This window comes from Lytechinus pictus, chromosome 15 (genome assembly GCF_037042905.1).
Source record: "Lytechinus pictus isolate F3 Inbred chromosome 15, Lp3.0, whole genome shotgun sequence".
Lineage (NCBI taxonomy): Eukaryota > Metazoa > Echinodermata > Echinoidea > Temnopleuroida > Toxopneustidae > Lytechinus > Lytechinus pictus.
In genome coordinates, this window is record NC_087259.1 from 15,888,478 (window position 1) to 15,955,856 (window position 67,379).

Below are 67,379 nucleotides of genomic sequence, written 5' to 3' on the forward strand. Positions count from 1 at the left end.
GAAACAGAGGAAGGATGATAGAAAGAGAAAGAAAAGAAAGTGGTGATGGATAAGAGAAAGAAAGGAAAATGGAAGTATTGTAGAAATGTAACAAAAATGAAGGAAAGATGGATATAAAAGAAAGAAAAAACTAATTACAAGAAAGAATGAATGAAGGAAAGAGTAATTTGTTTTAACTCCCTTTTCATGGTGATTGATTTTGCCACAAGTTGAACATATCTCATGAACTCTATCATGAGTGTAAGGAGGGGCAATAATCATTAACCCCTGCCCCTAAAAAAAGCAAATTAAATTTTGAAACCATATTCTACCCTCCTTCATTAAAATATTTAATCTGAAGCTGCCATTTTCCAAGATTTATCAGATATTAAGATTTTTATGGGGATTCAGTTGATTTGTCTCGCATTAGAAAATTCCTATTGCTGATTACGATAACAAATAAGCAAATTTCAACATATCACAAAGGGATTACAAGTAGAGGCAATACTAGTAGTCGACCCTTATTAAAAAATATCCTAGATTAAAAGTTGTATTTGAACCCCTACCTTGCCCAACCCCACCCCATCAAAAAAGAAAATAGGTAAATAAAATTTATTTGAAAAATATGCATGTAACCAAACACTAGTTAAACTCAACTTACAGTGAACTTGCTGAATATATTTCTGTTACAAAAACACATGATGAATACGTTTATGTTTATTCATCTCTCTCTTTTCTTGCTTTCTAGTCGGTGACACTCCACACAGATGTTGGTGATATCAAGATAGAGTTATTTTGTGATCAGGTGCCCAGGACTTGTGAGAACTTCTTAGCATTGTGTGCCAGCGATTACTACAATGACTGTCTCTTTCACAGGTAAAGTACCTACATGTATGTGGTCTTGATATTTCAGAAAAGTTAAAGCAGTCCTTCGCTTTTCAATTTTAAAGCCTGTTTTTTAGTTTTGGGAAATGCCCAAGTAGTTCATGTGCCATTATTCCAGTCAATTATGATATATATGAATGGGCATGCCCTAAAACAGATCTGGCGCCTGTTGCATAAAAGAAAAACTCTGGCAATTTTTTTTTGCCAGAGTTTTTCAATGTGATATTGTCAATGGCACAATTTTGTCTGCCAGAGTTTTTTATGGCACAAGTTTTATGCAACAGGACCCTGATAAGGAGGTTTGATCTAATAAAATGTTTTACTGCTTAAATTTTGCGATATTACATTAATATAGTACATGAATATTTTGAATGGGTGCCATTCAAAAGGCTTGTACCGCCGAGTTGGATGAAATCACGTTGAGTTATGGGGAGCCCACCCTTTTGTCCAAAGCCTCCCCCCCACCCTGGTTTTGCCGAAATGGTGCATTGGGACTTTCTTTGAGATTCTGATTAGTTTCACTGAGTTTTTTTATTTATATAATTTTCAATCAGCCATTTCAAATAGGGCATCATCCGGATCAGCTTATTACCACTTGGTCTACAGCCAGTTAGTCTAATAGACAGTTGGTCTAACATTTTTATTATTATTATCATCATTACTATTATCATTATTATTATTGGATTATTATAGTAGATTGCGAGACAAATGAATACCCTCTAGCGATTATTTCAGTCCGCAATAATGAACCTATTTAGTATTATTATTATTATTGTTATTAGTAAAAGTATTATTATTAAAATTGTTGTCATTGTTGTTGTTATGAGGAAAATCAATTTTCAATGTCATACCATCCTCTCACTATTGCAAAAGCGAACTAACCAAGCAAGAGCACTTCTTGATATTTATTTTGCTATTTGTTTTCTTTTTTTCCTAGAAATATCCCAGGCTTCATGGTACAGACGGGGGATCCAACAGGAACCGGGAAGGGTGGAACTAGCTGCTGGGGAAAGAAACTTGAAGATGAACTCGATGATGATTTAAAGGTTAGTTAATAGCCAAACAGAGAACATTTGCTATATTGCCACTTGGTCATCACCCACTTAGTCTACTTTCAGTTCGGTCCCATCCTACGTGGTCTAATCTCAGTTCCTCTACAACCAATTTGTCTACTAGAACCATTTGGTGTAATTGCCATTTCGCCCATTTACCATTTTGTCTAATTCCAGTATTACTATATCTATCTTATCCCCAATCACCTGGTATACCACAAATTTGTGTATATAGGCTGTGATGCACCAGCCCGAGTTTGCTCAATCTCGAGATTTTAGCACGATCAGCCCTCTTCGCGATTAATCTCGAGATTCAAGAAACCTCATCTCCTCCAGTGCAAGAAGAGCAATTCGTGCTCAAGCGAGGCATCGATGCATTGTAGTCTGACGCCGTGAATGACTAATCTCGAATGTGTCTGCACCTGTGAATTAGCGGGATAATTTGAAAATAGCACGCTATTTTGAAAATAATCCCAAGTTGACTGAGGATTGCAATCTTGAGATTAATCCAGCGAACTATCACGATGATCGCATCTCCATTACAAATAATCTCGAGACTGGATAATTTGCCGGATCAGAAATAGCGTGATTATTTGAAAACTCGGGCTGGTGCAGACTGCCCTCATGATTAGCTAAACTGTTTATGAACCAAATTTTCATTTGACAAAGTGAAAAATAATAAGCAGACTAAGTGGACTTTAGATCATTTGGGCTTTAGACATGATGATAATTAGACTATAAGTAGGCATTAGGCCAAGTGTAGTGTCAACTGAACAGCAATTGGACCAAACTGGTAGTAGACCAAATGGGTCTTGCCCATGTGGTATCTTGATTGTTGATCCTTTTTTGACAATTTCTTCCAAAATTTAATCTGTACCAGAATTTATTTTTTATAAAATTTGGATGTAAAGATCAATCAACAGATTTCAGAAATTTAATAGATGAGTATAATTTCAGGTTACTTGGTGAAGGTCAAAGGTCATTTCAGATCAATTAACTCTGATTGATATTTTATTCATTATTTAAAAAATACTTAAGAATGCTAAAATAATAAAAAACATTAACACATTTTAAAAATACTAATCAAACTACATGAAACACAGATATTGTTATTTGATATGAAAAATAGTATAACATGAATAACAAGTTTGTCAGTCAAGGTACATGTGAAAGGTCATTGAGGTCCACAAACTTAGTATTTCATTATCCAAATTAATGTTATTTTCTCCCCTTTCTTAAGAATAAAAATAATCATCTTAGTTGCTGTCAAAGTCAGCACTGCTGCTATGTTGAATCGTGTAATGCAGACGAGCCTGCCAGAGGCATTCCATTTGTTTCGTATTATCTCTCCATGTCCCTTGTTTTTATCTTCCAGCATAATATACGAGGGGTCGTTTCCATGGCGAACAATGGACCAAATACCATTGGGTCACAATTCTTCATCACGTATGGAAAGCAGCCTCATCTTGACATGAAATACACCATCATTGGAAAGTAAGAAAATCTTAATGATTTTTTGTTTTCATTTTATTTATTTGTTTTTCATAATCTTTTGGACCTGATATTACCATCGTGATATGATGAATAGTGACCCATATTTATCAAATTACAAAGCATTATTGAAATAAATATAGAAGAAAGTTCTCACAACTAATTAAATATGAAGTAATACATTTCTTAAATCTATCCATGTTGGGAGCTAAAGGAAATATGTTGGGAGAAGTGAGTTTGAATCATCTACAGTATGTCGATTGATGCAGATATATTTTCAATATTTCTTATATGTATATACTTGAATGTTAAATATCTAATTTATACACTAATAATATGAACATTTCCAATATTCATCACCCCTTTCATTTTGTATCAAAGTCATATGTAATAATGATTCTTTCTTTGTCTGTAATTCTATTTGTCAGAGTCATTGATGGCCTAGAGACTTTGGACGAGCTTGAGAAGTTAAGAATCAACGAGAAAAACTTCCGACCTCTGACAGAATGTAGAATCAAGACAGTTACAATACATGCCAACCCCATAGCTGATGACGCATCATAGCGTCTCATTCTGTAGTGTTAAAAGGTATTGGATAAAATTCTTAAGGTATTATTTTGAAAAAGTGTTGTATTTACTGTTGTTCATATAAAAAATAAAAAAAAACAACAACCAGGAAGATTCAGACACTTTAAAGATATCTGTGACTGAATAATCATCATTTTATTAATCCCCTGTGGAGACTAATGTACCACATATCAGTATATGGAATAAAGTTTGGATGGTGTTTCAGGGTACCGTCTTACAAAGAGTTAGGATTAATCCAATCAACCTCAACTATATGGAAATTCATCTGTGTCAATTTTTTTCTACAGGAAATTTGCACAATGTCCTATGTAAACAAAGAGGAGCACACTGAATTTTCAAGAAAATGATGGATGTATGAATATACATCATATTTAGAAAATATTTAAACAAACATCATGAAACATGTATTTTAGATGTTAACGTAGCTGGCTTTCCATAGTTGTGGTCGATTGTAACAATTGCAACTATTTGTAAGACAAGGCCCTTGTCACTGGTCGTGTGGTTAGAGCATTGGACTCATAATCGCAAGGTTGTGAGTTCCAATCCCGACTCTATCATTGTCTCCACTTTCATAAAAAGACAGAGAGTAATATCTGTCGTCTATAACGTCAGCCACTATGACTGATTAACCTAGACGTAAAATGTTTCCTAGGTAATTGGTTATATACCAGCTTGGCATTTACCAGCAATTAAAGCTGCCCTGCGGAGTTCCTACGGGAGTTACCATCAACAGAAACTTTATTTTCACCTTTTTGAAGCACTAAATAATGATTTTCAGGTGCAATTTTCGCAGGGCTTCACTTTTACAACATATCACAGACACAGGTGATAAGTTAGTACTTGCAGCTCATGCTTTTAAGAATCAAATCAATCTTAACTGATGCCTTTAATGAATATTACATTTTTATTTTAGATGTCTAAAATACGGCGAGAACCTGTGAAATGTGTATAAAGACAATCTCAAAGGTACTAGAAAAGTGGCCTTTTATTCACAGAAACATTACTTTCAGATTAGCAGTTTTTATTCGGGAACGGCACTGCATTTTTGTTTTTCACTTACATATCATGCTCCTTGTATAATCGCAGGGATCCCAGCTAATCAGGGAAGTCTGTGAAAATTATTTTACCATTTTTTCCAGTCATGGAAAAGTGAGGGAATTTGGTAAAAATGACTCGAATTAGGGAAAAGTCTGGGGATTTTGATCCTCTTCAAAAGTGTAGAACAAGCTTGTAGACAGAATGTGGAAACAAGACCATGAGTGGGACAAGATAATGAAAAGAAAGTGTCTCCTAAAGATTGGTCTAATTGTGAGTTGTTTGGTTTACTTTTTCATCAGGGTTGTTTGATTTAAATCATGTCGATTTAAATCATGATTTAAATCGCGATTTAAATCACTTGATTTTTTTCAAAAAAATCACTGATTTAAATCAACTTTTATGAAAAAAATTATTTTTCTCTATTTTCTCTTCTTCTTAACAGATACTTTAAATGTAATCATTTTCATTTCTGTTCCACATGCTTTAGAGATACTTTAAAAGAATGATACACCCTCATGGAGTCTGATTTAACACCACTGTTTTATTTTCAAATTGTAAAACAAGCAAAACTGATGAAAACAACAAGTTTCTAACGAAGTAATGATAAATAACTCTCTGTATGTACACCAAACTGTTAAATCTTCAATAAAATAATATATAAAATCTACAAAGGTGCTCAAAGTCCACAACTTGGATACTTTTACAAAACAGCTGAACTACTTATATGTACCTCCTTCTTGTTACTATTAATACCCATTCTTTCAATTACTTAAGTTGAAGGCATATGTGTACATTTGATAAGAATTACATGTATTTTTGCATGCTTGTGTATTTTCTTTTCTTATACATTCAATTACACAATTTCAAAGTACACATGTATACTTAATAAGTAAGAATTTAAAAATGGGAAAGTTGCTGGGCAAGTGTTACTGTATGCAGCAATACAACTGCTGTGCTTGCTTGTTCATGTAATAGTTTGAAAAAACAGCACATCAATGATGTGGTGGACAGTGGTGCTTATCCTACAGGCCTTTAATAATGTCAATTTTGTTAGAAATTCTCAAGTTCTTTGAGTACTTCATGCATTGGAGTAACACTTCTGATGTTTTGAACTGACTGATATAAAAATTTCAAGAGTTTAAATGTATACATAATACATAACATTACTTGGGCTTCCATAAAATGTACCTCTCTATAATGCAAATAAATAAAAAATAAATAAAAAAAATTACCTGTATATAAGTGGATTATTGTGTCAAATAGTACAATACACAATGTTCAAAAGACTACTTGACCACTATTATTGGTGTAAAACAGTGTAAATATAGTTTAAAACTTGTTAAGTGTGACCATTTTTTTTCTTTGGAAAAAAATAAAAAAAATCTGATTTAAATCATAAAAATCCGATTTAAATCAAAATAATCCGATTTTTTTGATTTTTTTTAAAAAATCCAAAAAATCAACAACCCTGTTTTTCATGTAAAGACACAAAGAGCATTGAATTCAGTTGGGTAAGAAAGACAAAGTAGAAAAATTGTGGTATTCAATTCACATTTATTTCATTTTCAATTTTCAAAATAATATAATATAGATGAGATGAGGGTTATTAATAAATGGCAAGTAGCTCAAATTGGTACATGCCTCAGTGGTAGGGGACCACACTATAATCGAAGAAGGCTCATTAAATTTCTTCATTCTAGTTTGAGCGAAATTTATGAGAGCCTTCTTCAACTTTTCTTTGAATATATTTTGTAGTATTTTCTTTCCTTGATGGAAAACATATAAGTGTTTTAGCCACATATGTGATGGGTACAGCATCATATCAATCATTAGAGTGACTTTTCTTTAATTAGTTTGTTTATTATTTTCTTGTCTTGATGGAAAACATATAATGTAAAGTGTTTTGGCCATGTATTTGATGCATGCAACATCATATAAATCATTACTGTGACAGATGAATAATGTATCAATTACCAATCTTTGTAATCTTAGACACTGAATAATTGAAACTCTTTAGCACCAGTCCCCATTGGGATTAACAACTATGACATCACATTGGGTGATTTCAAGTTCGGTGTTGGTGTTGGAGGCGCATTTTGGATTGCGTTTCCTAGCTCCAAATCCTATTCTGAGTTAAAACAATCCAGATCACAATATTGACAGCTCAACACCTAGTGAGTGACTTTTCAGGACCATCTTCATTTTATGTTTGGTGTTATTCTCACAATGTAAAAATTGACCAAACACCAACACCAAGAGGTCAACACTGAACTTGAAATCACCCATTATCATTCTATATATTCTCCAGTGTATTGATTTCATTCCTTTTACAGAGAAGTCTGTAACTGTGTATAGTGTACAATGTAAATAGAATGTAAATAAAGTTTTGTAGAAAGAATTGTTTTGTGTCTTTTGACGATTTGACCTGAAGATGACTATTTAACATGAGGTTACCTAGAAAAGCATAGAATAGCCATCGTTTTTCAACTTCAGTTAATTGTGCTTTGTTTACAAAAATAATTCTTGAAATAAAAATGCAAAAAGGATATTGAAAAGAAAAAAATGTGTGGAAGCTAGAATGAATGTGATTAAGGCTTAGAAGAGAAGGGAAAAGAGAGATAGAAAGAGAGAGGGGGGAGAGAATGGGAAGGTGATGTAGAAAGATTGAATGTGATTTGATTAAGCATAGAAGAAGAGTGAAAGAGAGACAGAGGAGAAAGAGAGAGATGGGAGGGGGTATACACAAATGAATGTAGAGAGAAGAGAAAAATAGTCGGGGAGAGACAAGAGGGAATCGGTGGTTGAGGGAGAATAAGTTTGAGAGAGAAACCGAGAGAGAAGGGGGAAAAGGGCGGATGTTCGCGAATGAAGTCGGAGGGAAGAGAGAGAGAAAAGCCAGAGACAGACGAGGAAACCAATTATTGAAGAGAGAAGGGGGGGTTCTTATATAATGCACAGGGAAGAGAAAAAAATGCCAGAGACAGAAAATAGGAAACGAATGGTTGAAAAGGGGAGAAAGGGGATGTTCGCAAATGAATGCTGATTGAAGAGAAAAAAATAGCTAGAGACAGAGGAGGGAACCAATTGTTGAAGAGAGGAGAAAAAGAGAGGGAAAATGGGTTTGAGAAAAGGAGAGGGAGCGGGAGAGAGAGATGGAGGGAGAGCGAAAGCTGGTTGTTGGTTGTTCTGCCAAATAAAAGAGCAGAGCTTTGTTACAAAGAGGAAGCGAAAGTGACAGATGAAGTACGAGAGAATGTCAAGATAAATCAATTGAAAGATGCAAGGGATTAGAATAAGAATGGCAGATATGAGAGATTGTGAGACTTTTTTTCTATATCATCATATTTATTTCGAAATTTCTCTCGACCATATAATAAAACATAACATAAAGTACTACTAGTATATACATAACATAAATAATACAACAAATTTATCAATTTACTTTCAAATGATACAAATTTATTACTTTTCACACAGATGTAATGTTCAACAGAACGGTAATAATTGTGAGGGTTGTCGATAGAAAGATGAATACAGAGAGATAGATACGCAAAATGTAGTATTTATAAATGATAACATAACAGCACTGTATTTTTCTTAGTGTAAAGATGTTTTTATACAACGAATTGAAATTTTATGTTATATTTTCAAGTTCGATCAATAACTTCTTTTAGATGTTAGAAAGTCAAAAAGTGGCCTGAGCTTTCGATCCTAGCAGAATCATAATCATACATGACAAACAAAAAATACAATGGTTACAAATTATCATATGTCAGAGTACTGGTTATGGCAATGTTTAATGAAGTGTAGAAAGGGCCGGGTGTTTCCAGTGAAGTATAAATGAGGCCGAAGACATTAGACAGAGTTGGTGCAATATAGCAGCATTTGATGAATGATGGTATTGGAATACTAGATTATATCAAACAAAAAATATCTGTCTTTGGTATTCAGCCAATGTATACCATTTCCGACATATTTCAGTTTGTCTATCAGTTCCGGATGATGGTCAGGAATAAAATTCGAAAATGTGAAACTCGGTCATCACCCTAACTCGGAGCCTTTTCCTCACTTGCTAGATGGACATATATATGACAAAAGATGATCCGCCAGATTCTGCGAATGCATCCCGACCGGATGGGTCCGGTGTGGAAAGAGCTGTGCGTTCGTCATGTCCCACGAATCTAGGAACCCAACGCGATCGTACCCAGACAGCACACGTCTTAAGATCTCATTAAGGTACCTAACGTACCAGTCACTACTGTACACAATACTCTCCAAAGTGTCCATGTTTCCTGTATTAGGACTGTTAAAGACCACAAGCGTTCTCGGGCTACGCTCGTGCAATCTCTTTACCGCTTCCACTACGGTTTTGATACGTTCTTCGTAAAACGAAGCGTTGTGCGGAGTGAAATATCTCCACATCGATATGATGACGGCGCTGTCGTCTCCGGCTTGCATGTCGTCGATGGTGTTCGCAAGATACTGGATATTCTGGGTGTCGTATATGGAATCGTCCGCGATGGGGTACCCGTGCGTACGGAATATGAGGTTGGTCTGATGTTTCTTGTCCACGGCTAGAATCGGAGAATTCTTCCCCGTGAAGAATAACTTCCGGTCGTTGAAGATCTCGAAGTTTCCTTCCAGACGATCCAGGAAGTAATTGAAAAGATGTTTCACAGTCGTATCCCCCATGAAGAAGATGGTTTTCTCGCGCAAACATTCGACAGTGGCGCCGCGAGACGAGGAAAAACGCATTATATGGCAGTATGGCGATCTCCAGTCATCGTGTGCGTAATATCCCGAGAAGGCCGAGCTGTTGCCATGGACACCAGGTTTGCACGGAGGTAAGAATTGCCTCCTGTGCTGTCGATCGGGTTTCACTGTGAAAAATAGGATTTAGAAGAATAAAGTTACCTAACAAAAAAAATATTGAGGCAAAATAGGTTTCGTTAAACCGTAAGGCATAGCCTTTATATCTAGCCATTAAGATAAATACAAGAACTTTTAAGATTAATACAACCATTTGTTTTTACAAGTAACCGTTCTCTTAATCACATCATAATCAGTGATATGATGGGATTGGAAAAAATGTATATCCAGAGTCTCCAATCTTCAGTCCAGTGATCAAGAAACACGGATGTACAGACCACCACAGGCAGCAAACTTTGTGACTTATCAATTGGCTGGAGAAAGTCCACAGGAGTGGACGAATGCTCGCCCCCAATAATCATTAAAGTTGGTTGAAGCTTAAAAATTATCTAAATTTATCATCTGATAAAAGTTGTCTGTATTACCTTGGATTGTATAGTCCACTGAATGTAGTTGATTCAACGTATTCGCCGAATACCTGTGACGTGAGCAATATAGTGTTCCAAAGGAGTTTAATATTGGTTATGTCGGTGGTCCGATGATTATTAACGGATTTTCGCAATCATTACCCATCCTCTTTCTACAAGGCATCAATTCATTTGAAAATGTAAGTCAAACCACAATGGACAACTGATAAGTTTTTGTCGAAAGTTGGTGGACCGGGACAGCAGATCGTCCGAAGATTTAAAAAAATTGCAAATATGTCGTTTGTCCAGAGTCCAGGATGACACTGCTGTTTTGATTCACCGATTTTTGATAGGGCTGCTTTGTCATTGAAGGCCTTTGAAAAAAAAAAGATTCTCTGCGTAGTGATTGCAAAAATTCCTTATTATTCAGACATCAGGGACCCATTTTATAAAACTTAGTATGAGAACAAATTTGGAATAACAGTTTAAAGCGACTGAAATCGTTCAATTTGATTGGCCGGTGGTAAAATTGATATAGAAAATGTGCGTCTGGTGTTATAACAAGTCTTTACGAAATGGACCCAGGTACATAAGCAGACTAACTACAATGGCTCTACATTTTTCGGAAAATCGAAACAGATTTCACAATGAATTCGAAAATCATGAGTAATCATTTTCTTTACAAGTACTGCGTATATTAGTAAACGCTTCCGAACCAAAGTGGACTATTAAATCAAAATCAAATGAGATAATTAATCATTTTATTTAATTAATGTTTATCCTTGAACCCCATTCATCATTGCTGAAAATAATAAACGGTTCTCTAAATTATATCATTTATTGACCATGTTGAAGTATAATAAATTGCGTAGTATCATGTAAAAAATAATCATTTTAAGCTCTAACAAATGATATATGTTGTACCATTCTTTTTATGTATTTATTAATTCCAGGGATTGATATCATGATATGATATATGATAATTTTTAAGGAAAATATTACCATTCGAAACTCACATCTGTAATACTTTTTTCTCCCTTTCTGTAAATGACGTCATCATATGTACATTCGCTGAGCGAGAGTCGCTCCTGTATCGACACCAATGCGAGCAGTCCAGGCCCTCTATGGTGGGATGGTGACAGTACCAAGAGAGTCGCGTCCGACGGTCAGTGAATTTGCATATATGTTTGGTCTTTAAAAGGGAGAGAAGCACAAACGTAATTAAAACAATATATTAGAAGAATCTGTGAATTCACGAAAGATAAAAATGAATCGAATCCAACATTTTCAATGGATAAACCTCCAGGAAGCTACTCCTTGGCCCCGTCTTACAAAGAGTTACGATTGATCCGATCAACCTCAAGTATATGGAAATCCATCAATGTCATAATTTTTTTTAAAAGGAAATTTGCACAATGTCATTTGAAAACAAAGAGAAGCATCCTGAATTGTCAAGAAAACAATGAATGTATGAATATACATCATGTCTAGAAAGTATTTTGAAGAGACATGTATTTTAGATGTTGACGTTGCTGGCTTTCCATAGTTGTGATTGATTGGATCAATCGTGACTCTTTGTAAGACGGGGGCCCCTGGACCGTGTTACATAACGCCTAGCAATTGATTGGGAGATACTTTTTACGATTGATTACATTAATTATTGTGTATGGTCATACGTAGAAATCAGCCCCTTGATCAATTATTTTGCTTTATGTCAGGGGGGGGGGCAGCGAAATAGAAAGGAATTCTTTAATAAAATAGACACAAGTATATCGTCCTATCATAGAAATAGTTGATAATGTAAAAAAAACCGTTTATAATGCGACATCGAACTTGTGAGACGTTCTTTTGAATCAAGAGATCATTCGTTTGAAAGAATTTAGGATACATCAGCAATTTCTCGTGAAACACATACTCTTCTCTCAAAACAAATAGATACATCGTCAACATTTCTCCAGATAGATAGATCGTCAACATCACACCAAAAAGATACATCGTCAACATCATATCAAATAGATTCATTGTCACCATCACATCAAATAGAAGATACATCGTCATCATCACACCAAACAGATACATCGTCAACATCACACTAGATAAATACATCGTCATCATCACACCAAACAGATACATCGTCATCATCACACCAAACAGATACATCGTCAACATCACACCAAACAGATACATCGTCATCATCACACCAAATAGATACATCGTCATCATCACACCAAACAGATACATCGTCAACATCACACCAAACAGATACATCGTCAACGTCACACCAAATAGATACATCGTCATCATCATACCAAACAGATACATCGTCAACATCACACCAAATAGATACATCGTCATCATCACACCAAACAGATGCATCGTCATCATCATACCAAACAGATACATCGTCAACATCACACCAAATAGATACATCGTCAACATCACACCAAACAGATACATCGTCATCATAACACCATACAGACACATCGCCATCATCACACCAAACAAATACATCGTCAACATCACACCAAACAGATACATCGTCAACATCACACCAAATAGATACATCGTCATCATCACACCAAACAGATACATCGTCAACATCACACCAAACAGATACATCGTCATCATCACACCAAATAGATACATCGTCATCATCACACCAAACAGATGCATCGTCAACATCACACCAAACAGATACATCGTCAACATCACACCAAACAGATACATCGTCATCATCACACCAAACAGATACATCGTCATCATCACACCAAACAGATACATTGTCATCATCATACCAAACAGATACAGCGTCACCATTACACCAAACAGATACATCGTCATCATCACACCTAACAGATACATTGTCATCATCACACCAAACAGATACATCGTCAACATCACACCAAACAGATGCACCGTCATCATCACACCAAACAGATACATTGTCATCATCATACCAAACAGATACATCGTCACCATCACACCAAACAGATACATCGTCATCATCACACCAAACAGATACATCGTCACCATTACACCAAACAGATACATCGTCACCATTACACCAAACAGATACATCGTCATCATCACACCAAACAGATACATCGTCAGCATCATACCAAATATATACATCGTCAGCATCAATCCAAATAAAAAACATTGGTGTGATAGTGTAGTAGGTTTCATGGAACACCATGTATCTTTCTTGGGCTTGGGCAAGTGTTAGTCCTGAAAAGAACCACACAATTTCCCTTGCCCAAGAAAGATACATGGTGTACCGTGAAACCTACTACACTACTTCTTCGCCATGGAAACCTTCAGAAGGTACATCGGTTTGATGTTTAAAATGTATCTATTTTGTGTAATAGAGACGAAGTATCTTCTCTTTGGTGTGATATTGACGATGTATCTTCTATTTGTTACGATGTTGACCATGTATCTTCTATTTGGTATGATGTTGACGATGTATCTTCCATTTGGTGTGATGTTGAACATGTATCTTTTATTTGGTATTACGTTGACGATGTATCTTCTATTCAGTGTAATTTTGACCATGTATCTTCTATTTAGTATGATGTTGAAGATGTATCTTCTATTTGTTACGATATTGACGATGTATTTCTATTGGGTATGATGTTAACGATGTATCTTCTATTTGGTGTGATGTTGAACATGTATCTTTTATTTGGTATTACGTTGACGATGTATCTTCTATTCAGTGTAATGTTGACGATGTATCTTCTATTAGGTATGATGTTGACCATGTATCTTTTATTCGGTATGATGTTGACGATGTATCTTCTATTAGGTATGATGTTGACCATGTATCTTCTATTCGGTATGATGTTGACCATGTATCTTCTATTTGGTATAATGTTGACGATGTATCTTCTATTTTGTATGATGTTGACGATGTATCTTCTATTTGGTGTATTGTTGACGATGTATCGTGTATTTGGAGTGCTGTTGACGATGTACCTTCTAATTGGTCTAATGTTGACGATGTTCCTTCTATTTTGGTGTGATGTTGACGATGTATCTAGCACTTGGTGTGATTTTGACGATGTATCTTTTAATTGATGTAATGTTGACGACGTATCTTCTATTTGGTGTAATGTTGACGATGTACCTTCTGTTTGGTGTATTGTTGAAGATGTATCTTCTATTTGGTGTAATGTTGACGGTGTATCTGCTATTTGGTATGATGTTCACGACGTATCTTCTATTCGGTATGATGTTGACGATGTATCTTCTATTCAGTGTAACTTTGACCATGTATCTTCTATTTAGCATGATGTTGACGATGTATCTTTTATGTGGTATGATGTTGACGGTGCATCTTTTATTTGGTATGATGTTGACGATGTATCTTCTATTTGGTATGATGTTGACGATGTATCTTCTATTTGGTATGATGTTGACCATGTATCTTCTATTTGGTATAATATTGACCATTTATATTCTATTTGGTATGATGTTGACCATGTATCTTCTATTTGGTGTAATGTTGACGATTTATCTTTTATTTGGTGTAATGTTGACGATGTACCTTCTATTTGGTATGGTGTTGACGATGTATCTTCCAGTTGGTATGATATTGACGATGTATCTTCTATTTGGTATGATGTTGACGATGTACCTTCTATTTAGTATGATGTTGACGATACATCTGCTATTTGGTATGATGTTGACGATGTATCTTCTATTAAGTATGATGTTGACGATACGTCTTCTATTTGGAGTGATGTTGACGATGTATCTTCTATTTGGTAAGATGTTGACGATAAATCTTCTATTCGGTATGATGTTGACGATGTATCTTCTATTTGGAGTGATGTTGACGATGTATCTTCTATTTGGTATGATGTTGACAATGTATCTTCTATTTGGTATGATGTTTACGATAAATCTTCTATTCGGTATGATGTTGACCATGTATCTTCTATTTGGTGTAATGTTGACGATTTATCTTCTATTTGGTATGATGTTGACGATGTATCTGCTATTTTGTATGATGTTGACGATGTATCTTCTATTTGGAGTGATGTTGACGATGTATCTTCTATTTGGTATGATGTTGACAATGTATCTTCTATTTGGTATGATGTTCACGATAAATCTTCTATTCGGTATGATGTTGACGATGTATCTTCTATTTGGTGTAATGTTGACGATTTATCTTCTATTTGGTATGATGTTGACGATGTATCTGCTATTTTGTATGATGTTGACGATGTATCTTCTATTTGGTATGATGTTCACGATGTATCGTGCATTTGGAATGATGTTGACGATGTACCTTCTAATTGGTCTAATGTTGACGATGTTCCTTCTATTTTGGTGTGATGTTGACGATGTATCTAGCATTTGGTGTGATTTTGACGATGTATCTTTTAATTGGTAAAATGTTGACGACGAATCTTCCAGTTGGTATGATATTGACGATGTATCTTCTATTTGGTATGATGTTGACGATGTACCTTCTATTTAGTATGATGTTGACGATGTATCTTCTATTTGGTATGATGTTGACGATGTATCTTCTATTAAGTATGATGTTGACGATACGTCTTCTATTTGGAGTGATGTTGACGATGTATCTTCTATTTGGTAAGATGTTGACGATAAATCTTCTATTCGGTATGATGTTGACGATGTATCTTCTATTTGGAGTGATGTTGACGATGTATCTTCTATTTGGTATGATGTTGACAATGTATCTTCTATTTGGTATGATGTTCACGATAAATCTTCTATTCGGTATGATGTTGACCATGTATCTTCTATTTGGTGTAATGTTGACGATTTATCTTCTATTTGGTATGATGTTGACGATGTATCTGCTATTTTGTATGATGTTGACGATGTATCTTCTATTTGGTATGATGTTCACGATGTATCGTGCATTTGGAATGATGTTGACGATGTACCTTCTAATTGGTCTAATGTTGACGATGTTCCTTCTATTTTGGTGTGATGTTGACGACGAATCTTCTATTCGGTATGATGTTGACGATGTATCGTCTATTTGGTATGATGTTAACGATGTATCTTCCATTTGGTATGATGTTGACGATGTATCTTCTATTTGGTATGATGTTCACGATGTATCGTGCATTTGGAGTGATGTTGACGATGTACCTTCTAATTGGTCTAATGTTGACAATGTATCTTCTATTTAGTATGATGTTGACAATACATCTTCTATTTGGAGTGATGTTGACGATGTATCTTCTATTTAATAAGATGTTGACGATGAATCTTCTATTCGGTATGATGTTGACGATGTATCTTCTATTTAGTATGATGTTGACGATGTTTCTTCCATTTGGTATGATGTTGACGATGTATCTTCTATTTCGTGGGATATTGACGATGTTTCTTCTATTTGGTATGATGTTGACGATGTATCTTCTATTTTGTATGATGTTGACGACGTATCTTCTATTTGGTGTAATGTTGACGATGTACCTTCTGTTTGGTATGATGTTGACGATGTATCTATCTGATGTGATGTTGATGATGTATCTATTAGTTTTGGGAGAAGATCACGTGTTTCACGTAAAAATGCTGATGTATCCTAAGTTCTTTCAAACTTATAATCTTGGCTCAAAATATCTCACAAGTTTGATGTCGCATTTAAAACTAAAAAAAAGAACTATTTCTATGATAGGACCATATGCTTGTGTATAGTATATACATTGTCAACACCATACCAAATAAAAGATGCACCGTCAACATCATACTAAAAAGAAGAAACATTGTCAAAATTTACAAATGTGTTTATTACCAATTGAATAAGGCATCGAGAAGAGACTGGAGGGATAGATGGGGCAGAAAATGTCAAAGGGTAACGGTTTTTAGAACAAGCAGATGGAGGAAATAATTGTGCACAAAAAAAGAAGAAGTAAAAAAAAACAGCAGAGGAAGAGAGGTCCAGTGAGCAAGGGTATGCCATAGGGTGGAGGAAGGGGAAATCCTCTTCTATTATTTTTCAATTTTACAATAGGGAGAGGGAAAGGAAGAGTAAAGAAAGAGAAATATAAATCGAGAGGTCTTGGTCGTGTATAATAACGTCACATATTGGCATATTTGCTCTCCCTCGCCATTAAAATAACACTGCTCCTTCCAGTGAGTTTGGGCTATCTGAGAAAAAACGAATAATTAGAGATGAAGAACGATATAAATGAATGACCCCGTGGTAGAGTGTAAGAAAAATAAATTGGTTAACAGGTAACTGATTTGTGACACTGGAGACCCAATACATCCTATCATGGTGCATTTATTCCGTACAAAATAATATTTTGTTTGTCATTATGATGTATAAAGAACTCTTTTTTCCTTCATATTTTCATCACTTACAAAATGCTCAAAATATGCTTCAAAGTCTTTCTCCGCAAACGGGATCTCGATAGTTAAAGCCACTTGTTTGTGGGTTGCCATGTATATAAACCATAATTCCGACTTACCGCTTGAGACAAAAAGACATTACATTCCCTCTCTTCTTGGACCACCCCTTTATCAGAGCAGAATATTCCTTTGTAGGAATACCTCGCTCGCTGAGACTGGCTTTGCTTTTGGAGAACTGACACTGCTTCGCTTGGGTGCACCAGATAGATTCGTATCACCATCTGCAATTATTTCAGAGATGTGATATCAAATGCTTGTTGGGGGGAGTTTAATTATGTTAATACATTTCTGGCTAGAACCAGCAAATTCTATCGCATGTTTGTTCGATCTTAACTGTACAGTTATAAATTTTTTTTTGAACCATGGGGTTTGAACCTCTCATCTATTGAGTACCGGTCAGCGACTGTACCACCATACCGTCACTATTCTATGGCACTATTCTATGAAATAGGAACAAACTAATTTTATCCTGACAATGGTATGGAATGCTAAAGGCTTATTGCGGAAGTTTAATCATATAAATTCATTTCTGGCCGGCACCCAGTGTATGGTATTGCATATTCGATCTGAAAAAGATTCAGAGTTATGTCATAGTTTTATGAATAATAATAGTTTTTATCCAGCAACGACTATTTAGGTTTATTCGATTCCAAGCCGCATAATTAAATCTAATAGAACCAGAAAGTGTCAATGAGGAACAGGTATAGTTTGAAATAGGGGTATTATTTCAATTAACATTCTGAGGTCTCTACAAATGTTGTGACTCTCAGACTCTTTCAAATTAAATTTGATTTGGATAGGCCACTCGTGTTTTGGATTCTAGAAACATGATGTTGTGTACTTGTGATGATCTTAGACTTAGGGGTGGTGTATGGGCCCGTTTCACAAAACTTCTTACAATAACAAATTTGTGATAAGAGTTTAAAGCTACCGAAAGCATTCAATTCATTTGGCTGATAAACTTGTTATAGGAATTGTGCATTTTTTATTAGAACTAAATGTTCTTTGTGATACGGGACCATTGTGATGTATTCGAAAGTAGTTCATCACTTGAAATATTTTGATTCAATGAAGTAAAAATTAAAATATTTGGAAAGGAAAATCGAAGAGTTTTGAATCTTTGAATAATAACACTTAATAATCGGGATTGGGAATCCATTAAGGATTGAATTCAATAACTGATATTAGATTAGATGTTTAATCGTGTATCATTTATATTATTTTTTATTTTCCTTCATAGTGACAATATCATACCTCTCCTGGCCACTTTAAACTGAACGTTGCCGTGTACGTTCCATCACCGTGGTCGTCGATCTCGCCATCGGACATCGACGACTTCGTATTTCCTTTGTGATCGTTGGTAATAATCCGTGCGCGGAAGTAATCCCCGCCATATTTCTTTTGTTCGTTCCGGCCGTTCCTTGCGGTTATCTTGACCTGAATACGATCACAAACGTGGTAGAATTTCTTTTTATCGATGACTTCAAACGTTGAGTTTACCCGACTGGTGATATCCGACTCGAGAGTCCAGTCGAACGGTTTTATCAGAGGAAGCCTTTGTTTCACTTCCGATGTCGGTTCGATCCGACAAAACCGCATGGTTGTGTTCATGAGGCGGATGAAATCTTCTTTGTTTTGAAGTGACAAAGGACTGGGTTTTGTTACATCATGCTAGAGATATAATAGGAGTTATAAAAAATGATAAGGGTACATTTTACCGATTCAGATTCGGAATAAAATTTATTAAATGTCACACATTCCACTTTCAAAACTGCAATTTAATGTTCCAATAACTTATCCCTGTTTGACATCATCAACGATTCCAATACGCAATAAATGATTATTTTCGGCAATGTGTTAAACCATAAATAGTAATCATTACAAACAATACACCACTACACATATCACATCACGTCACAAATTACTTTCGATTAGCTTATTGGCAATACCTTTATTGCGTAATCCTCTATGGTGAAACATCAAACAAAATATATTAATCAAATTTTGATTGTAAGGTATACTGTTGTATCGATTGCAAGTATCAATATGATTGCTGAAATGCTCATATTATTATCCGGAAGAGTGTCCAAGCAAGTCAAACACTGCACGAGATTTCCTGTTCCTGTTGCTTGTTTGTAAAATGTTCTATCAAACATAAATACGATTGTAAACGCAAAAAAAAAAAAAAAAAAAAAAAACAATACACCACTAACTACATGTTATTACTCCATCCGCATTTTCAACAGGGTTATTTCATCAACAAAAGTACATAAGCATACTAATTATGGGCATCATCTGACCATTCTTAATTTCTGTTTTATCCGTCTTTGGCATTGGGGGTTATAGTTCGATTATCATTGCAAAGACAGGAATGGATTTAAAAAATCAAAATTACTGAAAGGAAATCGACAAGAAAAGAAAGGAAACAATGTTATTGACTACATATAAATTATCTGTGTTGCCATTCTCTTCCAATCTCCCTAAACTACTTCCCAATTAAATATTCAATTTGCTCATTATTCATCCAATTAATGGCGAAAGGGAGCATTGCATGAATTTTCCTCTTCATGTTATCTGCAATTCCCTGCACGTAGTGGCGACACCAGCGGAGCAAATTGGCGTTTTTCATTGAATATGTTATAAGCTACTGAAATCGTCGCATCTGATCGGCTCAGAGCAAATCTGACAGTGAAAATTACTGACAGGATACTTCATGAAACGCCTCATATGGTTTTAAAAGTACGCGGGTGCTAGTGGAGGGCAAATGAAAATGTCGGGGGTAGTGGTAAAGTTCGCGTTACAGCGAAATACGAGCGCAAAGCTATATGCGAGCATCAGTGGCGGGAGTAGGAGCTACTTTTGGCCCGTGGTGTCCGATGGGCCTGCAATTAGGCAAAGCCACATCAACATTAATAGATATATATACCTTATTACAGAGGTAAACTTGGCATTCTGAATAAGTAACATCTAATAAGATTGCGTAATCAGGTACAACAAGAATGGGGTTTGTGAAACCCCTAATACCACACAGAGGCAATAAAAAAAATTAAAATGAAATACATATATGCATAATAATTTCTCACCCTTCCCTTGACGACATCGAGCTTATCTTTCCCAGGCTGGAATACCTTGGTGGTATCATTATCACCTCTCGACCACATCAATATGACGAGGACAACGACCACGCCGACTGCCCAAGCAACAATTCGATGCGACCGAACACGAACCATTACTTCGTTTAACATCCCTGGTACGACCTCGATGAATAGTAGAAAGATTGGGAGACTAAGGATGTCATAAACGAGTATATAATAATGCGATACGATTACATTTTCACAAACTGAATAACAATCTTTACACATGTCGTTTCATTGCGCATTTCTTCAAACTTTATCTTATATATGATATAGATGCTACATCTCTATAGTGCTTGGAAATATTCCAGAATCAACTCTATTTGAATAAATTGATGTATTTTATTTCTTAATTTCATTCTTCATATAGATACTTTTATTTGGATATGTTTAACCAAAGACCAAGAGCTCTGTTGTCATCTATTCTCTTTTACGTAAATATATAGACATTGTGGTAGATTTGTACTGGTCAAGTTATCAAATAATTGGCGATTCGTACGTGTCGTACAGGACATTTCGATGAAAAATTATAGTATCATAGCTGATTGCTTGAGCAATAAAATCTTATTTTTCGTCAATGATAAAGTTATAGTGGGTAGTAATGTGAAAATCTGATAACCAACAAAAAATATGTGATTACGGGTGAATTAAAGGTGAAAATGTTGAGTGTCGTATGGGACTCAGAAATGTCCTGTACGACACGCAACATTTTCACCTCTAATTTCCTCATGGACAACATATATCTCTTGGTTGTCAAACATGATTACCCAATAGTACTTAATTGTTACCACAAAACAAATTGAAGTTCCTTGTTTGTTTGGACAGCAGGTTGAAAAATGTTGTGAAAAAGGCAGATTACCACCACCACCACCAACACCACTACTAACGCTACTACTACTACTACTACTACTACTACTACTACTACTGCTGCTGCTGCTGCTGCTACTAGTACCACTACTACTACTACTACTACTACTACTACTACTACTACTACTACTACTACTACTACTTTTACTACTTCTGCTGCTACTACTACTAAAACTTACTTTCGCACACCGATGTGATTATGATCATTAGGCTTTCCTACTCGAAACTGACGTCATCTTTTACCGCATGCAGATATAAAAGAATAATAATCCGTATACTCCATATAAACCAACATAAATGGCACATGAAATCACTTCACGGAGGTCTATATTTAAGAATTAAGAATAGCTTTTTGAACATGGAGGTTTCCTTATGTTAAAACCGGAGGCAGAAGCATAGGTTCTAGTCTTACCTTTAACCTTCCAGTATTTACATTGTCTAGTATACATTGTGTACTCAGTTATTAATCATTAACCAGACTCAAGACACCTGCGTTCACATCAGAGCGGATTAATGCTTCAGAATGATTGATCAAACATGAAGTAATATTGAACGTGACATTACTGTTAATTACATATAATATACTAGCTACTCCGTAAACAAAATTATTTAGATATTACAAGCGAGTGTAGGGAGCGAGGAGAAATATGTAGGCCTACTACTATTCGTGGTAGTAGTCTCATTTCATAATCAATTTACATGTACGGCCGATTCATACCAAAGACTTATAAAAATGGGACCTTCTGCCTTCCTGCTAGGCTATTGGCATTTAGATTGGAGAAGGGTAATGAAAACATATTATGCACGGTCCTCTGGTAGAGCATTTTCCTAACTGAGGTGGCTACCCTCGGTAAATAAAACGTTATTATTATTATTATTATTATCATTATTATCTTTTTTCGGTAGACCATGAGCTACTTAAAAATCACTTACACTCAGTCTTCAAACAAGCAAATTTGGTTTTTCCTTTATTTCCACCTCTGATCCTAAACTTCTTCATCATTCTCTTTATCATGTCATTCAATAAAACTCTCTCTGTCAATAGAAAAGCTATATGCGATTAGAATATGATTGATAAAATAAGGTCGATAATCTATAAATTACATTGTTCACAAGGGGTCCGGATCCCTTTGATGGGATGTTTATTATTTACATGTCATAATATATATGAATTCTTTGCAATTGCAACCGGGAAGGACACTGCAACGTGGTGAATCTATTGGAAATGCAAGTCAAATCAGAATGGACAGATTAGTATAGAGGTCATTGTCGAATGTTGGTGGACCAGTATTCGGACCGGACAAATAATGGCAAATATGTCGTTTTTCCACCGTCCAAGACGACACTGCTGTTTTGATTCACCTTTTTTGACAAAGACTGCTTTGTCATGAAAGGCTTTTGACAATAGATTCTCTACGTTCCAGAAAGCGTTGTGGTTGAGAAAACTCCCCCTATGGCCTATTTGGTCGAAACGTTTATGGTTTCAAGTTTGGTTTATTTCTCCTCAAGAGATCAGATAAAATACATAAAACAGACAATGAATAGCAATGTACATCAAATAAGTTAAAGAAAATAAGGAGGGAAATGGCCAAAAAAGTGATTAGACCAACCCATTACAAAAAAAGAACTGAAACACAAAATCATGGTTACAGCCCCCCCCCCTCCCAAGAAAAAAAAAATAACCTACTCCAAAAACGAAACCGGATGGGATGGAAAGAGAGAGCCAGAAAGAAATCTATGAATTTGATAATAAAAGTGTTTTGTATTTTCTTTTTTACAACAGATACCGAAGGGTTAAATTGAATATGAACGTTTATGGTGCTGTCGGTTTCGTTGATATGGCTAATGCAGAAAACCGATCTATTCCCGCCGGTGTCAAAGTCTATCTATGACAATCTCACTTTTATTTCTTTGTTCATGCATTTATTGATGAATACAAATACAAATTTACAAATCCAAAGAAACAAACACATAGCATACAATCACAACAGTGGTGTAATGAGCCCAAATTTTGAAGAGGCCAGATATGGCGTATCGGGCAAAATTTTTTGACATTTTTATTACAAAAATCTAATTTTGTGATAAATTTTGACATAATATTCAGAAAATAATATCATATTTCACCATTCTCTCTTTCCTTTACCCTTTTTTTTCCCTTGGTCGTGATTTTTTTTGGGGGGGAAGGGGGCAAGCGCCTCAAAGCTCCCCCATCTGTACGCTACTGGCATGTACGTATCATATGAATTCATGTACGTGTGAGTAAAAAAAATATTTTCTCTCGTAATACAATAACTTTCAGCAATAATGATAATAATAATTATACTACTACTACAACAACAACAACTATACTACTACTATTATTACTACTACTACTACTACTACTAATACTAATACTAATACTGCTACTAATACTAATAATAATAGCACAGATTTTGTATACAGCGCATATCACATTAGATGCAACCCTTAGATATAACGTCCCTATGCGCTTGCAAATTAAAGGACTTGGGTATTATTACACTGGCTTTAGCACCGCAGTATTTATTTTTTTCGTGACACAATTCTATTAAGCAATGATTATCTTACACAGTCAGTTTTCAATTCTATTTTTTAAATACTTTTTTGGATAAAATTGAACATAATTTCTAATCATAAAATACAAAAAGAAAAATGGGGATATCACATCATCAGCTTGCTCATTGCATAATGACGATATGCATATAACTATAATCTCTGTCTGTTCATATTACATAATCTTCAGCCCGGACTAACCCCTTTAATAAAGTATTGTTAAATTCTTGGCCCTGATGCTAGGGAGTTGCACCGACATTGACTTTACTCAATGTTGATTAATATATAAGTGTTATAGCCATTAATTGGGGTTGTTGTTGGTAATGGTGGTTTTTCTGATTGCCAAGAAAGCGTGGATACTTCTCAGTATTAATATCGACTAGAGGACCAACTGCTTCAAAACATCTCCAAGGGACTCAAGAAGATGAATGCCCTCGTGCACTGATTTGGCCTCAAACCCGGTGGGTGTTTCACAAAGCCGTTCGAAAGTTACGAGCCACTTTACGAACGCCGACTGCTGATCCTTTTTTGTGGTAACTGATCAACACCAGATTTTTATTGGTGTTGATGTATTTTTTTACATATATATTTTTTTAGAAAGGATCACCAGTCGTTCGTTAAGTCGCTCGTAACTTACGAACAGCTTTAGGAAACACTGTCCACGTCGAGAGACCACTTCTCTACAAGAGTGATCACACACAAAAAAATTCCACTAAAAGTAACGAACATGACATCTATATATCAAGAATCTATATATCAAGAATCTATATATCAAGAATATCACTAATTGCATCACGCAGTGCGTGATATTCCTCTTTGTAGTTATATACTTGAGCGCTGATACGTAGGTATGTGTTTTTGCCATCGCCGGTTATAGCAATAACAATGCCATGCTGTTTCAAAACCTCATAAGCCAGTTCTCGATGGGTCTTAAAAGTTAATAGTTTCTTAGTTTGCGGGAGAACAATGAGCCGCATGAAGGGCGCCCTCAGGTTTTCCTCGAGTTCAATCCAGGTTGTGCCCCAAGCTTTGGACAACATTTCAGCTGCCCATTGGACAAGCTCAGAATTGTAGGCCGTCACCCGTTCCTAATGTAGATGAGGATGAAATGGGATAGAAAGAAAATGATTAATGAGGTCAAAGGGAAGAGAGAGTTGGCTGGGATCACATTCTAAAAAATGAAATGTTAAATCAAGATTTGAAAGGTTGGAGTTGGAGGATTAATGCTATATCAATTTTTGCATAAAGCTGAATCCAACAATTTAAGTGTCGGGTCGAACAATTTAATGTGGTAAAGGCAAGATTAAGAAAAGGTTGTCACTCTTATCTGATTTAGATTTTCGTTTTTAGAGTGGAGATTTAGAGGAGAGATTAAAAAAAAGAAGAAGAGAGGGAGGTGCCGGGAGATAAGAAGAAGAAGTAGTAGAAGAAGAAGAAGAAGGAGGAGAAGAGGAGGAAGAAGAAGATCGGAGAAAAGGATCGAAAAAGAAGAAGTTCGAAGAAGAAGATCGAAGAAGAAGAAGTAGAAGAAGAGGTAGAAGATGAAAATCGAAGAAGTTTAAAGAAGAAGATCAAGGAAGAAGAATAAAGATGTTATAAAAAAAAATTCTTCTTTTTTAATATCATATTTTGCCATTCTCAGATACATATATTATGTTCATTCTAAAAACTTTGATAATTTGACTACATGGCGAGATCAAATGTGTTCGTTTTTGTACCCCAATAAACCATTTTGAATTTTCATGAAATTACTAAAACAAGAGTTCTAATATCGACTAAAAACACAATTAAAAAGTGAACTTACCAAGCCGCCAAGGTAATTCAGGAAGTTGATGCAATGTTTAACAGTGTAGTAAGGGATCGAATCCCTGGTTCCGTTGTCCTGGAAGCGTTCTTGAAGATTCTCCTCTAGCGTGTTGTAAGAGGAGACAGGGGTCCGGATCCAACGCTGATGTTTGGGATGGACGTAGAGCAAGGCACATCCGCGAGGTGAAAAAAGCCATTTGTGCAGGTTGCCTGGGAAAGTTAAGTCGGAATGCCAACATTTACAATTGATTGCATAGACAACAATGTACAATTAATCGCGAAAATCAAGCAGCAAGATCAATCGCTAATTTTTGTGTAGACCCAGGTGACCGTATCTCGTATATCATCATGTCTACATCTTTTTGAAGAGACGATCAGATGACAAGATCTTGGATCCGGAATCTCATCATCTAATCATCTCTTTTAAAAGATTTAGACATGATGAGATCCAAGTCTTGGTCGTCTGATCATCTCTTATTCAGGGTGTAGGCATGACAAGATCTGATCTTTCGTCATCTGACCATCTCTTCTAAATGATGAAGACATAACGAGACCACATGTCATCTGATCATCTCTTCTAAGGATGAAGACCCGATATCTTGTCATTTGGGGAGCATTTCATCAACATTTTTGTCCGACAAGCTGTCAGCTCTGTTACTAGGGTAATTGTCGGATAAAACAAATCCTTTCATAATCGCTCCCCAGACAATCTCTTCTAAAAGTGGTAGACATGACGAGATCCGTGAACTTATCACCTCGTCTTCTATAAAGAATGATGAGATCAAAGATAATCTGATCATCTCTTCTAATTGATGAACTTTAAGACATACGAGATCAGAGGTCCGTAACACAAAGGTTTGCGATTAATCGCTAATTTGAAAGAACAATTCTGATTGGTTCCTAGTCAGTATACTGAGCAAAATGTGCACAAAACGATAGTCTTGATAGTCTTAACGGGACCAATCTCCAAAGGGATGTCTTCATGATGAGATCAAAGATCTCGTCATCTGATCTTTCGCTCAGATGTCGACGTCCCAAGACAATTTTAGGGTCTATCTTAACATTTGGGGCCCGCGCCGTAGAACGTTTTTCTACGATTGATTACATTGACTACAATGTACAACTAATCGTAAAAAAGCGTACGGTTAATCGCTAACATTTGTGTTACAGGACCCCTGTGGCACTTTTCAGCTTCCATGACGTACCGTAGTAAAAGTCAGCCCCGATGTCTTCTAACCGAAGCGGGATCTGTCCTGGCGCATGCGCACCATCGATTGCAACTATCACTCCATGGCTGTGGCACAGGTCAACCAGTTCCTTGATCGGCATCACAATCGCTGAGAAAGATGTGATGTGGTCAATCATAGCTACCTTGATACCGGGGTTCTCATCGAGGGCACGGGAATAGAGTTCGATGATCTCCTTGGCTGTCGTCTGCACTGGAATCTTGATAGGCACAATGCTGATATCTGACATGGGAAGCGTTTCATGAAGTGTCTTTTCAGTGGTATTCAAAGATAGAAGTTTCTATCGGCCAATCGGATACAAGGATGTCACTTATTATTAAGGAGATATCACTGATAAGATGCTTCATGAAACTGGGTCCAAATGGAATTGTGACAGAATTATTGAAATATGACATCCCACTTTTCTCGTTGAACGGTCAAAAGAATAAGAAATGAGGCTTTGCGAAAAGGTCTTTCTCATCAAACTTCCCCGATTCCAACATGTCTATAAAAGTAATATAAAAACAATATAATTTCGCAAAGCATATGTTATACCTTAAGTCTTCAAAGCACAGCTATTCCCTTTTTTGAAATTTACTGAGATTAATTAGAAGGTAATCAAATTATGATGGAAATATAACTATTTTTTACTTCTTACTCTTGACTTTCCTATTTTTAGGATTCTGAATGAAATCATATCGTGTGAAGCGAGGGAAGGGTTGGCACTTATTCCCACATTATGGAAAAATCATATATGACTATACCTCGGCCAAGTTGATTGAGAGTGGTAACCCAGTAGTCCAGTGTCGTCAACACAGCCCTAAATGTATGATTCGTCACTAAGATCTGGTCACCAGCTCTGAACCTGAAAGATTTTACGATGGCGTTTGTTGCTGACAAAATGACATAAAAACAGACTAAAATTAAGTACGAGAAAATCGGTTTCTTTTAGTAGCAATCAGGTCACTTTAAATGAATTCGCGTTATATTTTGTTTAAAGAACGAATATATCTTGCGTTTGATCAGTGTTTTAAAATTATTGTATGTCATTTCTGGGGCGGCGCCAGGGTATTTTGAGCAGGCGGGGCATTTTTACCATTCTTCATTAGGGGTACGACATACCTGTCTTCTCTTGTGTCTTTCTAGTTTCTATATTTATTTTCTTCTCCCCCTATTCACACTGAAAGTGGTCGCCTTATCTCTTCATGTAGCGCGACGCCTGGGCCACTTTAATTTTAACTTCTTTTTATGAACACATTGAGAACAAACAAAATGTTTTCTTATTTAGATTTTGCCAAGGTATAACAAAATAAATTCAACTGTTCGTCAACGAAGAACAGTGAACATTTCCTCAAGAATGTCGATAAGGACTTGAACAGGCGTAGGCTAACACACCTAATCATGGAAGCTTGAAATTGCCTCCGAGATGTTCGGATAATCTTCTCGTCATGTCTGCATCTTGTAAAAGGAATGATCAGATTGTCGGATCCAGGATTTTCCAAGGTTGGCTTGTTGTTCAGAAAGTTTGACACGGAAACAGGGAATCTTCACTTGCATAAGCCCGATATTTTCCACTATAAATATTTCTAAATGGCTCTCAAAGGGAGGGAGGCATGGGCTGGATGTGCCCCGCCTAAATCCGCCAGCGGTGTATATAGGCATACCCCCAAAATTTATCTTATTTTGTAGATTTTCTCTCTCAAATGGTTTTGTAGATTTTCACTCTCACGTGGTGCTGTGCACCAAAGAAACAAATAATTACGGGATGCTTCAGCAAGTCGAGTCTCTGGCCCTGTCTTGGGTGCCATCATATCGGTCTCGGTCTCTGATTCAACCGAGACTGTCTCAGACCCATTATTCTCAAATACTTACCAGTTGTAATATTTTCAACCAATACCAGGTTTTCAGGTTTTGCTCCCACGAACTCTGCAACATTCTTGACGGCATCTTTGTACATAGCTGGACTGAGATAACGGTACCACATTTCAGGATTGGTCTCTCGTTCATCCATCAGTCTGGAATTAAGACAAGGTTCAATATTCATGAATTTTTTTAACGGGACATCCTAAGCCTATGCACATTTTGTAATCTTGAAGAGCCTGGGGTGGGTGTCTTCTTCCTAAATAAATGATGCGGGTTGATTTCATTTTTTAATTCCAATCTTAGAACTGGATATTTCAAGCACGTTTTTTTATATAAAGAAAGTGCTGTTTATTAAAATGAACAATTATACGAGCGCGAAGTGCGAGTTTATTTTTTAAAGGTATAAATGACCCAAACTGGAAACTTTTAAACACTAATTAACACGGAGGAAAATTGCGGACTGGATTGGGATCTCACTAAAATTATGCAAGCGCGACGCGTGATTTGAAATATTTTAGCTATATCTTTGTATTCAGCATTTTTTTGCAATGAACAGGATGCGTATCTCGCTAAAACAAAATAATAAAAACTCGAATCACGAATAAAATAATTTGTGCATATTGATTTGAAATTGGGGTATTAGCCTCATTTTTCCTCTTGAAAAGATCATTATCTCCCTCAACAGGTAATGCCAGCGCAAAGCGCTAGCAATTTTTTTACATGACCTGAATTTGTATCTATTTTTTCTACTGAAAAGTCAATGACCTCCATATTCTTGAGCAATCCCTGTGTCATATGGTACCACAAACCTTTTTTGCTTACGGAGAACTCTCTGCGGGACGCAGCCATACGCGCCATTATTCACTGTATGTGTACCAGCGGGGAAGGAATATTCTCGAGCTCGCAGGCTTTCTCCAAATTCCGGCAAAGCACCGCTGCCATGGACGGCATCATCGACCTTCTCCTGCTCATCTGGCGTCGTCCACCATGATACCCATGACGCAACTCGTCTCAAGATCTCATAGATGCATATGGATCCAGAGGCCATGATGACAGCTTGGCTTAAGGTCAGGTTCCTCTCAGGCATGCTCGAATTCAAATATTTGAAGATAATTGAAAGTAAATCAAATCTTCATTATTCAACTTCGCATGCACATTTTCTAATTTGCATGTCACTGAATTGTGCATAGAACTGTTTTGTGAAAAATAAGCGAAATTAAAAATGCCATAACTTTCTTATTTTGTATCCGATTTTGATGAAATTGTTAGTGTTATGCTTGTTTGATTTTTCTCTATTGATTCAAGTCAACATTTTCTGGGATGGACTTGACCACATTCTTATGTTGAGTGTTAAAACGCATTATCATTATTATCATTATTATTTTAGATTACATTTACGTTGTTCGTAAGAACGCTTCACAACCGGAGATACGCTCGGCGCATTCTTGAACGACTTCTTTATTAAATTTGAAAATAATGACCGTTGGGTGACCGTTGCCCGTCATCACTCCCGATTACCATGATCATTAAAAAACAATAATATCAGGAAGGAGAAGAAGAAGGAGGAGGAGACAGAGGAGGAGGAGGAGATGAAGAATAATAAGAAGGAGAAGAAGAAGAAGAAGAAGAAAAAAAAAGAAGAAGCCAAAGAAGAAGAAGACGGGGAGGAAGAGGAAGAATTAGGAGGAGGATCGAGGCAGAAGAAGATGAAGAAGAAGCAGAAAAAGAAGAAGGAGGAGGAGAAGAAGAAGAAGAAGAAGAAGAAAAAGAAGAAAAAGAAGCAGAATAAGAAGACGAAGAGAAAGAGGAGAGGAAGAAGAATAGGAGGAATAGGAGGAGGAGGAAGAAGAAGATGATGATGATGAAGAAGAAGAAGAAGAGCACCACCTATTCTAGTCATATATGGTTAGATAAACTGTTTGTGAATCAAATTTCCATTTTAACAAAGTAAAACAGACTGAGACAGATGGAAAATCAGACCAACTAAGCATTATACTTGTATAAGACCTAGCGTAGTGTTAGACGAAACGGCAATTAGACCCAAATCGCTGGGCTATTACTGGAAGCATGGACTAGCTATTACAGTGTATTAGAGATGGACAACGCTATAATTTCTTTGATCGAAAATGTAGTAGGTCCATGATCGAACGAATTCCGCCGCCTAGTGATAATCTTATAATCTTGAAAAGAACATTCAGATCAGGCGTATTCTGATCATTCACAAAGGCACAGCTTTCCTGGTTTTGATTTGTTGGCTGATATGCCCTGTGTTAGAAAATGCTTTTCAAACATGCCCGGGGGGGGGGGGGGCAGTCAAATATTTAGCTGTACACACGCGTGATAAAACGCGTTTAAATGGGTGTTTTTTTTCTTCAGTTTTGGACGCGGTCCGCGCGTGCACTCGTTAAGGGTATAAAAAACACAGATTTTCAAGAAAAAGGGTGGTTTTGAAAGACTGGTCAATGGTCAATCGCGGGGTCAAACGTATTTAGGGTATGTTTTTTTTCTCCAAAGCTTTTTTTAAGACTAGCCAAACGTGTTTAGGGTATTTTTTTCCCCAAGCTTTTTCCCCGAGGTCATATTTTGGCGACATCTTGTTCAGGGGCCAAAATGTTTAAATAAAGCCCGCGAAAAACTTGTTTAGGGGGTTATTTTGCACACAGAGAAAAACTCGTTTAGGGGGTGTTTGGAAATTTCTTGGTCACGCGTGTGTGTACAGCAATATATTTGACTGCCCCCCCCCCCCCGGGAAACATGCTTTAGATTTGAAGCGGCAAAATTGAGAAGCAGACGATTTTGTGATATAAAATGTGTTATCATTACTGATCTGCACGCACATAATAACCTCAATAACATGAAGAGATGATCGCTCTCTACACGATATGAGCCATGTAAACTTCCTCAAATTAAATGTTTCTAAAACTGAATTAACTGTACTATGTCGGAAAACCAATTAAATGAAAATCTATCCAACGTAAAACTCAATGTATGTGATAATGAAATTGCACTATCCTCTAAAGTTAAGAATCTTGGCATATGTATTGACTCGTGCTTTACACTCTCATCTCATGTCAGTAATACTGTACGTACCTGTAATCTGTGGCGCATTAGAAGATTCATCAATGAAAAAACTTGCCATCATGCAGTTAGGGCACTTATACTTTCTCGACTTGACTATTCTAATAGTCTCTTTTCAGTTCTTTGTGTTAAAGATCAGAAAAAACTTCAGTGTTCAAAATCGTGCCGCACGTTTAGTGTTTTCAGTTGGTCGCAATGTACATACGTCTCCTTTGATTAGGGAACTCCATTGGCTCCCTTTTTCTTAACGTGTCATGTTCAAACTTTGTCTGTACATGGGCTGTACATTTATAAATTGGTTAACAGTACCGGTCCTTCATATCTTGTAAACACAACTGCTCATTACACACCTGCTCGTAATCTACGTTCCCTGAATGATACCACCAAACTTGTTATTCCGAGAACAAACCTCTCCATAGCAGAAAAAATGTTTTAGTATAGCTGGATCTAGACTTTGAAATACACTCCCCTCTATACCATCCGAACAACACGTACCGACCATATCATCTTTCAAACGACAACTCAAGTCATATCTTTGTATTTGTTTTGATGATTTTTGCTATCACTGTTTGGTTTGACTTGGCTAACCCATCTGGGGCCTGGTGGCCTCAAGTGCTATACTAGAGCTTCTGTGAATGATGTGCTGACCGGGCTTGTCCCTTAAATTGTTGGTGAACGAAGCAGCAAGCAAAGGGCCACCAGGCCTCATCTGGCGTAGTTGAGAACACCTGTAGCTGATGCAATTTAATGTATACAATTCTATACTTTTTTGTGACTTAAGATTTATATTTTATTTCTGACAATTGTAAGCGCTGTGATACTTTTTGTGTATAGCGCATATAAATAACCCATATTATCATTATTATTATTATTATGTATCTTTGAGGAAAATTGGAAACATGGGATTACATATGTATGCATACATTTTCGCAAGTAAAACACATGGAACTATAGGTAAACCAGAACTGCACATCGATTATCAGCTTCTGCTCTTATTTGTGCAATATCAATTTCTATAGTCACGAACCGCGCCTTTTAACTCCTGGCCTAATTTGACGGCGGAACCGGGGGCGGAACACGATGAAAGTAAACAATAATTATGAAGCGAATGTTATTCAGATCCCATTGACGGTCACATGTTAGTAAATTCATTAATTATTCGATGAGTGTCCATGTGTAATACATAAATTATGTAGGTCCATATGCTGGACCCCAAGATTGGAGACGGTGGATATACATTGTCTCCGATCTTCAGTCCAGACTTGATCAAGAAGCACGGAGGTACAGCTAGACCACTAGCGGTTCCAAGCGGGGGGGGGGGGGGGGTGGCACAGCTGGCCCGTGCCCCCCCTTTGAGAAGCCAAATTAAAATTTGTAATGTAAAAATGGCATTAAAAGAGACGTGTGCCCCCCTTTTGATCGTGAAGACCTTTTTTCTTCTTTTTTTTTGCTTGTCAAATTTCTCTTCGGAAAAATTTGCCCCGGCCCCCCCCCCTTTGGAAAATCCTGGATCCGGCGCCCCCGGTACAGACCGTGCACAGGCAGCAAACTTTGCGACTGATCAATTCGCTTGAGAGACGAAGCTACAGGAGTGGACGAAAGTTGCATGGCGCCCCCATAAATAAAAAAGTTTATGTTAGCAAATTCATTAACTATTCGATGAGTATATCCACCTGTAATAGGTCCATGCTGGAATAATAACAAAACTACAGTGTGTGTGTCACGGTGTGTTCACAGTGTGGAACACAATGTGAAATCACCTTCACACTTAAATCTGAGCATTTCAACCGTGAATCATAGTCGCGAACATGCTGTGAACAGTCACACTGTCGAGCTATAGTGTCCAGTGTGAAATTATATTTACACTTTTGAATTCGCGAGCATGTTAACAGTACGTAAATAATATTTCACACAGGCCTATATAGCTAGTCCATTATGTGAACACACTGTGATCACTTGTGTGACCATGTGTCATTTCCAGCAGCCTTATGTGTATTAGACTATCCTGCATGATAAGGAGACCAAATCATTGAAGACTCAAGTAAATTTAAACCACATACTTCACCAAAAATGTGTCCAATTCCAGCAATGGTGTCGATCCGCAACAATTGTTCTATATACGCCCATATGCATGAATTCCAGCATAGTTTATAAATCTGCAACCCAACAAGAGAATCAAGTAAAGCATACCCGAAGTCAAATCATGACCCGACTCTCGTCGACCTGCATACGTACCAAGCCTAAACAATAAGTTTTTATGGGTAAATGCACAATACCTTGCTCGGGACCTTGCTCGCCTACACGATTTCAGACGTGAGGGAACAGGAAACAAAGAACCCACCATTATTCTTAAAGGCAGTGGCGGATCCAGTGAGGACTTTTTTTTTCTTTTTGCTTGTCAAACCCCCCTTTTTTTCCTTGTCAAATTCTCATCGGCAGAATGTGCCCCCTTTTGAAAATCCTGGATCCGCCCCTGCTTAAAGGTTAATACTCATGCCGATAAAGATGTGTCAATATAATCATGGACCTACTAGGAGGTCCATGGTATTGTAAGGGTTGAATTTTGCCATGTTTAATCTAATTGTTTATTTTACACTTTGCTTTCCATATAGTGCTCTTCACTTCCCATTTCTATACCATTGTTACACACCTGTTTCTCCCATTCCTTACTTTCTACATCACATCATTCCATTGCCATCCCAACTCCATACAGCTCCACATATTTTTTTTGGTCCTTTTTCATTCTTATTCAGAACATTGTTCCTCATTCATATCATCCTATCTCATCCTCATTGGTTCACCTTTCACCCTTGGTTCTTCCACTTTTCTGGGTTCTTCCATTCTTTCTTTCTCTATTGGTTGAATTTATCATGTGACACTATTTTTGAATATATTATTTGTAAAGGCAATGCCTAGTGAAGTCTGGATTTCAGGCCAATAAATCAGAGCATCACTGGACTTCATTTTGTCGACATCTTTATTTTGAGTTTAGTTCAGCTACAATTATATTTTAGGTTCTTATTTGGTGCTACTGGCTGTTTGATATGATTTGAGTTTGCTTGTTTACGACTGAATTTGTGAGGTGTATCTTTGAACATTCGGCCACTCTACAGTGTAATGGATCAGATGCATGCATAAAAAGTAGCAATTGTTTTTGCTAGACTTTTGCTTGATTCCGTACGCATAAAAATTATGTTTTCTAGGAAAATCACTCCACTAGTGTCAAATCAAGGATTTTTCAAATGAGATGGAGCAACAGCAATCAAAATCCCTTTGAACCACGTTTGAAGCCGCCAGCAGAAAGTATGTCATACATGCACTTCTTCCTTTTTTTAAATTGCATATGGAAGATTTTGCATGTACCTATATAAGTCATGTGAATGGAATTATGTAGTCGATCTGGCAGTCCCATATGCACCAACCTAGAAATATTTTTTCCGATGAAGTTTTGTTATTGATTCGTGTTCCTATGGCATAGGCGGATCCAGGGGGGGGGGGGCGAGGGGCCCGCCCCCCCCCCTATTGGCGGAGCAAAAAAAAAAAAGGAAAGAAAGAAAGAAAAAAAAAGGAAAAAGGAGGGAAAAGAGAGGAGAAAAAAGAAGAGGAGGAAGACGAGTGAATAAAATAAGATGAGGGGAAGAGTTGAAAAATAAAAAGAATCTTTCATGTCACTATATAAAATTTTCGCTCGCGCTTCGCGCTCGCATTGCCTGTTAGCTGATTTTCATATCTTGTTCAATATGAAGTTTAAATATCAAGTTTGGATTATTATTTTCGTGTATTCCATAAAGTTTTCATAATATCCCTTTTCATGTCTGATTGTCAAAACATATCAGCTAGCGCTGCACGCTCGCATTTTGATTGGCGAGCTATGTATGTCTCATTGATTATACAACAAACTACTTTAAATCCCTTTTCATGACAGTTTATCAAAAATTTTGGCTCGCGATTTGCGCTCGCATTAATGGTTAAAATATATTAACTGATGCATCCTATTTATAATTAAAAAAGTGCTTGAAATGTCAAATTTTCAGGCCATAATATCAGATTTCGCGCCCTCATTAGGCATTAATGAATAAGATATTAATTTAATAATTGAATTGTCCCTTTTGTTTCACTAGCGCTTAGCAAGAGGAATAGGAAGATAGTCATTTATTTTCATATGATGACATGTCCTAAGGATGTCCCGGTCCTATGTTAAAACTCAAAGTAATAATAATGGAAAATATCGGCTCTTTACTAAGTGCAATCCATATCCACCTCACAATTTTCCTACAAAGTGCTTGAAATATAGAGCTGAAATTGATTCTTTTTTCAGATCGGAATATTAAATAGTTTACGCTCGCGCCTAGCGCTCGCTTTGATTGTCATGATAAAATATGTATTTAGAATGCCTAGATTCTAGGTCTAAATATGAAACACGCGCGTGCATATTTATTCAGATACTAAACTTGTTCTCTTTTTAAATCATTATCCAGTTTCATATCACAATATCGAAAATTGTCTGCTCACGCTTTGTGCTCGCATTATCAATGTAGCAAGATCCCCTATTACTCATTCTTTTCATGATTTACATGATAGTGTCCCGTTTTTAAGTCTAAATCTCGATTTTTTTTTCCGCTCGCGCTCGCATCAATTGGTTAGTTATATAGCTATCCTTTTCACGATTACACAAATTGATTGAAATTTTACATTCTTTATGTAGAAATGTCAAAAATTTTCAGCTCGCGCTTCGCGCTCGCATTATTTGATTGTTGACGTCTTCATGACTAAGTGCAAGTAGTCCTTAACAGGTACCTTTTCGATCAGTTCAAAACGTAAATAAAAATGTTCTGCTCGCGCTCTGCGCGCGCATTATTAATGTAAGGATTAAGATCCCCAATTACTCATCCTTTTCACGATTTACAAAACATGAATAGAGTGTCTCGTCCATTAGGTCTAAATCTCGAAATTTTCCGCTCGCGCTTCGCGCTCGCATCAATTGTTAAGTTATATACCTATTCTGTTTAAGTTTTTAAGTTAAAGTTAAAATGCTTAAAATTTCCATTCTTTCGGTAAAAATGTCAAAAAATTTCAGCTCGCGCTTCGCGCTCGCATTATTTGATTTTTAAAATATGCAACGTCTTCATGGCTAACTGCAAGCAGTCTTTAACAGGTACCTTTTCCATCAGTTCATTTCTGCTCGCGCTTCGTGTTTGTAGTAATTAATTTATTCATTTGCATAAACATTTGTTTCAGGATAACAAACATTGCCCAGAATGTTCAAAATTTTAGGAGAAAATACATAAGATTTCCCCAAAAAAAATAGCTCGCGCTTCGCGCTCGCATTATACAAATAGGATAATGATATTATATAGTAAGGTTAATCATAAGAATGAAGCTAAGAAGTGACTTAAGACTACCCCTTCAAAGAAACCAAAATTCATCTTCGAGCGGCCGATCGGGGAAAATATGGCTAAAAAAATTCCGCCCCCCCCTATTGGCGAAGGCTGGATCCGCCCCTGCTATGGGGTCCTAGTAGAACAAATTCAGCTTGGTTGCCCGAACGGCAACTTTGCTAATTTGCATAAATCCAAAATGTCCGCCATTTTAAAAACTTAACTTTTGAACCCCTAATTACCCCCAGAACGATGAGGAATATTTCCTTTTTGGGTCTTGGGGTGTGTAGAATCCATTTATTTTGTCATTTTTGCAATATAAGGTCATCTTCAGGTCAAAATCCAAGATGGCCGCCAGACGTACATATCTTGAAAATGAAATTTGATCCCATTGCCCCAGAATGGTGACCTCTTTATAGGGGTTTTGGGGTGTGTAGAATCAATCAAAATCTATTTTGCAAAATAAGGTCGTACAGCCCATGCAGATGACGCCATCTTGACAAAAATAACTTTTTAACCCTTTGCCCCAGAATCATGATTGACACCTTTTTTATGAGTTATTTGGTAAGTTGATTCCATTTTTGTTATTAATTTTGCATTATAGGATCATCTTCAGATCAAATCCAAGATGGCCGCCATCTTGAAAAGCCTATAGCTACTTACGTGTAGGAGTCACGGAAATAAGCCACCGTTTAAAAAGAATATAAACAGGTAATGCGCGCTGAAATTTTCGATATACTGTATGACCCGAAATTAAAACTTATAAGCAGAATAATTTGAGCATATTGACTTGAAAACTGGTTATTTTAATCCCAATGCTTTCCTCTTGAGCAGATTAATCTAAATTAAAATTTTGCCTTACTGCCAGTCTATTATCTATGTTTATACAGAACATGACATATTTTTTCCAATTAGACATACAAAAGTTATAGCTTGTCTATACATTATATTCTACTTTTTATATTGTATATGTGTATGTGTGCATGTCCGTATGTATGTGTGTGTGTATGGGTGCGTGTGTATGTGTGTATATGTATGTATATATATATATATATGTGTGTATATATATGTACATGTGTATGTATGTGTAAACATAATATATATGCAGCAGATTAGATTAGCTTTGCATCCCTCTCCCTATCTCTATTTTTCTTTCTATATTCTAGGCAGTTGTCATCGTACTATTGTCCACCCTCATGTACCGTCCTGTGTTGTGTTGTGTTGTGTCGTGTTATTGTCTTTTGTCTCTGAATTTCACAATCCTGTATATAAGATTTGTTTGCTCCTTTCGTTATCTTCATGTATTCCTTTACATATATTTCAATATTTTTTCTATCCTAACTTTTTGAGGGGTTCACATTTTACAAGCTTTGCTTTTCAGTGGACCCCTCCATTCTTCTCATGATATATGATTATATTGATTTAATTATATTTAATTATATTGATTATATTGATTTAAATATATTTGAATCACTTATTGAATATGTATATTATTTATTCAATGTTGAATTTTGTTCATGCTTTTATTTGAATTGAATTGATTTATCATGTAATTATTTGTATTATGTTGAAGAATGAAAATAAATTGAATTGAATTGAATTGAATTGAATTGAATCTCACTCATAATAGGCAATGCGAGCGCGAAGCCTGCGAGAGCGAAATTTTTGGTTTCATAAAATAACCTGAAAACATGGGTGTCGATCAGTATTCTTGGTTGGGGGGGATGATGACACAAAAGTTCTTGTGGATGGGGATCTTTCAACATTACCCCCACTAAAATCACAAGTTAGGACATTTGGGAGTGATTGATATGCATGGTGTTCTTGGAAATTCCTTCATTGTTGTAGTGTACTGTACTTATATAATTTTTTTTTAAATTCAATTTGTGTTACAAGTAAGCCTATTCTAAACTCATACGAAAGAAAAAATGACAAAAATCATCTGGAACATGTACATAGTGATCTGTTGATTGAGCATGATGTATACACAGGGGCATCGATCAATTTTTCAGATGGGGGGGGGGGGCAAAATCATGAATCAACGTTCCAAAGACGCTCGATCATATAAAACGAACAAACTCACCCACACACCCCTACACCCCCACACATAGGCCTATATTTTATATATATATATATATATATATATATATATATATATATATGAATCATGAGAAAGAGACACATATCTCAACCTCACCAACAATGCGAGCGCGAAGCGCGAGCTGAAAATTTTTAGTATGACATGAAAACAGGAAAAATGTACCTGTTTAGGTTTGCTTGTATTAACTCATGAGGAGCATAGATACATGTATCTCACTAGAGAGCGAGCTAAAATTTCTTTATATTCTGACGTGAAAGCTTGATATTCTAAGCACTTTTGGTACCAATGATTAAGATGGGTATCTAGAAGAACAATAGATGCGAGCGCAAAGCGTCAGCTGAAAATTTTAATATTTCGATCTGGACAAAAAGACAATTTAATGGACGCTTTTAATAAAGAACAAGATATATATCCAACAAAAGATTATTGCAAATCGAAGCGGGAGTTCTTTTGAGGTATAGAACTGAAAACGGGACATTCTATTCACCTATTTAATCATGAAAAGTATGGGGTTTTGGTACAGAAATGATGCGAGCGCGAAGCGCGAGCTGAAAAATTTTATATTCCGATCTGAAAAGCAGACATTTTGGGCACGATTTTAGATCAAAATCGAGTTGGTTTCTTAATCTCGCTTGCTGGTTTCAGTGTAGCATTACAATCTTATTTTATTTTTAGTTGCACATGCGGAATTATTGGGAGGGGGGCAAAACGATATGTTCCCCCCAAATATTTTCATTGGTGGGGCTATTACCCGGTACTCTAATAGCTATATTGTCATTCCTTAGACGATTTATCTTGCCACCCTTTTACTCCCGTTTGTTTTTCCACCCTTTTGAATTAATTGATTTATTAAAATTAATTCATTCACCACTGGTGGGATGGAACACCCTAACAACAAAAGTTGTTTTTCGTTGGGGTCCTTTTATGTCATGTGTTAAAAAATATCATATACATAAACATTTCAAACTTTTTCATCTTGAACTTCCACCCATCTGTTTAATAGTCCTGAAAAAGAATGTTTTCATTTAATAACAATATACACAAATTGCGAGGGAAACAAACTGATTGATGGCATACTATAATCATCATGATCAAACTTTTCATTTTTTCATCATCATTATTATAATTTTTCTACCCTAAATTATTGGGGGGGGGGGGATGATAATACAGGCCATCCCCCCCACTTGAAATATTGGGGGGGATATATCCCCCCATCCCCCCCGTGATCGACACCCATGCCTGAAAATGTTTTACTTTCCAATTATTCCCCTTGCCGTTTCATTTCCCCTTTCCCCTCTCTCATCTGTATTCTTTTTTTTTGGGGGGGGGCCTCTCCCTCCTTTTTCTTTTCCTTTTCAAGCGTCGCCCATAGGGCCCCCTAGATCCGCCAATGCTACAACCGATAATCGCGGTCCGATTGCTGGGCCCAGCGTGGCCAGTGAAAAAAAAAAATTATGCCAGAGGAGCAGCGAAATTATGCTAAATCGCGAAAAATTATGCCAAACCGTTATGGACCCTAGGATTTTCCACAGGGAGGGGACAAAACCGTCCGCCAAAAAAATTTGACAAGCAAAAAAAAAAAAAAAAAAAAAGGTCTTCAATCACAAATAAAGGAGTTCGTACCAGAAAAAAAATTGACAAGCAAAAAAAAAAAAAAAAAAAAAAAAAAGGGCTTCAATCTTCAAATAGATCAAAATTATGCTAAATATGCTATTATTATGCCAGATTCTTTGCTTTAAAAAGTCTAATTATGCACCAAATTATGCTGAAAGGGTCGAAATTATGCCAGAAAAAAAGTCTAATTATGCCAGAATTATGCCGGCATAATGAATTATGCTGAAAGGGTCGAAATTATGCCAGTTCTGGCAACGTTGGCTGGGCCCCCGCAACACATTGGTTAGCGATTAATCGCTAACCTATCAAGATCATCGTTGCATGCGCATTTTGCTCAGGAGACTGACTACGAACCAATCAGAATTGTTCTTTCAAATTAGCAATCAATCGCTAATCGTTGTGTAACACAAATTTACATAAAAGAAAAATTCTGATTAGTTCCTGGTCAGTATTTTGAAGTAAATGCGCTTGTAACATTGATCTTAAATTGGTCAGTCCATTTAGCAAATGATCGCTAATCTTTATGTTACAGGGCCCAGAAGCATAATGAGCAAAAATTATTTAGGGGGCTTATAGGGCAACATTTGTAAAAAGATGAGAGCGAACAAAGCGAGCTAGCAAAAAATACCCTTTTAATGCAAAAATCTAGTTTGATGATAGAATTTGATATACTATTTAAAAATTAATTTCATATTTTACCCTTTTTCCTTTCCTTTTTTTGTAATGCTGAAATTTTTTGGGCAATGATCATGCCCCATGCCCCCCCCCCATTCGTCCAATCTGTACGCCTGTGACTGTGACCAGGAACCTTTTTTTGGGGGGGGGGTATTTTATCCTTTTCTCTATTGTTCCATTAAAAAAAAATATATATAAGTTGTTTCTTTTTAATATTTGAAAAGTGCTATTTTGATAGTCAATCACGATAGAATTAATTTATACCGGATTTATTAAAAAAAAAAAGATTGGGAGGGGGATTTGGGAGTGTACGCCCCTATACAGCGCCATTTATCTGTTAAAAAAAATGCAAAAAATCAATATTTTAGACCCCTACCCATCCAAGAAAAGGGAGAAATCACAATCTATGAAGAAAAAAAACCAAGACTATGATGCAGACTCATAGAGATGTATACTAATAACTATACATCTCTATGTGCAGACTCGACTTCAGGCAAAACTGCACTTTTTGTTATAGCGCCATCTTTTGATCAAACATTGACAGAAAACATTGCGAGATGTCATCTAACAAAGTTACGGCTGTGGCTGGCTAGCGAAATGGAAGAGACATCAAAAACAGAGGAAAGATAGACAGTATTAGATGCGGCAGTGTGCAGTACAGTACCATATTATATTAGGTAAGACAAAGAGTTTGGTATATTAGCAAAAACAGATACATAGCTCAGATCTGGCCTCTGCTCTGACTCTGCACTTGCTCAGCCTCGGTCGCCAAACAACTGCCCAGGGCCAGGCAGTGGCAGTGCAGTGCAGTGGCCAGGACTGGAGCCTGACGTGTGCGTCATGCATCAGCAAATATAATCGCAAGATACCGGTATCCTTTAATCCACAGAGCATAGCCATAGATCTAGATAACATAGAAGGTTGGGGGGAGGGGGAGGAGGGGAGTATGATGTGTAGACATTTAATCAAACCATGCAAACATCGGCACTTGATTTGGATTTGGTCATGTTGGTAGATAGACCAAAAGCTTCGGTCTCTGTTATGTTGGTTGTTCAGCTGAACTCCGTTGGCTTCACTCACCAAATACAGAGACCGAAGTTCTAGCGCGATCTGTACAGGGGACTCAATGGCCATATGTTTATGTACTTAAGATCGGATAAAACGGGGAAGTGAATTTGCGCGACAGCCGAGGTAAGTCACTGTTTTTGTTCCTTTTAACTTGATTTTTCTCAGTTTTTTGGCAATTAATGCCAAGAGGGAATATTAATTTGCATTTTGGTCGCGTTAATTTTCAAAATTTTTATTCATTAAAGACAAAAATTGAAGAGCCCCGACGGGGGAATTTTGCATTGCAAGTCCCCTAATGGTGGCTGCACGCTAGCGAGCCGTCTGTGTACGAGGAGAAAAAAAAAAAAAAAAAAAAAAGTTAAAAAACTCCTCGAAACAGACGGCTGCCAGCTGTCTAGTTGGTAGAGTTCTACCTCGAGCGATGTTCGTGCATGCTCCACTGCACATCACTACCGCTACACTACGCTCCACCTGCCCGAACATCGGGACGGTGAACCAGTTCGGATATACCGTGTGGCAAAGGTGGGATCAAATGGTGGTTTATTGTAAAAATTATAGAAAAAAATATAACGAGAAAGAAATATAGTTTTATTTCTTACTCTTCACCCTTATTTCACTCCGTGTCCATCCTCCGGTTATCCTCAAAATTGGTGATTTTGGGCCAGTATATAATTCCTCACACGTAATTATTCACGGCTGATTTCAAAACATCGCATGAGAGGGTCACTGGTCAAACAGCATGAATATTTATATTATATTGGATCGCTCAGAAAATACCAGAAATATTCCAAGAGTTTGGGAAAATATGGGAAAATATTCCACTGATTCGTAAGATATTATCCCAAACTCTTGGAATATTTCTGGTATTTTCTGGGCCACCCAATATAATATAAATATTCATGCTGTTTGACCAGCAACGCAATGTTTTGAAATCGGCCGTGAATAACGTGTGAGGAATTAGATATTTTGCAAATATTTATACAAGTTTGAGTTTACTTCAAAAATTCAACCCTTTTCCCTTTGTAGCATTCTGTGTTTGTGTTTTATTAAAAAAAAACTTTATCATGATAAATACAAATTCACTTGAATTCAAACATTGGATTGAATGTAATGTCTTATTGTCTGTAAAGGACAAGTCCACCCCAACAGAATGTTTTTTTGAATAAAAAGAGAAAAAACCAACAAGCATAACGCTGATAATTTCATCAAAATTCGATGTAAAATAAAAAAAGTTATGATATTTTAGAATTTCACTTAAGTTTACAAAACAGTTATATGCACATCCTGGTCGGTATGCAAATGAAAGAACTGATGACATCACACACTATTTCTTTTGTATTTTATTGTATGAAATATGAAATATTTTAATTTTCTCCTCGATATCATGTGTATCAAAGTTTTTTTTCCTCCCTGACATGTGGAATTACTATTGTTATAATATTTTGTGGTTCAGTCAAGTTGGTCATTGTTGTCAAATCTGTAAAAATTGAAAAATGGTTTAATTCAAATGATAAAAAACAAAAGAAATAGCGAGTGAGGGACATCATCGACTCTCATTTGCATATCACTTAGTTGTGCATATAACTGTTTGGTGAAAAATAAGCGAAACTTTAATATATAAACTTTGAAATTTTCAGCGTTATATTTGTTAGATTTTTCGATATTGATTTGAATCAACATTTTTCATGTGGACTTGACCTTTAAAGGTTGTGCTTCAAGGGGGAATAAGAATTGATTGAACGCATAAAGCCAGGCCCATTCATACCTTTGATTATCTTGTCTTGCAGGTCTGTAGCCAAGTGAGTTTCTCTAGACTGGTACCAGGTTTTCAGGTATACCGGAGCCACCTTCCTATACCCCATTAGAACCATAATGGGGTTTATGCACCAGCTCCTTATTCTTCTCTGGAAGAATTGGACTTTGAAAAGGAGAAGTCCTGTAAGTATTGATTTAACTTCGTTTTTTTTCTCACTTTAATAGGCCCTTCAGCATAAAAGATAAAAATAGATTTTACAATTAATTATGATTTGTAAAGCAAACTTCATTACAAAAATCTTCAATTTGTGATTATTATGCCACAAGGGCCCCACAAGTCCAATGATTTTTATATGATTTGATATACTTCATACTTTATGTACATGTAAAGGTTATTGCAAAAATGCATATTCTAGCATTTTTGCTGCGATACATGTTTTTTTTCTTCACAAACCATAATTGAATTGAATTGTTATCCCTGGAATATATTAAAGCCCAAATTTAAGTTACGGTGATGGATTAGTAATATGAATTACGCTTTACAGTATTAAAAGAAATATGGTTGTTGAATGTTTTTTCAGTTGTCCTCTCTCGGTAATGTTTTTTTTTTTTAATTCAAAATATCCTTTCAGCAGTTACTTTAAGCTACAAAAAGAGACCATATCCTGAAATTTGCAGCCTTCTTCATGCTTGAGAAGGGGTTCTAAATTTGCAAGACAAAAAATATACAGATCTTATTTAATTTGGGAGCTAATTGAAATAAATTTTGAAATAAATATTTCAAATCATTCATTGAAATACATTTTACACAAATAGAATCTAAAAATAGATGTACTAAAACTGAAGATTGTTCTTAAACTACATGTATTGGTATTATTGTGCTTGATGGATTTATATTTTTAATCTCTTTCTATTTTCTCTACCAGTTTGTTCTTCTGTTGGAGATCTTGATTCCACTCACATTATTCTTCATCTTAGTATCTCTCAGACACCATAAACCATCCATTCCAGAAAGCCAGAGTAAGTCTTAAAGTAAAAGTCTGTTTTAATTTATCTTTTGTCAGTCTTGGAGTTTGTTCTTTATGTATAATGTTTTGCCCGTTTTACTTTTTGGTTCGTAATATGTATTCATTTTATATTTTTGTTTTTTTTATGTTGTTTTTACATCAATCTATTGTAAATATTGTGATTCTTAATGATTTATTATTAAAAACATAGATCTGTAAAAGAAAGTCTGTTTAATAAATATTGGCATCCTGAAGATTAATTTCATGTCAAAGCGTCAGTTTGTTTGATTTTAAACAATGTATGTAGGCCTGTCTATTGTATTGTCAAGCATATAACATAATGGCAAATTGTTTGATATCATTGGTTGTTTAAAGATTTGAAAGTAGTAGGTTTTGTCACTGATTTCATGAAAAAGTCTGTAAACTCAAGGGCATTTGTAACTAGATCATTGTAGATCTGGATCTGGTACAGTTTTGTGAAATGAAATCTAATCTAAAAAACCAATCATGTTGAAGATCGCCTGCACAGATAAGCACATGTGAGACAGTGTGGGTTTAAAGGTTTTTTTCAGTTATGGACGAGGGCCGTGCATGCACTCGTTAAAGGGTATCAAAAACACAGATTAAAAAAAAAGGGTGGTTTTGAAAGACTGGTCAATGGTCAATCGCAGGGTCAAACGTATTTAGGGTATGTTTTTTTTTCCAAAGCTTTTTTTTTTCTAAGACTAGCCAAACGTTTTTAGGGTATGTTTCTTCCCCCAAGCTTTTTCCCTGGGGTCATATTCAGGCGACAACTTGTTTAGCGGCCAAAATGTGGAAATAAAGCCTGCGAAAAAACTTGTTTAGGGGGTTATTTTGCACATGGAGAAAAACAAGTTTAGGGGGTGTTTGGAAATAATTTGTGTACAACAATACATTTGACTACCCCCCCCCCCCCGGTAACCCCCCCACATTTGATGGAATTCTGTGCTTTTATTACACATTTTTTTTTCCTGAGTCGTTTGCCACATATTTTTTCATTATGCATACTAACACTTGGGTGGCCATTTTATTGGTTTTTGTTCGAACTAATTTTGAGATCATTACCACAACCGGCATTTATGTATCTTTGATTTTCATGTCAAAGTGATATGTTTGGTTAGATTTTTAAATGCATGTGTTTAAAAACACCTGTCCATGTGGTCAAACATATTACATAAAGGCAAAATGTTACGGTTGTTTTAATGACAATGATTATTAGAACTCTGCCCTTATTTCGATTTTTTTTATAATGCTCTTGATTTATTTGGGTAAAAATTGAATAGGGTCTTTTAGTGTTAAGTCTACTTAATCGTGTCCTTGTATGATTGTTCTTATTACTTTTCTTTTAAATTTAATTTATATTCAAGAATCAGGATGACTCTTGTAATGTGGGTCATAATAAGGATAACAGTTGGGTGGAAGTATACATGTACACAAAATTATAGGTCAAGTGTTGCTGAGCATCAGTGATAAGAGAGACCGCATACAATGATATCTTTACTTGTAATTGGTCTATATGATAATGCTTGTTTGTACAGACACTGATAGGTTCTTCTCTGTACAATATTGTGAAGAGCCTCAATATATAAACATTGCATTAAAGCGATAGACAGAATTTGTGTGCACAACACAGTGTAATCTGTTAAATTATACAGTGGATCCAAGTAAAAGCAAACACCAATAGTTATTGATGCTTTATTAAAGGTCAAGTCCACCCCAGAAAATGTTGATTTTAATCAAGAGAGAAAAATCAAACTTGCCATAACGCTGAAATTTTCATCAAAATTGGATGTAAAATAAGAAAGTTATGAAGTTTCGCTTATATTTCACAAAACCGGAACTGGTATCATGCACAACTCAGTGACATGCAAATGAGAGAGTTGATGATGTCCATCACTCACTATTTCCTTTGTTTTTATTATTTGAATTATGCAATATTTCAATTTTTACAGATTTGACAAAAAGAACCAACATGTCTGAACCATAAAATTTAAAAACAATGGTAATACATGTACCACATGTTCAGGGAGGAATAGAACTCTTTCACAGGACTAGGGGGAGAAAATTTGATTATTTCATATTTCATAATAAATTACACAAAAAATATGAGTGAGTGATGTCATCAATATCCTCATTTGCATACTGAGCAGGATGTGAATATAACTGTTTTGTGAAATTAAGCGAAACTTAAAAATGTCATAACTTACATCCGATTTTGATGAAATTGTCAGTGTTATGCTTGTTGGATTTTTCTCTTTTATTCAAATCAACTTTTTGTTGGAGTGGACTTGTCCAAGTTTAACTTAATAATGTTTGATTGATGCTAATATCTCACTTTTAATTTGTTGATATGGTAACGCTTGAATGAAGTTAATGTTCTGCCATTACAATCTTCTGAAGTACTGTTACAAGTACCTTGGTAATAGTATTGCAATTAAACCAATAAACAAATAGAAATGGTGTGCACAACACACTGTAATTTGATGTATTATACAGTGTATCCCACGAACCCCCTCCCCACCAGAATGAGGGCTTTATTACAATTCAACCACAGATATTTATAATTAACTAGATACATGTATACGTGTACATTGGTCGAATTTATAACACTTGATTGAAGATAACTTTTCTGCTCCATATTATATTCTTGAAATACAGTAATGAACCAAGTCATTTTCTATTAATTTTACATGTTTCCTACATAATTTGAATATAAAGGAATTTGAAAATTACCTTCCCATACATACAGTGCACTGTATGTGTACATGTAGATCAAGCTTAAATTTTGAGAAGAGATTAAAATTAGTTTTCAAGGGCCACTTTTTATAGCATAATCAGATGATTATTAACAATAAGTTTTCGTTGGGTCAGTGAATACTTTTATTTTCATGAAATGGATGGACTTTTCACATTTCTTTCTTCTGTCTTCGATCGTTAAACTTGCATCACCACGATGATACTTGTAGTGACTCAAGATTTCTATTTATATCTAAGTAGCTGTTTGTAATGTACGTGTATATAATATTTGTTATCTAAAGGAACTGTTGCTGGCCTAGTGCCATGAGCGTCTCTGGACGGTGTGCGCGCTAAATAAAATATCACTATTATAGAATCCGCAAGTACCTTGGATTCCTTGGATGATAGTAAGTCATTGAGTGTGATCTATATGTACAGTAGTTTTTGTTTATATTTGTAATACCACAGATTTGAAACCATTTTTGTTGATGAAGAGTTTGAAGACTTGGACATTTCATTTGGCAAATTTAGAAAGAGACCGTACATGTAAGGACTGTTATTTTCTGATTACTGTTAAAATAAAAACAAAAACTCTGTATTGGTTCTCTACTTTTCATAACATGGAATTTGATGTTTTTGTTAGTGTACATTTTCTATGACAAAACCAAATTTCCATCTTAGATCAAGTTTGAAAATTATGGGGTTTCATAAATGGAAAAGACCATTTCTTGGAATGAAAAATCACTGTCCCTAAGACTGGTTCCTTATACTGGTCCCTCATAGTTTTATTTGGAATTTCCAAAATCTTTAAATATTTTAAATGTCTGTCAACACTGTATGTAGAATAAAAAATAAACCTGTTTACTTGTAGAACAGTATAAAAGTGGCCGTGGGTCATATTTTCAGTAGTAAGCTGAGGTATAGAGGTCTACATTGTCTGAGGCTGAGGCTCAACTTGAAATGTATGTCTGTACATGTAGTTCTAAGGTTGAGAGAAAGAGAGTTTTGTACATTTTAAGCCTACAAACTACATTGTACATACATGTATCAATGAAAATTTGACATAAATTGTGAAAATATAAGAGATTTTATTACTTTATTTCTGTGATGTCGTAGCTGTAGTACATGTATTTCTTAAACTGCCATTTGTTTTTATAATTTTTACCTGCTCTTTTTCTCATTAATAATACATATTTTTGTGACATCAGATGTACATATAAATGCAAAATATTACATGTACAGTACCTCCTGATGTACTGATCTGTAAAATGCCTTTTTGAGTTTTGATTGTTTTGAAGAATTTTTCTACAGTTTATTATTTCATCTGTATGTACATGTACAAATATACATGTACTGTACGTATTATGGACATGATACATTGTGGCCCAGTGGATTAGTCTCCTGACTTTTAAACAGAGGGTCGTGTGTTTGAATCCCAGCCATGGCGTAATTTCCTTCGGCAATAGATTTATCCACATTGTGCTGCACTCGACCCAGGTGAGGTAAATGGGTACCTGGCAGGAATTCCTTGAAATGCCACCATGCTGTAAAAGGCTGCCAGGCTAAAGCCAGGGTAATACTATCCAATTAAGCGCATAGGGACGCATTTGGCAGTGATATGCGCTATATAAGCATGGTGGTATTATTACTATGATGTGGTGGAGCTGCATGCATATGATGTTACACATACAAAAATCATGATGGATTTTCATCCAACGTTCTCCAATATTTTTTTTTCTAATTTTTCTTACTTTATCAAAACAAACTTATTAGCAGGGTGAACTTCCCCTTTAAGTGTTGTATACAAACCAACATAACAACACTATCTGTTTTCCTATCTTTCTCCAGTATCAAAACACAAACTTAAGTGCACCGTAAAGGGTCATGTGAACCTAACAACTCTCCTTTCCCTTTTAGCGGTGTATACAAGAACACAAATTTAAGCACATCAGGTCTTTATGTGAACATAACAACACTCCTTGTTGCTATCTTTCTCCAGAATACTACATGGCACAACCTTTACCCTCATCTGGTGTCATACCGGTCATGCAAGTCTTCTGTCCGACAGCCGTCAGGGACCCCTTCGGTCTTCCGGACCACCCAAATTCAGAGTAAGTGACTGATCGTCTAATTGGCAATGCAACCTTTTTCAATGTGAAGAGTAAAGAAAAAAGAAGAAAAGTAGATTCAAGAAGAATATACAGGTGTACCATACAAATGTGTAAATGAAGCAAAGCAGACATTTTAACCTCCCCCCCCAAAAAAAACCAGAGTAATTTTTTGTTTGGTATAGAACTACCTTTGAAGCATAGAATGGAGTGAAAATTTTAGGATGTTCATATAACTCTCTGATGATCATTAAATTTGTATTGTATTTTGAAGGCTCTGTATAATTTAGATAAGAAGATGAGAAAGGGCACTCAATCCGTATTAAAAGATAAATACATGTATGTGACTGTTTGAAGGGTTTTTACTTAATAAAACATTACTGGCTGGAGTTATTATATCTCAAGAAATAGAGTAAAATTCACAGAGCAAAATGCTGAAAATTTGATCAAAATCGGATAACAAATAATGAAGTTATTGAATTTTAAAGATTTGCATTATTCTGGTGAAACAGTTCTAGGCATGTCTTCATGAATATTCATTAGGTGGACAAATGATGTCATATTCCCACTTGTTCTTTTGTATTTTATTATATGAAATTTATAGGGTTGTTCAAAATTTTTCTACCGAGAACTACATGTACATGTAGTTGGATTGACAACTGATTATGTATTAGTTATCTATTGTTGCAACTTATTTTATCATAATGGAGACACATCATTTACATATGAAAAAATGAAACAATTATGATTTCATGTAATAACATAAGAAAAAGGAAAGTGGGGATATGACATCATCAGCTCACCAAATGAATATATTATATTCATGACAATGTGCATATAACTGTATTCACAATATATTGATAAACTTTAAAATTTAATAACTTTGTTATTTGTTATCCGATTTTGATGAAATTTTCAGCATTTTGCTCTGTGAATTTCATTCTATTTATTTAGATATAAATATTTTTAGTCTGGACCTTCCCTTTAAATTCTAATATAGATGTGCTGTACTTTTGAGTATCAATTTATAATTGAAAGTGATACAGAAAATAGACACTACATGTACATTTAACACATGAAGATGGCAATGTTTTATTATGTCATTCATATCGTTTATCCTTCACCTTTTATATCTATAGACAGGCAATCTTTATACAGATCACCTCATTTCCAAACATTGTACATACATGTACAGTGGTGCTAGAAAGTTAGTGAACCCTTCCCACAAAAGGCATCCCTTTAAATAATGCCTAGTGTTGAATGTAGACAACAACGCTGCAATGTCGGGCAAGCCCAGAGAAACAAACTTTATTGAATGTAATATGTTATCACCTGACTTCACAATCACAATTAGCAGAACTTGAACACTTTTAAATATGTTCATTTTTGGGTGGGTTCACTAACTTTTCGCCACTGTATATCTCCATTCATGCTTTCAAAATTCTTGTTGTCGTTCATGAATTTTATTACAAGTTTAATGCAATATCTTGTTTTCTGGTGTATATAGCAAGGGATAAACCTGAACTTGAATCTGGGTATGCACAGTCGAGCTACATTTTTAGGATGTGCTCTTACTGTGGAACATAACAAAGACCCAGGAAGTCGTCAGTTTCAGAGGATGCCTTATTACATTGTACATCCTGCATATTGTGTACATTGCAATTTCCTTCCTTTGTCATGCGAACTTGCTACATAAATGTAAAGGAGGAATGATGCAATGGATTCCAGCGTAAAATTGGTGATATTTTGATAGTGTGGGATGAATGTGCTTCAACCTGTGACATCAGGCAGTGCCTATTATGGAGCACATCCTCTTTGTTTTCAGAAGGAACAAAATGATTAATGAACCACTTGTACTTGTCCCTAAACATTCTTTGGGCAAAGAATGAACATATACATATTAATCTTGAAGTCAAAATTTTCACAGTGCTCAGACAAACATGTACTGTAGTACGTTAAACTAGTTCTGCAATCTTGTCAGGTACCATTTGGGTTCTGTTCGGTTCAGCAGGGTTTTTTTTTTTAAATCTTAGATTGTACGTTTGGTTCAGTTTTGGGGCTGGCAATATAAAATTGTAAAATTCAGTTTTCACCTTCTGAAAAGTCCATATCAATATTTCCAAAAATGATAATGATAAAATAAGGAATTTGATTACTACAAACTGTACTCTTGTACCTGGTAATTGCTTTCACACACTACATACATGTAATTTGCTTTCATGCAGACAAAAATTCGTAGTATTCTCTGATCAGGGTAGATTTCCAGATTTACCGGGTATTCCAAGTTTTGGAGTCGATCTGTATACTGTACATGTAATATTATTTCCTTGGTTGTCTGTAACAGATCTGAGATTTCAATCCCGACTTACTTTATTTTTCTGTTCTGCGTCATTTGATGCTTGCGTAGCTTGGCAAGAAATAATTCTGGCCTTTTCTGGGTAGTCATATTTTGATTGAATATATCTCCTTTCATTTTGTGCTCACTAGACTAAGTTTTACATGTTACAATGTTCTTCTGAGCATTTACATTGTATGTAGAGTGTGTTGCACATAAATGAAAGTGTGTAGAAATGTGTGTGGTCATGGGGCTGGTGGGAAGGGGGGGGGGGGGTGTCTTCATACTATAATGCCCATTTTATTTTGTTATGAAAATGAATCAAAATAAAAAAAACCCACAAATTATACAGTCAAGAAAATTAAACAAAGAAAAGGAAAAAAAAAACTTGTACATGTAAGGGTGAAAAACAGTGTTTTAAAGAAAAATTATGAGAAATAGAAAACATATCTTGTTTTAAGTATGTAATGTACATGTAGATTACATGTAGCTGGGGCCACTTTCAAATTGGTTCTTTAATTGTACATGAATGTACATGTAGTGTAGTAAGTTTTATTATTTTTTGGGTATGTCATCACTAGACTCGCCCCTGGCATATCAGTGTCACAGTGCTAATGTACCCTCTTAATGGAAGAATGGTGTTGAAGGTTATTCGTCTTCCATTACAACATGTTCACGTCTGTTCAATGTTGTGTGAATTTCCTATACAAAGATTTAAAACTGCATACATAAAGCCGGGTACCAGTACATTCGTGAACAAGTATGTTCTGTATAATAAATATTAGCATTTTATAATACTTCTTGCATGATGATTATGATACATGTATGTGACTTTTTTCCATGTACATATACATGTATGTAAATTATTTTTCAAAGCAGAAGTTTGTATTTACTTTGACTGAGAAAGTGCTGTATAATTTATTGGTTAAAATTAATTGTACATGTCATTAGCCCATCTATTACCAAAGTTTTTTTTTTTTTTTTTTTTTTTGGGGGGGGGGGGGCAATTGAAATAGATAATATAAAATCTGTATATTAATGGTAAATAAAAAAGAACCATGGTTTAAAGATTCTAGGAAATGAAAAGTGGAAACATGTATTTCATGCAGTATTAATATTGAGAAAACTTTTTCAGCAATGGGCCCTCTTAAAAATATTTAATCCTGCTTTGTGCAATCCTGTATTTTGTCTTTTTTCTCTAATTTTGATTTTATTTGATAAAAAATAAAACGAAAAAAAAAATGTCCCCTATTTATTTCTTTTCTTATTCAGGGTGACCAAATTCTTGGAGCAACTTGACCAGCTTGTCAACACAAACACGATCTTCACTCGCAAGTTTTCCGTCAGTGATATCAGCGTTCTGCCAGATGTCTTCCAGGATATCCTCGGGAACCAAGACTCGGTTGAGTACAAGTTTGCTTCTGCCGACGGTAAGTGTATAGCCACTCTGTTTTCATTTCCAAAGTTTGTTGAATGGCACTGGTAACTTTGAATCTGGTCTGATTCTTTTTTGTCTATGGTCTATATTATGTTCGTTCCACTTTATATGTTTGTCATTTTGCCTCCAACAAAGATTCTGCTAGGATCGAAAGCTGAGGCCCCTTTTGACTCTTTTTTGTGTGTTCAAATTGAAAATCTATTTTGATATGATTTCATTTATATCAATCTTATTATTTGGTTATGAAAATACTTGCCCAAACCCTTTTCCATCTGATGTATTTATAATCATTAATAACAAACTTTTCCTCTTTTCCAAAAATGTAAATGTCAATTTAAGAAACCACAAGTAAGAGGTAATATTAAAGAAACCTTGGTATTGGAAAGGTATTATGCATAGGCAGTATGCTGAGCAGGTAATATTGACTCTACAACTAGTGCGTTTGCCAGCATTTAAGTTCTCTCTAATATAAATTAAGAAACTGTAATTAACACTTTTCCTGAAATATAGAATATCAATTTGAGAAACTACAAGTAAGAGGTAGTATATCCTTGGTATTGGAAAGGTATTATGCATAGGCAGTATGCTGAACAGGTAATATTGACTCTACAACTAGTGCATTTGCCAGCATTTAAGTTCCCTCTAAAAATAAATATAGATTAAGAAACTGTAATTAACACTTTTCCTTAACTATAGAATGTCAATTTGAGAAACCACAATTTTAAAGTGGGAGTCCAGAGAAAGAAAGCTCTGATAGTATTAAGACATGATTGACTTTATTTTCATACATGTACACCATGTTTCCAGTGAGTTTAAAGTTAGGGGAAAAAAATGCAATGAAATATTTGCCCAGTGCAGACGTCAATTTAATTAGAAACCACAATTTGAAAGCGTAATAGTTTAATTGAAAAGGGCACTTTATGAAAGTCCAGACAGATTTACATGTATTGACTCTGCAAATGGCTTTCTTTGTATAGAGCCTGTTCTCACTTGAAACAAATGCATGCAAAAACTATATTTAGGGACATGTACAATCTTAGGTCTCAGATTATACTTTCTGGCAGTGGGGATACATTCTGAAACATGAAAGCAGATCTGCATAGCAGAATTTATTATTCGAGGAGGTCTTTATAGTACAGCTTTAGGCCTAATGGATTCAAATGATGTATGCTGTTTACATTTCAAAGAGTATTATGATTTTTTGGGGGCAAAGTTTGTGCCCCCATGACTTTTTTATGAATATGTATATACATGTATGTAAGTGTTAGTTTTAATATCAGAGAACGGACATTTTTATGGTAGTCTAGACTCAAACTATGAACTCTGCAACTAATTCTCTTCGTCTTTTCTCACTTTAAACAAATTCTGTAGACAATGTACATGTACATATTTAGGTAGCATCTGGGGGCCGTTTCATAAAGCTGTTCGTAAGTTTAGAGCGACTTTAAGAACGACTGGTGATCCTTTCTTACGCGCTTAACCATCGCCAATAATACCATTTACCACAAAAAAGGATCACCGTCGCTCTTTACTTACGAACAGCTTTATGAACCATTCACCAGGGTATCTTTCTAGCAGTGAGCACTGGGTACACATTCAAACATCTGCATGGCAGCATTGCACCATTATTATGAGGTCCCTAGGACTTTCATTCAGCTACAATACAGTGCGTCCCACAAAAAAACGAAACCGAGATTTATCAATGATTATAACTTAATCACAAATACAATAGACAAATGACCTACCATTGTAAAGCTTAGAATCTCCTCTTTCATCTGAAATTACTTAGATTATTTTTCATTCACGCATGAGTGACCAAGAACAATTTGAAGAGGGGATACCAAAAAGTCATTTGGCGGGCTGTATCTGGGTTTCAAAAAGAAAACCGCATTTTTAAAAAGTTCAATATCTGCTCTTTAATTTGATACCTCAATTACAGAAAATGGTTAAAAAATAACAAAGATCTGGTCATTTGAAATAAGGCTTGAATTTCAATAATTTCATAAAATGAAGAGGTTCTACAGGCTAGCGTTCAAACTCACTTGACACTCTGTTTTGTTGACGATCAGCCATGCATTAAGTCTTTTGTTAACCATGCGATAACTTCTGTGGGAAACCGGTGAAAACACGTTTATTTAATGAAATTATGGAAATACAAGCATTGTTTCGAGGGAACATAACTTTTTTACTTCTTGACCATTTTTTTTTATTAAGGTATCAAATAAAAATGCAGATATTGAACTCTTTAGGTATGTGATTTTCTTTTTGAAATTCAGGGTTTTTGGTATCCTTTCTTCAAATTGTTTTTGCTCATTCATGCGTGAATGAGGAATAATCTAAGTAATATCAGATGAAAGAGGAGATTCTAAGCTTTACATTGGTAGGTCATTTGTCTATTGTATTTGTGATTAAGTTATGATAAATCATCGCTTAATCTCGGTTTCGTTTTTTTCTGGGACGCACTGTATATACAGTGACAAACTACGTACATTACAGCTCCAATGGATTAAAAGTGATATCAATGTAATATAAGTTTTATGTAATACCCAGTAACTTCAAATGGGAAGAAAATTGGTTTCTATAGTCTCGTTATTATATTGCTATCACATCATTATTTCACTATCATAATTGCTTGGCATCACATGTGCAGTTATGTAGTATTATTATTTGTTTTACGTCAACTGATTTTTTTTGGCAAAAACAGATTTTTTGTAATAATACAGGTATTTGAAGTTTTCATTACATGTATATTAATCTACACATTATCATATTGTCATCATATTATCTTTTTATTGTCATTATTATTTGTATAAATTGTTGTTTTGTCATCATATTATCATTTTTATAGTCATTATTATTATTTGTTTGGCATCTCTTGTACCGGGAAAGCTGATTTTCAACAGTTGTTTTACTGTAATTACATACATGTACCTTTATAGAAAATGACATTTTACAGGCATCTTATAAGTTTTCAGTATAGTCTATGAATCGATATTATTATATTTCTATTACATTAAAAAAAAATTATCATTAGAATTTGTTTGTCATCTCATGTGCCTCCAGGGAAAGCTGGCATGTTTAGCTCAAGTATTTGTTTTTAGTCTTGCACTCTTACAGATACCTTATTTTCTTTAATATAAACTGTTTAATTTATAGAAAGAAAGTATACGTGAAGTCTGTGATATTTTGATTTCATCACATATTAATTACAAAAAAATATGCATGCTCATTGACTTCTATACGGTAAATGTATCTTGGAAGAACATGTACATGTAAACTTTATTTTTAGTTTTTATTCTTAATTTTAATAATTGATATCATTTACAGATGGGCATTTTCACCACAGATGGACACAGAGGCAAAAAAATCAAGTTGATATTCATGTCAAATGCTTTATGTTTTTTAATAAAACAAGACCTGAAGTTTCTGAGACAAAATTTTTTTCCAACTCTGGCAGCCATTTTTTATTTCAAAATGGCTGCCAAAGTATGGATACAAATTAGTGTTGAAAATAGTACATTGATACATATTTTGTTTTGACAGATTTTTAAAGAACAGGTTTGATCATGATGTTTTTGCCTGTGATTTAGCTTGCTCTTATAACACTTTTTAAAATCCCACAGAAAGAAACACCAGTAATTCATTCATCTGATAAAAAAACATTGATGAAGTATGTGATATGGTACAAGGTATGTAATGTCAGTTAACAAAAACATCAACTTTTTTTTCTCATTTCCTGGAAAAGAGGATATATTATATGAAACTTGGTAGATTTCCTCTCTAGGTAACACCCCTCCCTTCTACACCAAAATTAAAGATTAACAATTAACAATGAAGCCATAGGGTACCATTAGATATATGTAATGTCAGTTACTAAGTGGAAAATGTAATGTCAGTTACCGAGATGTAATGTCAGTTACCATGATAAAACGTTGGTTACCAATATTGAAATGCAAATATGTGGTCAATTTTATGGTGAAGAAATATTGTATGTACTTGTTATTTAAGTCTTTCCCTTTAAATTCACACCAGAAGGAGCTTGCTATTGACTTTTAAAAGGTATAGTTCACAAGGAATACTATATGAAATTATGAAGGAAGTTGCATTCCCATCGTGCAAAAAAATACTATGAAATTGTTTTGTACATGCACTTACCAAGTACCTAATTGTTTGTATCAGACAATTTTTTGTTTGGTTTTCGGGGGGGGGGGGGGGGTAGGGGGTACTTTTCCCAACCTATTGCCTAAATCTGCAACATTTTTAAAGCTTAACATTGTGATGAAGGGGATTTCCAGGGTCCCTTTTTTAGTTTCTAGGATTCTTTTTAGCATTGCCTCACTAAAAGTAAATTCCTGGTTTTTATACCTGTTAGTAGTGTGGATGTGTGATACAATTTTGTTTTTGGTTTACAAGTATAGATGAAAAGTGAAATTTGACAGTTCTGATCAATGTTGCATGGATCTACTAAAACTGTGGTTTTTTTTTTCTAATTTACAAATAGTTCAGTTTCAGTTTAGAAGCTTGAGTTTATTTTTTGTTGACAGCTTAAAAAAGAAATTAGCAAAGAAAATGATTAAACAAATTATGAAGAGAATTAAAATCCGACAGATACATACATGAACAAGCATTGCTTGCACTGACCAGAATAGAAATCAATAAAACTACATGGCTGCTTGAGATTCGGGGGAGGGGTACGTGTAGCCTAGGGGAGGAGACCCTTATTCATTTTTCCTTTTTTGAGGGGAGGGGGAGGTTGGAGAAGGAAAAGGTTTAAAAAGTCAATATAAAACATGTGTACAGTTAATGCAATATTAAATTACTAATAGGAAAACATGTAGCTGCTATGACCCCCCCGAGTAAGTAAAACATACATTTATTATCTTTTGATAATTAAAAATGTGAAGTATTATGAAACTTTTATGATTTTAAAAAGCCTTACATATAAGTATCAAGAAAATTATGCCTTGGAAAATCATATATAGCACTGGTAAATGTTAAAATGTATTGTCAGTTACCGACAAGTAATGATAAAAATGTTCAAATCAAAGAAAGGAATTAAGAAAAAGAAATTTTTTTTTCATTGAAATGTTCCTAGAAACTCAGGTATACACTTCCACATCAAGCTCACTTTCATGTAAAGCCCTGCACAGAAGATACAATGCAATGATTCCACACATTTGACTTCCATGTGTTATCTCTATGGCAAATTAAGTGTAATGTCAGTTACCAGCATGGTTGTGGAAAAATTATCATAGCCCCCAAAAGACAAAAACAAATTGTTTAATATTTTGACACATCTTAAGCTAGTAACGGAGGTATATTTACATATTCAAATTATTACTCTATCTACTCAGGGACATGAGATATTTCAATTTTAATGAACACCCTGAAACTGCATGTCCTTTTGCGTAATGTCAGTTACCGACACATTTTTGCTTGCTGATGGGTAAAAAAATGTGGTTACATAGGAAAACTTAGTATCAAAGTATACAGTGTACAGCAAGGTTCACTTTATTAACTCTATCAACAGCAAACTCCCATCATTTGTTGTTTTAGAGATACACACAATGAAAGGTGTGAAAACATTGTGCCGTGTAATGTCAGTTACCGTGAAAATGCCCAGATGCAAATCATTACCCCTGTGCTGTAATGCAGTTGATTATTTCTGCTGACATGTAATCTATTTTTTTTGTATCATATGTCATAAATTCTTTTGTAAATGCTTGTATTTGTAAAGAACCAGTGATAGGTAAATTTCCTGTCTGGGTATATACATACATGTAAAAATGAATTCAAACCTAAAAATCAATCTATAATCTACCAACTTATAGCAGGCAAATAAATGATTATTTTTCCATTTTCGGGGACTACCTTCCACAACCGATTGCCTAAATCTGTAACTTTGTATGTCCTTTTAACATCGCAGAAAATGGGGAATATTGGGGACACTTTTGGTATTTTTCAGGGCTCTTTTTAAAAGCATTTTGGTGTCAAAATCTCCCCAAGCCTCCATGTAATTTTTCCCTGAGCTACATGTATATTCTATTTTACTCATCATCTTTTTAAAATCATTTTCCCTTTTTGAATTTCCTCTCCTTTCTTGCAGATTTCCCATTGTCATCGATACTGAAAGATGACAAAGGTTTCAAGGATTTCTTGGTGCAGAATCTGAGCTTGAGCCAGCACGATGCCGATCACATAGTGGATAGCAATATTAGCACCAGCCAGGTAATTATTGAAACTCTTCAATCATTTTGGTCTTGATATTTGAAGGAGGGTGTTGCATGAAAACTTGCAATCAATCACAGTCAGCTTTATGAAGCATGATACGTGCAGTTATGCAAATTTCCATGTGATTACTAATCTGCTTCATGCAGCTAAAATTGGGAATCGATTTGCGCAGTTTAAATTTGGTAAATTATTAATAACATACGTAAGAATGATTTTTGCAATGAATTTGCAAGTACATAAGTTCCTTGCATTATTCTCTCGGGCCAGAAGGGTGTTTCATTGATTAAATCAATTTTAAAAACAATTTTGATATAAAGCACTTAGGAGGAATCAAGCCATGCGTTTTGATTATTGGATAAAAGATTTGACTTGAGAAGATGCATCAGCACTTGCTACACTGTACATGCCATAAAGATACTTCCAATATTTCCAGTTTAAAGCCTTCCAATTGACGGACAAACTCTAGGGCCCTGTCTTACAAAGAGTTGCAATCGATTTGAATCGATCTTAAATTGCAATCAATAAGTGTAGCTCAGAGATATGAATTAGAGATCATCCTCAATTTGAGTTTGATTTGAATCTATTGCAACCGTTTATGAAACAGTACGTCCTGTATACATGTATTTACTACTCCTCCCATCTAATAAGAAAATGTAATTAAATTTCTGACATTAATGACCTCTGGGTCTAGCGAGATGCTTTTTTTTCAAACTTTACTCCCTGGCTGCCTTCTACCTTGAACAATAGGAGAGCATGTTTGGAATATAATGGCCTCCAGATTAGGGAGATTAATTGTATTCGGAAAGCAAGACAGTGGAATATTAATCCAATAGTACTTTGACATTATGAAGTTGCCCAGTGGATTTTATTTCTATGTTGTTGTAAAGTGCTCTTTGAAGAAGATGAGTATGAAGATGACATTGATGATGAAGATTATGGCAGTGATGATGAACATTATGACACTTATAATGATGATGTAATAACATTGATGATGAAGATTGTGACAGTGATGATGCTGCTGCCGATGATGATGTAATAACGATGATGAAGATGATAGTAATGATGATGCTGACAATCATGATGCTGCTGACAATGACAATAACGATGACAGTGATGATGATGAAGGTGACAATGAGGACGATGATAATAACTATTATGACAATGGTGATGATGACGATAACGATGAAGGTGAATCGTAATTCATGCTTGTTTCTGGATTGGAAGATGACTGAACATGGTCTAAATTGTACATGTCAGCTCAATACTTCAGTAAAACCCTTTCAGTAACCCTTCCTAGTGATAGACAAACTACTGCTATAACCTGTATCACTCCTCTCATCTAATAAATACATTTCATTAAATTTATGACCTCTAGCTTTTAATAGCGAGATGCATTTTCTAAATTTCTCATAATCATCTCCGTGGGTAAAACTCCCTGGCTGCCTTCTACGCTGAACAATTACATCAGAGGGTTTGTTGGGTATAATAGCCTCTATATTACATGTAGGTGGATGAAGAATACTTTGGCCTCGTAACACAAAAATAAGTTATTAATTTTTTTGATTAATAAATGAAATGGCCTATCAAGATCACCGTTGCATGTGCATTTTGCACAGTAGACTTACAAGGAACCAATAGGAATTGTTCTTTCATATTAGTGATTAATCACTAACCTTCGTGTTAAAGGCCCTGGAGTTGGTAGATAGGGGTTTGGAGAAAATCCACATGTAGTTAAAAATTAACCCCAATGTATAATGAAGTCGCTCAGGAGATTGTAATCCTCTGTTGTTGATCATTGCTCTTTGAAAATGATGAAGATGGCAGTGTTTACGATGAGGAGGAGGAGAAGGAGGATAATCATGACGGTGATGATGATAATGATGATGCGGATGATGATAATGATAATGGTGATGATGATGATGATAATGATAATGGTGATGATGATGTTGATGATGATGATGATAGTATTAGTAATGATAATGATGGTGGTGGTGGTGATGATGGTGATGATGATAATGATAATGGTGATTATGATGGTGATGATAATGATGATGGTGATGATGGTAATGATAATGGTGATGATGATGATGATGAATGATGATGATATTGGTCAAGGTCATGATTGTGATGATGATGAAGATGCTAAAATTATGACGCTGATGATGATGAGAATGGTGGTGATGATGATGATAAGAAGGGGAATAGTATAATTTTAGCCAGTGTAGCCACTTCATAGTTTATAACTTGTCAATTGCCTCTACACTACATGTTTTGAGCACCCACAGTGTGTCTAGAATACCTAATAAAATGTACATGGGGTCATACATGTACCATCAGGTTTAGGGCATCTAATTCAAAATGTCAATGTAACAAGGAGGTATCAACCGTTTTATTTCTCAACATTTGAAGATCAATTTAGATTTTGCTAAGTTTTGATGTGTCGATGTGAGAAAGGATTTTTACTATTATCCATGTTTGAATTGAAATATTTTAATACAGATTTAAAGCAGTTGACACACATATTGAAATATGAAATTATTTGATTTCATGTAATTAAATAAAAAGGGAAAGTGGGGACATGGCATCACCAGCCTAACAACTACATATTCATGACAGCATACACACACACACAAAAAAAACTGTTTGGAAAAAATATTGCCAAACTTCAATAGAGCATTATTTTGATTAGATTTTGTCATTTTGATGAAATTTACAGCATTTTGCTCATTAAATCTTTATACTCTACTCACTCTGATGTTATTATTTTCAGCATAGAGAACCAGTTTAATTATTTTACCTCCCTTTCATAGATATTGAATGTCTCCAGGTTTTATTAGGGTTCGACAGATTGTGCTGCAAACTAATTTATGGTTGCCTTTCTTCTATTGATTTCAGAGTGGACTTCTACTTTTATGTTGCACTTCAGTGGGCACTGAAATGGCATTTGAAAGTGCTCTTCTCTGGTCTTTTGTTGATGATCAGAGAATTTGTTTTGATTGCTAAAAATAGGTTGGAAAAGGTGGTCAAGCTCCAATGGTTGTTTTGCCCTTTTTATTTATTGACTATTGAGGGGGGAGGGGGAGGAGGCATAGCAAAGCTTAGCAATAAATCATAAGAGTTGATTTGTATTATTGATTTTGTATAAAAACATTTCCCAAGTAAATATTCTTTATTGGTTTGATGCCAGCATATTTTATACAATAAATAACCTACACCATGTAGGTCCAAGGATACCTTCTGTGTAGAGATAAAAAATGTGGATAGACAACTAGAGAAATACATAATTCAACGAAAGAACAAACAGAAAAATTGTAAAACTGATAAGGGGAGTACATGCACTTGAAGAGAGACTTTATAAGTAAATAGTAATTAATTAATTAATATATTATAAAGCCTGGTAAGGGGAAACAATCACAAGAGGATTTTATGGATTTGTAGGCCAGGTATAAAGTTATTATTTTGAAATAATGGAAGGATAAAATCATGTATAACATAGATAATTTTATAGAAATAGATGGTGTTTAGAGAATAATATGTATACATCGTATGTGCCAGGTACCTCAAAATGAACAATTATAGAATTATACTGTATGTACATAATAGTTGAGATCATTAAAACAGAGTAGTATTTCAATGCTAATGAATATTAATTCATAATGTCTGAATACTGTGTAACAATATATGCATGCTTGTGAAGTGAAACAGAATAGGGTGGTTTAATTATAGTATATTTCCGAAAGCAAAATAAGATGAATGACATGTGAGTAGTTGAGAGAATCTTCATATGACATACATGTACCCTACCACTTGCTATTAGTATTATGGGCAGAGCAGGGCAGGTTTTACCCACGATGGTTCCCGTAAGATGTTAAAATGGCTATCTTGGATATGAGTGTAAAATACTTTCGAGGTTTCACCGAACGGTAGACCGACTTAAATAGTGCAGTTATCTGGTATCTGTTGTCTTTAGTTGTAAGTCCCCTTGATCCAACCTCAAAGCATATGAAACGGCAAGAAAAGTCGTTTTCCCGAATATCTGAAATTAGAGTGGCATATTTCTCACATTTACTTCTCCTAGCATTCTCGATATTGGGCTCGAAAGATACAGTTAATTCCCCAATTACCACTGATTTTCTGTTGGAATCCACCATTACAATATCTAGCTGTTCTGTTGTTGTAATTACATCACTAGTTACAGTTCCCCCACTTATTGTGTGACCTGGGATGTCAGCATTTATCAATAGATCTGCTTCATTAATTTGCTTTTAATAGTGATTGCACAACAAAGATGATTTCCTGGTGATCATGTTGGTGATCTGTTTTAAGGAAGGTGTATCCTTGGAACTTGTCAAGGAAGTCGGATATTGCAGATACAGAAATAGCATTTTTTGTTTACAAGGTACTACATGTATGCTTGTCCTCTATGTCAGGTCTCATCTCGATTTCAATTAAAACAATTGTTTTCTCTCTTATTTTTTTGTATTCACCGAAAGATTATGCTTAACTTCAGGGACACTTTGAATGGTATAATTGAATTAAAGATAAAATGTAAGAATAAAAATGAAAAAAAAACACGAGACATTAAACCTTTGACCTGTACCACTAGGGTATCTTAGTTTGCTTCAGAAATGATGTTTGTTGTTTACTGACCAGTTAATATTGAAAGATTTTCACTAAAAAACAATAAAATATTATGAAACGCACAGAGTCAACCATAAAAACACAAAATTTAGACATGCCTGAGTGCTTTCTGAAATGATTTTCCATCTTCAAAATAAAGTCAGTTTGAAGCCTGATAGTTACCCTTTATTTTGATACTAAATTGTCACTGTGTTTGAAGAGCATAAGTGAATAAATCGTAAATGATTGTAAAAATAAATCAGTTCTGATTACAGGTGTACCCAAACTTTTGACTGGTACTGTACATTATATCATATGGGAAAAGAAAACTCCTTTTTTGTCCAGATATTATGTACAATCATCTATGGAAATTATGCTGTTACTCCTATTTTGTAATTAAATCACTCCTATTTTGTATGTTTACAGGTTGGTAGGCCTGCATTCACATCATATTTCAGTAACTGCATGAGCTTCAGTATTTAATCAACATTATTGTAGGAACTTATATACAGTATTAAACAGATATTATCATTCTTTAGATTTCATCTTTAAAGACAAAGCAATGATTAAAGCTGAAATGCTTTAAACAGTTTTCGGCTTTAATTATTGTTTTATTTTCCATTTAGGGAGCTTGTCAAAAGTCCATGCACCGTTCTTTATCGTTTTTACTGCATCCGGGTTTTCGCTTCGGCTTTCCCGCCCAACGTTCCCTCGTCTTCAAAGGAACGGCCGCCATCAAAGGCCCATTGATGCCACCGTTCTTTTGTGCGTCTTTCCTGCAAGTCTTAATTTCTGTCGAAAGACCGAAGAATCTATTCTAAATAGCTCCCTCTACGACCAAAAAAAAGGCGTGCCTTCATATTTATTGTCGGATCGGAGAGTTCGGGTTACTGTTCTGAACTATGGTTCGCATCTATAATGGAAGTTCGGGTGCATTCATAAAGCCACGGTAGCTTAATAAAAAATCACGCACGTGTCATAAATCGTTACTGATCTTTCGAATTTGCTGCAATAACCATGAAAACCTCTTTTTTTGCAATTGAAAGAGTCAATTCATGACGTTTTAGGTGGGAAAATAAGATTCCACAAATTTTCGTTTCGTAGGCCCAAGCCATTCGTAGAATTCACGTCAACTTGGAATATTTATTATTACTCGCATCTGAAACAAAAAAAAAGAGAAGGAAATGGAAAGATGAAATGAATATGACCGGAACAGCTTGGCACTATTAGTCATAGATAGATCAAAGATTTATTAGAAACTGTTAAAAATAGTTTGTTCATTTTTGGACGGGCAACCATTTCCCCAGGATAACATATTGTCTCTTAATTTTCTTTATCTCCTTGTTTTAAAGAAGCGGGACCAAAAGAGAAGATGAAAAGAGGAAGAAGAAAACTAAGAAGGATAGGGAAAGAAAAGGTAGGGGAAACAGAGAGAAAATAATAAAATAATATTGGGATGGAGGAAGAGGAAGGGTGAAAAAATATGGAGGAAAAACAGTTGAAAGAGAAAAAAAAATAGGAAATTTGAGAGGGGAAGAAATTTAGGATCGAGAATCAACGGGAGAGGGGGAACAAATTGGAATATGGAAATGGATAGAGACAGAAAATAAGGGGAAAGAAGAAGTGAGAGCTGGTGGACGATGGGGGGAGAAATAAACGGGGAAAAGGGAAAGAGTGAAAGGGGAACAGAGGGAAGACATGCAGTGGCGGAGGCTGGATCCGCCCCTGATTTAGATTTACATTTTATTCACCCTATCGATCCCCTCTCGGGGTATGAGAGTACAACATATAAACAACTTATAACAGACTAAAGTATATAACTTCATTTAATTGGTTTAACGTATTAAACGAAATGTTCGGAAGTGAAGATAAATACCAAATGTGGTAACGATCTGAAAATTAGTTCGATCAGAATCCAATGAAATTTACCAACGGAGTGTTTGTTTGTATAAATGAAAAATATTTGCCAAATAGCCCTGTGAAAGAAAATCGTAAAAGTGCTGAGAAATGAGCTATATAAGCACGGAA

General features: G+C 35.4%; 4 protein-coding genes across 7 annotated transcripts; 2 read left to right on the top strand and 2 right to left on the bottom strand.

The window, feature by feature from the left end:
• Positions 1-234: 234 nt before the first annotated feature.
• LOC129278399 (peptidyl-prolyl cis-trans isomerase-like 3) lies at positions 235-7,433 on the top strand. Its single transcript, XM_064110001.1, has 5 exons — positions 235-240; positions 728-855; positions 1,802-1,910; positions 3,292-3,410; positions 3,836-7,433. Exons 1-5 carry the CDS (start codon positions 235-237, stop codon positions 3,969-3,971), a joined length of 498 nt encoding a protein of 165 aa, XP_063966071.1. The 3' UTR covers positions 3,972-7,433.
• On the bottom strand, positions 6,520-22,112 carry LOC129278402 (NXPE family member 3-like). Of its 3 annotated transcripts, none has more exons than XM_064110148.1 (7): positions 21,900-22,112; positions 20,803-20,976; positions 18,974-19,156; positions 17,779-17,940; positions 11,326-11,501; positions 10,328-10,380; positions 6,520-9,913 (listed from the first exon to the last, which is right to left on the bottom strand). In XM_064110148.1, exons 2-7 carry the CDS (start codon positions 20,962-20,964, stop codon positions 9,099-9,101), a joined length of 1,551 nt encoding a protein of 516 aa, XP_063966218.1. In that variant the 5' UTR covers positions 20,965-20,976; positions 21,900-22,112; the 3' UTR covers positions 6,520-9,098. The 3 variants fall into 3 exon arrangements, with proteins under 3 accessions (XP_063966218.1, XP_054770555.2, XP_063966217.1); XM_054914580.2 differs by having other exon boundaries at positions 18,974-19,390; XM_064110147.1 differs by having other exon boundaries at positions 18,974-19,390; positions 20,803-21,004; positions 21,900-22,109.
• A 708-nt stretch (positions 22,113-22,820) lies between these two features.
• LOC129277812 (uncharacterized) lies at positions 22,821-34,559 on the bottom strand. 2 transcript variants are annotated; one of them, XM_064110149.1, is made up of 7 exons: positions 34,325-34,559; positions 29,996-30,274; positions 29,196-29,338; positions 28,088-28,216; positions 27,303-27,566; positions 26,096-26,307; positions 22,821-25,379 (listed from the first exon to the last, which is right to left on the bottom strand). In XM_064110149.1, exons 2-7 carry the CDS (start codon positions 30,271-30,273, stop codon positions 25,056-25,058), a joined length of 1,350 nt encoding a protein of 449 aa, XP_063966219.1. In that variant the 5' UTR covers position 30,274; positions 34,325-34,559; the 3' UTR covers positions 22,821-25,055. The 2 variants fall into 2 exon arrangements, with proteins under 2 accessions (XP_063966219.1, XP_063966220.1); XM_064110150.1 differs by lacking the exon at positions 34,325-34,559 and adding an exon at positions 32,277-33,359.
• Positions 34,560-42,568: 8,009 nt separating this feature from the next.
• Positions 42,569-65,268, top strand: LOC129278401 (ATP-binding cassette sub-family A member 2-like). The gene is made up of 6 exons (XM_064110264.1): positions 42,569-42,709; positions 44,888-45,038; positions 45,782-45,875; positions 50,619-50,730; positions 54,335-54,492; positions 60,607-65,268. Exons 2-6 carry the CDS (start codon positions 44,973-44,975, stop codon positions 60,762-60,764), a joined length of 588 nt encoding a protein of 195 aa, XP_063966334.1. The 5' UTR covers positions 42,569-42,709; positions 44,888-44,972; the 3' UTR covers positions 60,765-65,268.
• Positions 65,269-67,379: the final 2,111 nt, after the last annotated feature.

What these genes read in the sequence shown, in the direction of transcription:
- LOC129278399 (XM_064110001.1), top strand. An exon ending in AATGACTGTCTCTTTCACAG is followed by an intron (nt 856 to 1,801) that starts GTAAAGTACCTA and finishes TTTTTTTCCTAG; the next exon opens with AAATATCCCAGGCTTCATGG. An exon ending in AAATACACCATCATTGGAAA is followed by an intron (nt 3,411 to 3,835) that starts GTAAGAAAATCT and finishes TCTATTTGTCAG; the next exon opens with AGTCATTGATGGCCTAGAGA.
- LOC129278402 (XM_054914580.2), bottom strand. Translation starts at nt 20,964, where the DNA reads ATGTTAAACGAAGTAATGGTTCGTGTTCGGTCGCATCGAATTGTTGCT. An exon ending in TCGATGTCGTCAAGGGAAGG is followed by an intron (nt 19,391 to 20,802) that starts GTGAGAAATTAT and finishes TTATATCTCTAG; the next exon opens with CATGATGTAACAAAACCCAG. An exon ending in ATGTCTTTTTGTCTCAAGCG is followed by an intron (nt 11,502 to 17,778) that starts GTAAGTCGGAAT and finishes TCCCTTTTAAAG; the next exon opens with ACCAAACATATATGCAAATT.
- LOC129277812 (XM_064110149.1), bottom strand. Translation starts at nt 30,273, where the DNA reads ATGCCTGAGAGGAACCTGACCTTAAGCCAAGCTGTCATCATGGCCTCT. An exon ending in GTTCTCCGTAAGCAAAAAAG is followed by an intron (nt 29,339 to 29,995) that starts GTTTGTGGTACC and finishes TCTTAATTCCAG; the next exon opens with ACTGATGGATGAACGAGAGA. An exon ending in TGAATTACCTTGGCGGCTTG is followed by an intron (nt 25,380 to 26,095) that starts GTAAGTTCACTT and finishes CATCTACATTAG; the next exon opens with GAACGGGTGACGGCCTACAA.
- LOC129278401 (XM_064110264.1), top strand. Translation starts at nt 44,973, where the DNA reads ATGGGGTTTATGCACCAGCTCCTTATTCTTCTCTGGAAGAATTGGACT. An exon ending in ATCCATTCCAGAAAGCCAGA is followed by an intron (nt 45,876 to 50,618) that starts GTAAGTCTTAAA and finishes ATCTTTCTCCAG; the next exon opens with AATACTACATGGCACAACCT. An exon ending in CCGGACCACCCAAATTCAGA is followed by an intron (nt 50,731 to 54,334) that starts GTAAGTGACTGA and finishes TTTCTTATTCAG; the next exon opens with GGTGACCAAATTCTTGGAGC.